General features: G+C 35.7%; 2 protein-coding genes and 5 long non-coding RNA genes across 7 annotated transcripts in view; 3 read left to right on the top strand and 4 right to left on the bottom strand.

Annotated features, from left to right (window-relative positions):
• The window catches only part of LOC136826553 (mast cell tryptase-like), a 40,625-nt gene extending 23,536 nt beyond the window's left edge, over positions 1–17,089 (bottom strand). The window contains 5 exon segments of the mRNA XM_067083738.1: positions 1,786–1,956; positions 3,095–3,213; positions 3,626–3,821; positions 11,439–12,017; positions 16,870–17,089. Of these exon segments, the coding sequence (XP_066939839.1) occupies positions 1,786–1,956; positions 3,095–3,213; positions 3,626–3,821; positions 11,439–11,622 (670 nt within the window). The 5' untranslated portion in view covers positions 11,623–12,017; positions 16,870–17,089.
• Positions 17,090–33,141: 16,052 nt separating this feature from the next.
• On the top strand, positions 33,142–35,995 carry LOC136826544 (uncharacterized). Its single transcript, XM_067083730.1, has 3 exons — positions 33,142–33,348; positions 35,433–35,509; positions 35,644–35,995. Exons 1-3 carry the CDS (start codon positions 33,157–33,159, stop codon positions 35,693–35,695), a joined length of 321 nt encoding a protein of 106 aa, XP_066939831.1. The 5' UTR covers positions 33,142–33,156; the 3' UTR covers positions 35,696–35,995.
• Positions 35,996–38,331: 2,336 nt separating this feature from the next.
• Positions 38,332–43,194, bottom strand: LOC136826567 (uncharacterized). Its single transcript, XR_010849650.1, has 3 exons — positions 43,101–43,194; positions 40,331–40,407; positions 38,332–40,199 (listed from the first exon to the last, which is right to left on the bottom strand). It is a non-coding gene; the product is annotated as an uncharacterized lncRNA (long non-coding RNA).
• Positions 43,195–45,188: 1,994 nt separating this feature from the next.
• Positions 45,189–48,408, bottom strand: LOC136826561 (uncharacterized). Its single transcript, XR_010849649.1, has 3 exons — positions 48,253–48,408; positions 45,624–45,694; positions 45,189–45,487 (listed from the first exon to the last, which is right to left on the bottom strand). It is a non-coding gene; the product is annotated as an uncharacterized lncRNA (long non-coding RNA).
• A 1,785-nt stretch (positions 48,409–50,193) lies between these two features.
• LOC136826568 (uncharacterized) lies at positions 50,194–54,110 on the bottom strand. Its single transcript, XR_010849651.1, has 3 exons — positions 53,400–54,110; positions 50,654–50,724; positions 50,194–50,506 (listed from the first exon to the last, which is right to left on the bottom strand). It is a non-coding gene; the product is annotated as an uncharacterized lncRNA (long non-coding RNA).
• A 10,741-nt stretch (positions 54,111–64,851) lies between these two features.
• On the top strand, positions 64,852–67,649 carry LOC136828716 (uncharacterized). The gene is made up of 3 exons (XR_010850198.1): positions 64,852–64,994; positions 66,401–66,477; positions 67,221–67,649. It is a non-coding gene; the product is annotated as an uncharacterized lncRNA (long non-coding RNA).
• Positions 67,650–70,936: 3,287 nt separating this feature from the next.
• Positions 70,937–72,089, top strand: part of LOC136828713 (uncharacterized) — a 2,698-nt gene continuing 1,545 nt past the window's right edge. Inside the window, exon 1 of the long non-coding RNA XR_010850196.1 lies at positions 70,937–71,055. This is a non-coding gene — a long non-coding RNA (uncharacterized lncRNA). The remainder of the gene's footprint in view (positions 71,056–72,089) is intronic.

The following is a 72,089-nucleotide window of genomic DNA, read 5'->3' as shown; positions in this document are numbered from 1 at the left end:
ATGAAGTATGGGGATGTTTGTAAACAATGGTTCCCACTGAAACAACTATAAGACAACCAATAAGAATTCAAGTTTTTTATAGCCACTCCAAAGCCAGTGCACATTTCTCGCATATACAAACAGTATCTTGAGAGCTCCCCTTACTTATGCGTTGCTGTTTGGAAAATAATGGAATATGTGAATTTTGAGTTCTTTTCGATATTTTTCCTTTTTCTAATTTGGACTTTACAGGCTTACTGACTGCAATTTGCAATATAACTAATTAGATTAAGGAGCTGGATGCCATATGGTGTATCCCTCTTCTGCAGTAAACTACATTTTTTTTGGTTTTATATCTTATGCTCAATAAATATTAAGGTCACAAATTAGCCATTAGTATCGAATTCACTATATCGCCCTGCAATCATGAGGATTATCTAATCCTTCACAACTTTGATTTCCTTTTTACCTATATCTTTCCATGAAATTTACAGTAAGACTTACGTAACATAAAAGCAATTTTGAATGCGGATCAAAACAAAAGTTTTATACTGCATTAGATGACACTTGTTACAGTGTAATAATTTTCTGATGACTAACCTTAAAAATAATGTAAAAGTTTTAACACCAAGGAATTACCACCTAATCATACCAGTTCTGTGTGAAATGAAGAAAATTTGTCTTCAAAAGTTTACAGTGAGCGTCGCTAAACATTTTATGAATAGTTTATTGTATCATTCCTACTGCGAATAAGTGTTCCAATGTAATCTGACTGATTTGAGAAGCTCTCCTTTCTTAGCTCTCCTGAAAGTTGATTAAGAGGAATTTTACCTTATCAAAACCCTGTTTCTCATTTAAAACGATTAAACTTAAACCTTTAGCTTGACTGTACACCTTTCTTTGGATTTTGCTCCTCCCATCTTCTAGCCAGTGTAACTAATTTTCCTAGGTCAAACTACATTCTCCAGAAATTATTGGAACCCAAAAGTATTTTTTCTTTTAATTTATGAAAAGCCCAGTTTTCTATCTCGATTTAGGAACCAGGTGCGTTGAAACCTAAAAGGAGCAAGGTTGCTGAGGCCTTTGTTTTGTTTTAAGAGCCAAACCCAATATTAGATGCCATGGCTCTCTTAGTTACTTTCAAGTAAATTAAGACAGAAATTAATGAAAACAAAAGTGGAAGTATTCCAGTTTCCCCGAAGTGCATTATAAGCTGGTATATATTTCTTATTTCTGTAAACTTCCTCGTATACTTCAGTACCTGAAGTACAATGAGGCTGAAATTGCGAACATGAAATTTGGACAATGGAAATAAATATATTAGTATATAACAGATTTCTTCTCAGACAAATAAAGATGCAGGTGAATAGCATTTTCGCACTTGACCATGAAGGAGACCTCCTCTTCTCATTAGCGACCATCGCTTCTCACTTTTATCTATCGGGATCGCCAATCTTCGTATGGCTCTGTTCACAGTTTCTGTACTACCACATCTCTAAGCTCTGGCACTCAGTTGCTTCTGTATTCCTTGAGTCTTACAAATCCTCTTTTCTAAGAGGAGGCTCTGTAACTTCCACAGATTCAGACCACACTTTGTTTTCAAGTCATATGCTTTTCTCTTTATCATTGTCCTTGAGTCTCCGCATGAGGAAAACTAAGCCTAGGCTTCAGGCTAGGCTAGGTTAGCTGCTTGACTTTTCTGTGAAACGTCATAAAACTTTGAATTTTTTCATGAAATATTTCCATCACTAACAACGATGAACAAGCAAAAAACTGCTTTACTTAACAAAATGCTAGGATACTTACGTGCCTTAGTTCTTCCCCATCCCGTTACTGAACACTGGAGGCCAACGAAAGACATGTTTCTGGAAGGCAGGCAGATGGTGTTGACCATTCCAGCGTGTTCTTCCAGATCCAGCGGTAACCTTAGTTTCACTAGAGCGATGTCGTTGTCCCAGGATTTTTAGGTCAGAAGAACTTCTATCTTTGGTCATAAGACAGGCGATTTACACAAAACTAGACTCTCTCTCTCTCTCTCTCTCTCTCTCTCTCTCTCTCTCTCTCTCTCTCTCTCTCTCTCTCTCTGTGTTGAATGTGTTGCACAAGCTTCAAAACATTCGAGTACCATATGCACAGGTCTGGTAGTTGGCCAGTTTTATAAACACTTTGGTGAAACGGATAGTAGTATATACGTAATGTATATATGTATGTACGTATGTATGTATATATGTTCATATTTGTGTATGTACGTGTATGAATTATTCGTATGTATAAGTAGATAGACTTTCTTACAGTTAATCTAAGTTGCAGGTATTACTGTTGTGGCAGCCAAACATAAATTTACAAACAAAAGAAACCCTCTACTTCTTGCCATTTCTTTTCTTCCCTGCAACGTTGGTCTTTGTTCTTGTTTTGTGCAGCTTCTAACATGCAGTGTACTACTAAATTTCCGAGACGTTCAGTTGTTTTCCTAAGTAATTTCAATATTCAAATGTCAACAATCTTGCTATTCACCTGAAAAATACTAATTTTTTAAGCGATATTGTATGGACATTATTAGCTTCATATCAAGTCAAGGTGTCATTTGTAAACAAAACTATTCCTATAGTAATGACCCTAAGTTATTCATGACCAAAGTCTGGTTATTTTACATCTCTGCCAATAACAACATGGTTCTATCAACATTGTCTCATAAAATGGTAATTATCCACATTGCATCTTGTAAATTCACTTTTCTACGACAGGTTTCGCTAGTACGCATCACAAGTTATCTGAACTACATCGTACGATTTGCAAAGCTATCTGTTATGTCAAATAGTCAAGTACTTTGAAGTTCCACAAAATTAAGCATTCAAAAGGAAGGAAGTGCAATCATTAGCAGCACCTTCATGTGGAGTCCATACTTAGGTATATTTGCTTAAATTGCTCAGCTATTCCACCTGTTATTTAACGATTTCTTATACTATATCTTTATCAGATAGTTGAGCTAAAATTTTCTTAAAAGTAATTTTTTTATATCACCTGTTTATAAAGTACTTAATCGTACAACCATTAAACAAAGTTATCATTTATATCTTTCTCTTTATAAAAAAATTAGTAATTCGTAAATGATCACGTACCTTATGAGTTATAATTTTCGACACTGGGTAAGACTTCTGGGTTTCGACAGATAAACTGACTTCGCCCACTCTCACTGTCCAGAATGGGGGAGGCAAGGCGAACTTGAAGATGGGGCTGGAAAATTTTATTTATTTGGTAAGAGAAATTGATGGTATAACGCATTCATGTACTATGCCATCATCTAATGCGTTTACCAAATTATTTAATAGTTTATGTATAAGCTCCGTGGCATCATAATGATCTTTGTTAACAATGATAAATGAAAGTAATAATGATATGTAAAATAAATAACGACATAAACAATAAACAAGTGCACGTTGCGTTCCTTTGAGGTAATCATGGACACAAAACATCCAATTGTTTAATTCCAGTGCCGACGGAATGGGCCACTAATTAGCTTTCCCAGGCACGGATATGAAAAGGAGCTGGGCCCAACATCGAAGTAAGCGACTCGACCACCTTTCGAAGAGGGACAGATTATAGGACTCTTCGAACGCGAGAGCAAGAAAAGAATTTCCTGACTTACTCTATGATGCAATGAGCGGCCGTCAGGATCCAGGAAGGATGGATAAGAGTCCCTCCGCAATGTTGGTCGAGTCCTTTGCCGCTGTAAGGGTCCTTCTGCTGGAGAGCCACCTGCCAAGGCCATTCTCCTTTGACGACGCTGCGCCCTCCTACGATGCGCATGTAGAAGCGGTGGTTGTAGGCCGATTCGCCACAGACTGAAAAGACAGATAGGTAGATAAGCAATGTAAACAGACGGAGAAACACCTGAAAGTTTAAATGCGTGAACGCATAAAGTGCCAAATAAAAATCATTCGAGAAAAATGGAAAAGATATGGGTTCAAATTCTTCTCTAAGATATACCTACACACAGATATCCGACTCGCGAGAAGTTACGTTAGGTTAGGCTAGGCAAGGTTAGCACAGTTACCTAGAATACTCATAGATGAGGCTACATGTGATCGTTAAGCTAGTGTGTATATTAAATATGTGGTGGCTACCCATACCCATTAAATAGAGAATTTTCGACGTCCTTACGTATATGTGCTCGTACCTTTGTTTAAATTCACTTAGAAACAATTTCATTACTCGCAAATTTAACATTTCCAGTAACAGCCACTATTTTCGCAACTTCATATGGAGAAGTTATCGTCTGAAAACTACTGTACGTAATTCTTATGACTAAAATAATCCTGGAGTCTGTGATCACTTGTATTCGTATAATGATAATAAAGTAACTTACCAACCTGTTTAGCAATGCCTACCCTTCCTTGTTTATTTTGCGACGAGAATGAAAACAAACGCAACTCTCGCAATTTGTAAACACCTCACCTGATCACTCTCCAACACTTGCCCTTGTAAAAAAGATGGGAATCCAACAATAGTTAAATCTAATAAAAGATATATGATGTTGAAATATGCGTCAAGTAATACTTAATTTTGAACAGCCAATGGGAGATGTGGAATTCAAGAATTTTGAGAATGGTCGAAAAGTTGAAGAATTGAAATCAAGATGCTGGCAAACAGCAGACAGAAAAAAACATGTTCCATTAGACTACAGTGGGAGATCATAAACAAAGGGCGTCCAAGGTTTTAAGAGAAGACAAAATAAACTTCAAAGAAAATACTGTATACTGATGTTATGTGTCCAAAGGCCATTCCTCTTTATATTTTAAGAGAAGACAAAATAAACTTCAAAGAAAATACTGTATACTGATGTTATGTGTTCAAAGGCCATTCCTCTTTATAATTAAATTACTTTATCATAAGTTGAGTTATCAGAACCTAGAGACAACAAAATAAACTTCAAAGAAAATACGGTACACTGATGTTATGTGTCCAAAGGCCCCTCCTCTTTATAATTAAACTACTTTATCATAAGTTGAGATATCAGAATCTAGAAGAACTATGATGAGAATTCGTAATCTCGCGCTAAATTGGAGAATTACGTAACATATAGGTAAAGAGATAAACATACCTGATCACTGTCACTAGTACCAAAAGGGAAATCTGAATCATAACGTCATTTTAATCCTCAGACCAACAATTCACGTACAATACGTGATCAGTCTGTTATAAAATCCCGAAGTTGCTCAAGGGACTAGCATGATAACTGAATCCTGACATTCTCTCTCTCTCTCTCTCTCTCTCTCTCTCTCTCTCTCTCTCTCTCTCTCTCTCTCTCTCGTCGTGCAGTGGTATCACTCTATAGTCTTCAGATCTTGGTATCACTCACAGACCACAAATTTAGTGATTAGCGTTCGATTCCCGAACCGGACGAGAAAGGAAGGTATTAGCACTTTTGAAAAAAAAATCATTTATACATTGAATCAAGCAGTAAATATTTCTCCTAGCTGATAGCTGGCTGTTGTGGGTTGCAGCTGGGGTGGAGAGGAAAAGAGAGACAAAGAGAGAAAACAACAGACGCGAGTGTTTATTACTCCCTTAAATTTTGTACTATCAAAACAAGAGGACCTCCCCCGACGAGGTAATCCTCTTCCCACTTGGTTTAAATCATTTATAATATATTCATAAGATTTTCTTCCGGAAATGAGGCTATGAGATTTATGTATTTAAAATAATCGTAGTGAGAAAATGCAGATTTTGTTATTAAACTAATAGTTTTCAAAAGGAAATGTAATTCAAGGTAATTTTCATAGGAAGGTAATAATCCTGTATTACATGAATATATATATATATATATATATATATATATATATATATATATATATATATGTGTGTGTGTGTGTGTGTATATATATATATGTATATATATCATTCATTGTACACAAGCATTTAATAATCAAACTTCATGGCGTGTACTCCAAGTTAATTTAATAAAAAAGGGAAAACATTTCACAATAATTTGCTTCTATCTTGATACAAAGTATATCATTAGTAAACGACACTAAAAAATCTAATGGGTGAGGCTAAAGGTGCCTGATAGCACTAAAAAAATCGCGTTAATGATGATTAAAATTTCCCGTAAGTACCTACAGTAATTCCAGAGCGCAATAAACCTCCAGTACGCAAAAATTGCAATTCCAGTCCTTAGGACTAAAAGTTTTACTACGCACCTTCTTCAGTATCTCTGAAAAACTGCAGGCTGAAGTTTTCATTACTACGAAAGATATCACAACTCCCTTGAATGTCTCCTAAACACAAGCTTACACCTTCGTAGTAACTAATGCCTTCGTCTTGATTAAGCTTTCATGCTGCTCAAAAAACAAGAGTCTGCGATATCACAAGACTAAGCTGATTTAAAAGTGACACCATCATAACGCGGGGAACGCTTAATGAAGAGAGCTGCAGTACAGGTTTCATCGACTCCATGTGTCTGATCAAGTAATGAAAGTTGATCTAGATTTTGTGACCGTGTACTGTTTCGTTGCTTTTAGCGTAACTTTAAAGGCGGTCTAAATTGCAGATAATGATGATGAGAATGATAACACTGATGTGAAAGCAGAGACAACAACTATAATAATTATAATGACACGAGTAAATCTTTTAATAACTCATCTGTGTGAAAACTGCCAATTTTTCTTTCAGTACTGAAAAAAGTCCATCTTCAAATAAATGAGATTATTTATCCAATAAGTTAACGAAATGAGAATTGGCAAGCATTTCCGTTTATATAAAGCGGATTATTTGCAATTTTTTATAATTATTATTACCCCCCTGTTCATAATTCGCTCTACTTTACTTCAATGTACGTAGGCGCTTTCTCTCATCAGGCATTAAAACATATTTCCTTGAACAACACTTCATCAGCACGCAGTCCGTCCAGATTTTCCCGGTCTGGACACAAGGAACTCAGCGTTTTACCGAATCAGCGAAGTTTCATTTCTGTGAAAAGTACCGATGTTCTATGAAGCCTCAGGCAACAGCGTCGAAAATTCTGTAATTTACGCTTAAAATATTTGTAATTGGCAGAGTCTGAGGGTACACAAGCACTGGCGACGTGTCTTGCCGCGGATTCCAACATGAATCTAGCAGAATCGGGCACAAATCACTCGCACGTAGTCATTTCCCAGAAGCGCATGCGCAAAAAAAAAAAAAATAAAACAGTGACGAATAACTAGAAATAAGACTGGAGGGAGACCGTCTTTTCACCTTAGGGTTTGATCCGGGACCGCTATCAAATATTCCCCGTGAGCGGTATTACCGTATACGTTCCAGATAACAGTAAGACACAGGGTGGTACTGTGCAAAGTCTCACTTTTCGTTTTTCCTATTTAGGGATTCCGGAAATTGGCCGTACCGTACTACAACTCAAACAGCAGGAAGTACCCGATTTTCTTTCTTCTTTTTTTTCGTCGATTTGCTACCTAGCTCCAAGTTGCGTACTTTCACCCAAAGATGTTAGGAGTAAAAAAAAAAAAAATAGTGAAATGGCATGCGTTTGCGAATAAAAATGAGTAAATTCATGAATGTTTACCGGATGGGTTATAACTTAGCCAAAATGAATACAAAAAAGACTCGAGGAAGTCGAATATCTAATGCAAAATATCGACAAACGATGCACTAAAAGATTGTATCTGCTTCGCAATATAATTCTGGCCCAGAATACTAAATTAGGACTTTTGTTATTATAGTGAATTATCCTGTACATTCAGTGGCTTAATCTCTTTTGCTAATACAATAAAAATCCAATGCGTTGTTTAACCAAGCGTAGAGCAAAACTTGCCATTCCTTTTAATTGTATCAGGAATGACAGAAATAACAGACTGCTACTTTACTACATTCCACAGGAACTTGTATATATGGCTGCGTTTCTGTGTGTGCGTATTACAACTAAGTTAATTCTCCATGCTTTCAGATCTGTCTCTGTTTCCTACCCAGATTTAACAAATCTTCAGAGCAGTCTCTTCAGGACTGCATTCTCTTCAGCACTCTTAACTCCATTTGCCACTTTTATTGCAGGAAACATTTGTCATATATATACATATATATATATATATATATATATATATATATATATATATATATATATATATATATATATATATGTGTGTGTGTGTGTGTGTGTGTGTGTGTGTGTGTGTGTGTGCGTGTGTACTGGAAGTAAGACACATGAACAAGTGTTTTCAGATATAAACATTTGTCACTCATCATTCTGAACCCTGATCTTTAAAAGGCCATGAGGCCAGGGCGTCCTCTCATTTGAAAGACGGGGTTCGGTCCCGATTTGAGTCAGAAATTTATACATACAAACATATCTATATATACATATATACATATATATATATATATATATATATATATACATATATATATATATATATATATATATAACATATATATATATATATATATATATATACATATATATATATATATATATATATATATATATATATATATGCATATATAATATTATATATATATATATATATATATATATATATATATATATATATATATATATATATACATATATATATATAAAAGAGAGAGAGAGAGAGAGAGAGAGAGAGAGAGAGAGAGAGAGAGAGAGAGAGAAGTGGGTCATATGAATTTTCAGTTTGGAAGTTGGGGGCAACAACGTTTACGCCAGAACAAGATTTTTTATTTCCTCTCTTTTTTATTCTTACGAAGAGACAGCTCTTACTGTTTCCATGAAGTGGTTATGTCTTTTGCGAGGATTATTGTTGTTAAAACAATTATAAGAAGAAGGACTGATCACACAGAATCATTACGCTAACCATCTCACTTGCTCATTTTCGACAGGGCTTAATCCAGAAAGTAAAATTTTTAACCAACAAATTTCAAAACTGATTCATTTATGGTTGAAGAGGTTGAAAGCGCTGCGGTAAAATTGATAGGAACAAAATAAATGCCGAATCCCTTTCAACAATATTGAACCTTTGGTACCGCTATGCAAGGTTTAATACTTGCCGCGTAAGAGAATGTATTTCAAATCGAATTGAAGAGCTGATGCTATTTACATAAATTAGAAAGCACAGACAATTCACTGCAAGCATACGCCCTTCTTTATAGGTGCAAACACTCTCAGTGTCCCAGTTGCTTTGGCAGTAAATTGTATGGTTATACTTGCTAAGCAAGCACAGGTGAAAGCAGTAATAGCAAGCTCTATACCAAATGAGAACAAAACGTTTTTAGCAGTTGTACAGGTCTTCAGACACAGGAAATGGAAGCTCAAATTCCAGTTTGATTATATGCATTATAACTTTCTAAGATAACTAGTGTATATAATTCCACGGCAACGTTTAGGCAATTTTTTAACGGCATTGTTCTCATAACATATCAAAAACATAATGTTATAATGCTTTTCTTTAATAATATCCCTGATAATTGCGGAATTCATGACACAGACTATCTGTGTTCATAACAGTAAAACTGAATATCTGACTTCAAATATTTGATATAGTAGGATGATTCTTTGGATGCTTTTCTGAGTTATCTAAAGATTCTGTTAAAAATTTGCATATTGAAATTATTACTGAAAGTGTTTTGATTTGGACAAGTTCATTCACAATTAGTACCACCGTTCCAGATAAAAGAGAAGATGACCTGTTTTGAATATCTTCGCTCTAACAAGAACACATATAATTCATGATTTATTCAGCAAATTCTTAAAGAGTTTTCCATTAGTTATCCTACGTCTGCACTGTGTACAAGCAACTGTAAACGCGGATTATAAATTTTGCAGAAAACAATACGGACATTCCCGCAAGATATGTAATTACCTCGTCGATGAGAAATCTATGTAAACACATTCTGAGAAACAATAACAACAAAAACTTCCTGGTCCCCATCACTCTCTTCGAAGACTGCTGTACAAAAGAGAAAGAAAAGACACTTTTCTGCTTTACGTGCCTATTATTCTTGCCAGCTCTCATTTTGGGTTCCTTGGAAAGCGTCCCTTGACCTTACAACCGTTCACTGTTTTCTTTTGGGGGGGAAAAAGAGAGACTCGGAATTCTTCTACGACAAGAGAGAAATTTCACCTTATTCATGAGCTCTTTATTCTAAAGACTTTTGTTACAGATTCGCTTTTGCGCCCTGTAGGGTTCTTACGTCTGCGACTGAGAGGATTTTTCGTTCACTTTCATCTGTGCCGAATGAAATGAACAGGCCTGTAATAAGATCTGTGTGTTGGCGGCGAACAGCAGTATGTTTCAATTAATTGGTCAAGCAAATCAGATGGATTTCTTTGAGGTCAAGCGAATTCATTCTTGTTCTCTGATGGCGTCTCCTGAATTCAGGTTTTCTTTTCTCTTCCCTCATGTTTATTTCTATAATCTGTCTCTCTCTCTGCAGGCCGATTTACTTTGGAGCCCTCTTGGGTCATAGTATGTTGGCTCTGTCCATAAGTGTTTTCAATTGGAGATTTAAAGAAAGAAAGGAAGTTGGCTAAACGAAATCAAACGTAACTGTAAAAATACTCTCGCACCCATGTTAGCAAAAAATGGCGGGAAAAGAAATATATAGATAAAGAAGTTCTAAACTAAGACTCACAAAAATATTTCCAGTTTTTCATTTCATTTTAACTGACCATAGCTGGCATAATTAAACTATTTACCCATGGAAAGAAAATTCATCGAAGTGTTCCTTGGTAATATATGTATTTATAGATATCTAATGCCTTTTTTTAAGGGTAATACCTTTTTCGTAGTAAATTATAGATATTTAAGCGCATGGCTCACTTCAGCTCATTAGTTTTACCTTTCATTTCCACGAATTTCCTTTTTATGAGCATATTGCGAAAAATTCGAACCATACAGCTTTAAAATGTTACTAACACGAGTACCGTATTCTGAAATGAGAAAGCTTTTACACCGCCATTTTAAGTAAAATATTGGTAAGGACAAATAAGCGAGGGATGGGGCCACCATAGAATAAGTACCTTTGCTTCTCTGTACGGGAATCCTACGTCTGCACTTACCGATATAATTGTGAAGTCAGTATATCATATCTTTTGCAAGTATTTTTAAAAGCTTTCAGAGAGTATAGTATATAAGTACAATATATATATATATATATATATATATATATATATATATATATATATATATATATATATATACATAGATATAGATAGATAAATAGATAGATAGATAGATAGATAGATAGATTGATAGATAAATAGATAGATTGATAGATAGATATAAATAAGTATAACGTAATTACACGAATGAGCAGTTGCGATTAGACAACTTAATTTATTCAACCTTATGTTCTATTAACAAAATTTCAGCATAAATGGCCTTTGAAGTCGTGACGTACAAAACCACACATAAACAAGCTCACACAGATTGCGTAATGTTTCCCATTCTAACACCACAAAACAAAACCTTCCATCGCCTACTTACAGGACTTGTAGTTGATGAGGGCATCGACAGGAACCCAGCACAAGGCAGAGACGACCCAGAGTGCCAGTGCAACTGCTGCATTTTTGGACAGGACCCCTCTTCCATTATAGGCGGCCCCCCCATAACCACGTTCTGGAGATGAAGAGAAACCACCTCCGCTTTTTCTCGATGGCATTAAATTCATTGCCCCGCAGTCTAGGCTGCATAGTCACTGGTCGATCGTCTTCTGATATTTCACACACTCGTTGCTTCTTCTTCTGCAAGTCATGGGCGGTGTGCCATCTGTTGGTTCAAGCCCTTAGTGGCCAGATTACTTTAGACGGTCACGGGGTCAGAGTCGCGGTGGAATTTTCTGAAATGTTGCCAGTGATGTCAAATCTGACGATCACAGTTGCTACGCTTGTAGAAGGTTACGTATAACAGATTGCACTCGTGTGTCACTCTCTTATAAAAACAGTAAACTACAGAAGACATATGTCGGTCAGACCATTAATTTCATGATGTAACGCGTGAATCAACACTAGGTTTTCTGTAACCGGGTTTCCAATGTATTTTCCTGATCTTATTATTTACATAGCACTGTAACAAACACCATCATTATTTATAACAAGAGAATTGGAGTATAACTACGACCAGGAGACAAAAATAGCGCTCAGATGACACCGACAAGAGATTCTGAATGACACAAATAACATGCGACGCCTGGCAGGAAAATTCATGTAACAGAGATGAAAACAGAAAAAAAGAAAAAAGGAAGGCCTCACAGTTATTCCACGCCAGTGGGAGCCATGATTCTCATTTTTGTGACAAAGAGGAAGAAAAACCATTCTTAATTGGAGTGACTCTGCACTCTGGACTGGTTTAGGTCGCACTCCAGAGGTTCCGGAGTGCAAAAACCTGCCAGAGACTCTGACGGGTATATTATGAGATTTTGTGTGCACTTTTTTTTTTTTTTATCTCTGATGTAATTAATTAAACACAATGGATTACTTAACATATAGTGACACATGAGAACGCGCTTCCTAATGTACTTTGTACACGTTGTTACACCAGTTTATTCACGAGAATTCAACCCCAGTTTATTTATTCTATCAGACAACGGACACTGGATATTCCGCGAATACCTGCGTCATTTTCGTGTCTCTGAATACTTGCACAGCTCACATTCACAATTCCTGGACAATGAATCATTAGAGGCTATGCCATATGGTTAGACGAATAAAAAAAAAAATGCAAAATTAACGCAAATGAGATGACGAGTGCACATTTCAAGAAATTACTGTATTTCACACGGTTTAACATATATTCAAATATATGTCACGATACTGAATATCCACATACGAAAAGTTAATTGCATAACCGGTATCCAAACTAAGTATATTGATTGATATGAGAAACCAGCAGTTAATCATTCCACCTATCAACCTGGCATAATTAAAGCGTCATAGCCAAAATATCATAAAAGAAATAATTACATAACAATGCTGTTACTTACGAAACTACCAACAACAACAATAATAGTTATCTGTGGAGCATCACTATATTGTGATCGAAAATAATGAGTAAAAAAGCCACAATAACATAATTGATAAATTGTATTTTTTTTTTAAGATACAAAAATATACAAAAAAGGGGATAAAAACAAGGGAGCTTTCGACCGTTTGCTCAACGGTCCTCTTCAGCCAACAAAATACAATTTATCAATTATATTATTGTGGCTTTTTTACTCAATAATAGTTATAATGATTGCAATTGCTATTTCTTACGAGATGCTTTGTCTTCGTGCCGCTGTGCTTCCTTGACAACAAGGTTACGTTAACTACGAATTATTTTCATCTAACACTTGTCTAGTAGGCCATTCTTGAGCCTCTTTGGGCTATGGTTAATTTTGTCGGATTGTTTTACGGAGGTTCTTCATGAAATCAAATTCAAAAGATTGTTAAAAGATCGTTTGTCCTTCACGTTTCAACAACTAGGAGGTCTGTCTCTCACTCAGACTGGTAACTGGTTATTTCATTCTACCAAGGTTTTGTAGCGATAGTTTTTTTTTTAACAGAATATCAATGAATTTGTTCATCAGAAGGGAGGCTGGACGTTCACAGAGTAGCCTGGCGGTTCCTCATGCCATACTAACATCATTTGGTTGCCAAAATTAAGCTTTGGCCAGTTCTCCTTTCCAGCTGTCTGCTGAGTTGACTCACTGTCATCAGGGTAATGGAAATATCACAGATGGTTGTCCATGCGAGATTTAGTGCTAGATTGTCCTTCGTGCTGAGGTGAGTCTGTCGACCTCTGTTGATCTGGTTTTGGGTCCCGTTATGATACCAATCCGGATCCAGTTCTTAATGAAGAAACTTTTGACGATGTTGTTTATGTGTTATGAACCAGTCCAACTGGTTTTCTCAGTGATCTAGATCCTATTATGATGGTGGTGCTTTTAAAAAGCTCACGAAAGTATATGTGAGAATAAAAACAGATATACGGGTTAATTCTGCAATTTGTAATAGCAAATCTTTTACTGTCGGTGGGGACTGAGATTCTGGTGCCTTATAAGAATCCAAATCCAAAAAATTAAAAATTTCGTAAATATTTTTAAGGATCAGCCACATGCCAGGATTCATTCCAACAAATTTTTTTTTAGAAATTCGGCTACAATTCGAACGCTATGGCCGTGAGCCAGATTCTATTTTACCTGTCTTCCTTTTCTCCCTCAGGTGTGGGGGTGAGGGGTGCCTACAGGTGTTAATCTTGGAGTCCGAGCGTGGGAAGGGATGAGATTCCTAGCCCCCCTAACAGATAACCTTAAAAGAGGGAGAGGGCTGAATGTTTATATGCCAATATATTTGCAAATATAAAAATAAATATATTGCAAAATCTTTTGGATAATATGTTAAGAATATTTTCGGTTTTGGATCTGACTGAGACACACATCCAAAGTTTCCAGAAACTCTTTTTGGGTGGTTTTTTTTCACGAGCCGAAGATTAATCATGAACATTTTAGAAGAGTTTTCAATCACAATGAGGAATTTGTGTGCCCTGACGGAATTATGCATTCTTCTAAGTAAACGTGGGTAATTATTATTATTATTATTATTATTATTATTATTATTATTATTATTATTATTATTATTATTATTATTACTGATGCCACGGCTCTTAACTAGTATTATTGTAATTTATTTACGTACAACAATAATAACAATTAAAGGAATGATATTTTTATAATATTAGACTTTGGTAAAAAAAAAATGGACAGGAAAATAAAATGATAATTTGAGTAATTTCGACAAAAAAAAAAAGACAAAGAGAAGACCGCACTGCTAAAGTGACGTCAAAGACAGCAGAAAAAAAAGCATAACCAAACGAAGAAATAGAAAGCCCAGAACAAATAAGAAGCCTAGAGGAAAAGGGAACAAGTGACTCACTCATTCGCTGACAGAAGAGTGAATAATGAATGATGAGACGTTCAGCATCTGCACGCCATGTAGAATCTCAACGAGAAGTGAATATAAATTCTGGTTGGCTGGAGTCATGATTCTTTGTAACAATTTCGAGAAAGTTCTGGGGTGATGATTTTCTACACGAACGTCTTCAATGTCTCCTCCTCTCTCTCTCTCTCTCTCTCTCTCTCTCTCTCTCTCTCTCTCTCTCTCTCTCTCTCTCTCTTCTCTACTGGAAATTATGAGGGAACGTGAGAATATCTCAATAGCAAAATATATATTCGTCTTATTCTGGTCTATCAACGATTACTGATTACGAACATAAGAATCCCATTATCTGACATTTTCTCGGAGAACAAATTAACGTGGTGAAACGTTTATCATATGGCGATGACAACATACCAAAGTCGCCCTCCAAGTTATTCTTGAAATGATTTATCTAAAAGAACACGTTTAGACAAAAAAGTAAACATTTTTCCAGCATATTTGTTGTGAGAGAATCGTAACATTGCCAGGAATTTTAAGTATTTCCCTTCTGCTTTTTTCGCGCAACTTTTGTTTGGAATTTCTGTGTAAGAGAGTTTTGAGATGCATAAAAAAATTAAACGTCATTTAAGGGTTCTGTCATTAAAGAGAGGAAAGGTTGAGGAATGAAATGGAATCAGTTTTGGAATGAAATAATGGTGGGTCTTCCATGAGAAATAAAAATGAAAAGGGATTGGCTTTAGGATAAGTTAGTGGCGCTGTCATCAAAGAGGAATTTGATAGAGAAATAAATTAAGTAAATGAGATTAGTTCTGAAATAAATTAGTATTAACGTCATCAGTAAAAAGTTTGGTAGAGGAATTACAAAATTAAATGGAACTAGCTCTGGAATGGCTCGGTAGTGATGTCATTGACGAGAGGTTTGGCAGAGGAATATCAAACAGAATTAACTTTGGAATGAATAATTGGTGCTTTCATTCAACAGGTGCTTGTTCAAGGAATAAGCGATTTGAATGGAGTTAGCTTTGAAACAAATTACTGAAGCTGTCATCAAAGAGATTTTAATTGTTGTATAAGAATAAATTATTGGTGCTATCATTAACATTGTTCTGCTGAGAATGGAAGAGATTTGCCTTAAAATGGCGCGAATGAAAGAATGCTTAAACTTTTAAAATAACAGATGAAAATTCAGCGAAACTCCTCAGGTAAGAAAATTCACTCCTAATTTTCAAGGTAACGTCCGTCTAACGTTTTGACGTCCTATAAGAAGCGATAAATATACCTCTTACGTCTATTAGTTTGAAGACATCAGAGAAAAACAATGAGGATTTTCTTATTAGAGGAACAACGGTCCCAGACGATTTAGTTGGAAGTGGAGAAAGTGGAAGACGCTGGGCAGTGGCTGGGTTTGCATACTTGGACACTCTGACAAAAAAGCGAAAGCAAGATGTACATCCGTGTAACCCATAATGCAATGGTAGTCGCTGATACTGAAAACTTGAATTTGTTTCTTTTCCTAATGTAATTGGTAAGTGTCCACCGAGCTCTTATATTAAATTTCTGTTTTCCTAATGTAATTGCTAAGTGTCCACTGAGGTCTTATACTAAATTTTTTTGTACCCTGGCCAGTTAATATTACCGCGATGACAATATATGAAAATCTTCTCCAAGCCTCTAAAAAAAAAAAAAAAATCTTCGTACACTTCTGCCATGAATCTTCATACACGATGAGTGGCATTTTTTACGTTTACGCTTTCTACAGGCGAATTCCTCAGTATGGGAATTTTCCGCTTTAAAACATCATTTTGTAATTCTTTCTCCTGTTAGATATCTTTATCATATTGCCAGTTATTTGATACCTTTCACTATAAATAAGTTTTCGTCGATGACGACCGAACCTTGAAGTCACTTAATAAAAACTCACTCTTAACATTAATCAGTCACTTCACTCCTCCAGCATTTATTTAACCGACAATAATAAAAGACAACAATGAGCAAAGATTAACCTTCACAGTGCACACGAAAGCGAATTTCACATGTAAACAAAAGTCACGTTTTCATTGGAGCGGAGCAACGAACGATGAGGATCGACCACATCCACGACAGACCTGTGACTGGGGTGGGCCGCTCTAAGCTAACGCGAAGTGAGCCTGCCTGCCGTCTGATTCCGCGCGTCTCATCCAAACCAGGTTGGCACAAGGCATTCCCGCGCTTTGAAAGGGAAGATCCTCACGTTCCCTCCTGATCTTCTTTTGCAAGTCTCCGTTTTTACATTCTTTGTCACGCTTCGGGCTTCCCTTTCTTCACGTGGTTGCTTTGTTCTTTTACGCATAGGTTTCTCGAGAAAAGTAAGCAGTCCATTGCATCAGAAAAGAATAACGAAGGCCTTCTTGTTTCTGGCCGTATACTGTCTTTCATTTCTCATCCCCCTTTATTTCGGTTTATATTCTCCTTTATTAAAGTTACGCTCTGTACTCCCGCATCGGTACCTCTAGGTTCCTTCAATAGCACTTGCTTTTCCTATCGCATAACCCTTAACCCCTGAATGGAAATACAGTTTCATTATAATGCTTGAAAAACTCAAAAGTGGTAATGTGCCAGTAACCAATGTATCACGTAATACTGAAGTCCACAGCAGTTGTCAGCGTTGTGACGAGGTGTACGTCAATTAGAACGAGAGATATCAAATATTATTGATAAACTATAGTCCAGAATTTTATTTAGAAATTTTTTTTTTCTTTAGATACACTCCCGTGTACCAGTCTGTTTACTCGTGGTTCAAGGGTAACTTAAATCAGATTTTTCTGCGATTTTAATTTGCCGTCTTTACGAGGGCGAATGATCAAAGTTTAACGAACCTAAGGGTGCCATCTTTGTAACGTACGTTGAGAGGTAGGCAAGCCCTTAGAGTTAGGTGCCCCATACTTTGGGGCGCGGCCCATATTTTACATCTGAATAAAAGCACCTCCACCTCCATAATCATTATTCTATAACGGTCTTCCCGGGAACAGGTTGGTTCCAGGAGCCACTGAGACCGAAGTGGGTCATGATTAGTACAAGGCCGTATAATCCAACAGCAGTAAATCCAGAATCGCATCTTTTATTCTTCCAATATGTGGAAACCAGGATAATGCCCTTTGCTCTTTCTGACTGGAAAATAAGTAGGCCAGCATGCACACGGTATCGATCCTGGTGATCTGAGGCGAACGAATGAAAATACAGAATATTAAATAAAAAAGAAGGTTTATAATAGAAAAGAGTATATATGCAAATCTAAACAAGAGAGATATTTTGCTTTCATTAAATATGTGGTAAGCTGAATCTTTTTATGAGAGAAGACAGTCGGTAAAGAAAGCTTGGGCCTCATCTCGCCCAAGTAGATGAAAATTACGTCAATATCAGGAGTTAGAGACTTTTTTTTCCGGATAGATTCGCTTTCTTTTTTTTTATATAAATCTTTAATCCTCTTACGAAACCAGTTATAACTGCTTGAAAAATGTATTTGTGTTGACAGTGTAGACGGTCGAATGTATGTAAACAGTTGCATATTGTATTTCCTATGGAAGGGAAATCAGGAAAAGTGGAATGGCTCATAAGAACGAGAGAAATTCCACGGAGATTGTAGTCATTTTGAATACTTAATGACGAGGCACAAATCGAAGCTAATTACCGCTGAAAGAGAAAGTTTCCAGTGATGATACAAATTTCGGAATATTAACTCCCGGAAACAAATCCGTGAAATATTATTTGACAGGAAGAAGGGGAAAAACAAAAGCTAAAAAGAAAGCGTGGCAATCGGAAATACTCATGAGAACGAAAACCAGCGTCTGTTGAGTTAGAGCTGACCCATATTTCTAGCCTCCTTCTTTACCAGTCTTGCCAACCACAAAATGTAATGTATTAACAATCGAAAATATTCCCGAAGCGTTTGTAGTTACCCGGGTGTGCTAGCTCAGCTTCTGTCATAATTACCTAATCAAATCTCGGTCGTATGCGCCAGAATTAACATTACTTTTAAAGAGATTTAATGAAATTCAAAAGAGTACAAAAGATTATATTGCCTCTGTGTTATTGTTTGTTGACAACAGCAGCTGTTGGCAAGCCTGCCTAACCACGAAATGACCGTCCTTGGCAACTTTCTCTGGAGTCATAAAGCTTCCTGGAGGCAGTTCCAAAAAACATTCCAGTTTTCATGAATACGTCGTAAAGAAACGATAAATCACGGAGACCCCTTCGGAACACCCACACCTACTACCCCTACCCGAACCCCCTCCCCCACCTCTCATCCATTCTATGACCCCCTACTCATGTTCACCTGCCCATTAAGGCCCTAAAAGGCAACTCTCCCCCTGTTCCTCCTCCCCAGTAGAAGACCCATGTCTCTTTCCCTCTCTTTTATTTACTATATATCTCCTTCCTCCCTTCAGTACCGGTTCTCCTTTCCCCCCCCCTCCCTTCCCTCCCCACCATCCTTCTCTTTCACACCTCCCGAACGTCCCGGTACCCCTCCCCGTCTCTCGCCCACTTTCGCCAGCGCCCGTTACCTACTTTCCCTTCGGCTCTCCTCATCTGTCTTTCCTCTAGTGTTTCTTTCACTCCAACAATCTTTTTTCACGGTTCGGTTGGCTTAGCTTAAGTTGGCCTTATGCCATCGTGGACCCTTGGGAATGTGGTAAAGTGTGAAAGGGTAGAAGCATGATGTGGACCTGTGGTCTCATTTGGTTTACCAACAGGGACGACGCGGTTTATTAAACTGGCAAAGTCAAGAGTCAAATTATAGTGTAATCTCATTGGCTGTATCTATTACGTTCGTTTTCAAGGTCTGAAAGAATTCATAGATTTGTTTTTAGTATTTTGTACCATCGTCAGCGTAGGTTTATAGAGTTCAGTAATATAATAATTAAAATAAATAAATAGAATGATTCACAATGAATGCCACCGATTAAAGCGTGAAAAGTGTCAACAAGACCCACTGATGATTATCCACATTCATTCTTTAAAGATACATATTGAGTGTGCACATAATATAGCACAATACTTTATAGAAGTACATAAACTGTACATGCACTTCGGTACATATTTACATGTAAATATTCTAAGGGTTTCTCCTTTTGAAGCCGACATAAACATAATTATATTTATTAATATTAATTCAATGAAAAAGATTTTGAATATCTGTGGTTATCACAGTGCAAACACACACACACATATATTATGGGGATTTTTGCCTGTTACTGAAGCATATTAGAATCTTACAGAACCACAAATGAGACATACCCTCACTAAACCGAGGTTCAAACCAGATTTCATAAGGCATTCCGATGCTTTGATTTTGGTCAGCGACCCACAATAACCCCAACATCTTGTATGTGTGTGTGTATGTGTGCGTGTGTGTGTGAGTGTGTGTGTGTGTGTGAGAGAGAGTATACGCGCGCGCATAAGCGGTACTGGATCAGACACCTTGTCACAGCAACCAGTCTGTGTCTGCCCACGAGAATACCTACCATATTAGCCGAATAAAAGAAAGTGGGATTTTCTCCAGATTCACTCTAGATTATTATTGGTGCCTGCTGGCGCTGTTATAACGATCACTCTGATAACGGTCTCTTTAATGAGTAAGCGATCGTTTACTCAAGAGAGATCCGGATTATTATGTCATTGCAATTCATTGCACAAGCATTGTTGATTTTCCAGCTAATTGAATGTAATGAGGTCCCATTGTATGTAAGATTTAGATCTTCATTTTTTTACATTATTCATGGAATTCTTGTCCTCTATTATTGGAAAATATTGTTATCGCTGAAACTGTTCTTGCTTTCAATGTTTAAATTTATCTTGCTAACGTTGAAGCATTATTTTGTTCTTTTTTCATGTTTCTACATCTAACTTGAAACTTCTGTTCAACACGGACGACAAGACTGGAAGCGTGCTCTAAAATTCTGACAGGTAACAGACAAGTCTTTTATATCAAGGACCACTATCGGATCCAGGGAGCATGGGTTGGGGACCTGGGCACGTGGGCCCCCCATGAAAAATAATGATAAAATAATAATACTGAAGATTTAGATAATGATAACATAAATAAGAAATATAAAAATGGGGAAAAATAAAAAAATCGATTAAAGAAATAATTAATATATATATATATATATATATATATATATATATATATATATATATATATATATATATATATATATATATATATATATATATAATAAGAAAAATTAGTCCCCCATGAAATTTTTCTGGATCCACCAGTGCCAAGGACTATACACGCAAGAGACAATAAAGACTGGTTCAAGTTTTAGTTCGAGAGAGGATTGTCAGCAACTAACCAAGTTCATCTCTTCGAGTGCTGATCGATCACTGAGTAAATGAATACTTTCCAAACAACGTTGGCAGAAGAAAATTAAGGAAGGTCGTTTAAATGGGAGACCAGAAGTCAACACGGAAAGTGAAGAGTCAAAAGAGAAAGGGATAAATGAAGATGTTCTCATGTCAAGTATAAGCGTGTATTAAAGGGAAGACTATATTTTATTTTCAAGTTCGCAGTGCGCATACATAGTAAGGAAAGAGTATTAACAGCTACAGAATTTATTTTTACGAAGAACCAATTGGTTACCAAACTCAGGAAACGTATAATCAGGACAAGAAACAAATTCTCTTGTTCTTCACTGAACAAAAAAGAGTACGAGAACGGAACCCGTGAAGTACATACAGAATGTAAACAAAAAAATAAAATAAATTTACTGACCAAAGTAACATCGAGCTCTAAGAACAGTCTAGTCACTGTGTAATGCTTTTGAACAAATATCCGTTTGTCGCTGGGCGTCTTTCGAAGCCTGCAATGCCTCATTGCTGGATAACTGGCATCCGAAATATTACGCAGTTAATCAGTTTGTCATCAAGACCTGATTTGCTTCAACCGCAATCTAATAAAAAAAAAATGGCATCGGGTAATATAGTCTGAGGATGGATGACAGGATAGACATCAGAATAATTATAACATTAATTTGAGCCCCATGATAAAAATTAATGGATTATTTAACAATCAAAGCAACAGAAAAGATGGGTAAATCAATAGGATCAGAAGTTTAATGGAATGCTTGATACAATATACTCAAAAATTATTAAGCACGCTGCAACTTTTGGAAGCTGAGACAGAAGACTGAATAAGTCTGAAGGAGAAACAGGTAACACAAAATGCTACATTATAATGTCCACCTGGTATTGGTTAAAAGCCGAGATAAATATATGAGAGGGTGAAAACAGTTGTTGTAGGTTAGATACTGTTATGATGAATACAGATGTACAACTCAAGTGATTAAGTAGCCATGACATGATAGCATTTCCATTAGCTATGAAAAAAAAAGTCCTTTACAGTAAGCATGAGGTAAAAGATATTCAAATTTTATGACAAAACTGGCTTGGCATCGGTTGAAAGTGAGAGTGAAAAAAAAAGTCAGGAAAAATAGCATATAACGGGCATGAATCCTCTCTGCAAAAGTATAAAGTCCCGTTGAAGATCTTTGCTGAAAAATGTAGGACATATAATCCAGCCTTTCAGTCATTTTCTTCCCCCTTCATAATGTCGTCTTTGATAAAATTGGCCCCTGTAACAAGTAGAATAGTTTCAATTTCAGTATTCTACTTTTCTTTTAAATTTAGATAAACTGATAATCTTAACCAGGCTCTCTTTTCATATTACTAAAACATATGAAGTAATGTAACCTTATTTTCAACTTCCAATTTATTTCATAACCTATCTATTTGTTTTGAAATTCTTGACCATTACTCTTCTATTTTACTTTAATCATGAGAAGGACTTTCCATCTCGCAGTTTGCTTTTATAAATTGTAATTTTAAATGTTAGGTTCTATAAACAATGAAAAGTTGCCCTGAGAGCTACAATGTTGCGAAAACTTGTAATCATTTAAGAAAAACTGAAGGCATATCTGCCAAAAATAAATTATGATGCGAATAAAGTTATGTAATCATTTATACACACATGCTAAATTCAGAGCCGATGAAACATTTTCTTTTTACCAAAATAAATTATGACCCTACCTAATTTTTGCAAGTAATTTATTACCAAAGTTCAATAGCTTGGTACTTATCAGAGTAAAAGTATGTTTCCTATGCCAGAGCCATCAAAGTCACCCAGTAAAACACAATGGTGACGTTAACTTATGACAAATAAGAGAAGTTTACGTATGGGGAAAACGTCCGTTTCATGGACTAATTGATATTAGCACCAATCCTGGGCTTCTGCGATATCAATGATGGCGAGCAGGGTTTGTCATCGACACTATAGCGGTCTATTAACTGCAGCAAGAGATGAGTGTTGCCAAGTAACTATATCCCACTATAGAAATACATTCACGCAATAGTAACGGGTCTTCTTGCTTGTATACAAAGTGGCATACAGTCTTGCAACCACTGGGGCAATTTCATATTATCGAATTTGTTGGAGCCTAGACTGTGTAAGCATATCATTCACCTGTTAGTGACTTGCTGGCTGCTACCTACCTGATGGATGGGCGGATACGTCATATGATGTTTACGTCACGAATGGTTTTAGGATCCTGTCCGCGATTTTCTCGGTTCCGGCATCGGCGACTTCATTTTACTCTATAAATATCAACACTGTCGAACTTAGGTACTAAATAATACTTGCAAAAATTAGGTAGGGTTATAAAATATGCAGTTACCAACTTTCACCTTTATCTGATGCTTTGATAAAAAGGTGTTGCCGAAAAACCGTATCGGCTCTGAACCCCTTTAGTAGGTATATATATATATATATATATATATATATATATATATATATATATATATATATATATATATATATAATTATATTTATATATATCACAATATAAGAAGCCGGTTTCTTTCAAGCCATGGAGCATCTTTAAAGTCGAAACCGGTCAAAAAAATTTTCACCTATGGTAATACAAATAATCATACAAAAGTGATAATAATCACATATATATGTATGTGTATATATATATATATATATATATATATATATATATATATATATATATATATATATATATATATATATATATATATATATATATATATATATATAACACAAAACACATATATATATATACTGTATATATAACTATTTTTCAATATCAAGCTATTTCTTTCAACATGGAGCATCTTTAATACAAAAAAATTGTCATTTGGTCATACATAAATACATACACACATATTCATTATGTATATATATATATATATATATATATATATATATATACATACATAAATGAAACAACATAATGAAACAAAAGCAATTGTCGTTGGGTCATTCATAGTTTTTAATTGTCGAATCAGAGATGAACCCCTGTCCAGAGAACTTTCATAGCATTATGCCACCTTTTATAACTACAAAGATAAGTTGTTAGCAGTGAGTCATCTCATCCTACACCCTCTGCACATAAATCATTTATTTACTACTTACTCTCTTTTCCCATATAAATGAATAAATTCAAAACAATTAAAGGCGACTTTTCGTCCACGATCATTTTACCAGTCACCTACATACTCCTATCTTTTACACTATGCATTCTTTCTTAGTCCACAAATACTATATACACAAATAATCTGTCCTTTTGACCCTTTCTCTACTTCCTTTGATTTTAACATTTACGTTCACTCCAATAGGGTACAGTTAGCCCAACAATACCCTTTAAAGACTGAAACTTTGGCTTCCACAAATTCTCCTCTTCTCTTCAAATCTTTCGTATATTCCCTGGTACCTTTCTTGCTTCATCTGTTCGAGAATCACCTCTTCTTTCGCCCTACTGTTATCAGGTACATTTAATCTTAAACACCTTTATCATTCCACTGCTTTCGTTCTCTAACCATCCATATTAATAATTCCTTCCCTTCCTACAAAACATCAGCCATTGCGCACTCAGTTTATCACCCCTTTCCTTGTCCCACAAATCTTTATCTATTTCTGATTTCCTGCTTATGTCATTCAGGATCCCTCCATCCATAAAGACTTTAAACATTCATGGAAACACAACGTACCTTGACCTCAGAGTGTTTTTAAATTAAATCTTTCGCCCTCCCGCCTATACATTCAAACACATGCATCAGTTTCAACATACAAACTTTTATTTGCTTCCAGAAATAACCTCAGCACCCCCAAATCGTATATCATTTCTGTCATAAGAGTTGCTTACGTCTACATGCGCCACATACACAACTTCACTCTCAAATTTCTCACACAACTGTTCCATAATAAACACTTATAACCAAAGCTACCAATTTTTTAAAGTTCAGTCATCTGTCTTACTTTCCTCATTTAAAACCTTACCACACACCTCCCTCTTGTATATCAATAATCAAGCAATTCAGTTTTCATGAAAATTGCTACCGCGCTGTCAATGAGCATTGCTACCTCGATACTCCTGACTTTCGCTTGGGATACTACTGCAATGTCCCAAGGAAGAATAGTGGCCTACTGGAAGACCGTAAATCTTTAGCGGGGGAAAAGGCTTCATAAAGCGGATCTCTTTTCTCAAGAGACCAACCGCAGTCATATTAACTGCAATAATGGTGCAGTAAGTGGTACTACCTGGTCATAGAAGCCTTAGGAAGTGCCAATGGCTCGAGTTATAAAATAATGTACATGTGGCTAGTGGCGGGCGGTAGTTCTCATGCTAAGGAGAAATAACACTTAATAGTAGGCGAGTCGCTTCTCTAGTGGTCACCAGGAGTCTCAAATTTTCACTCTTGCAAGATGCCTGGAGATGAAAATTAGCGGCCTTCTGGCAGCTTTGGGAAGTTTGAACATCTTCAAATGGCTGAAAGGAAATAAAATCACACATACACACACACACACACACATATATATATATATATATATATATATATATATATATATATATATATTATAATATATATATATATATAAGTGCACATATTCCCTGTGCAACTAACAGCATCCGACTAACTATTAAGTACACAATTCTCTGTTTAGGTCCATATAACCAATGTGGAATTTAACGGAACGTGCCTAAATGGGTCTTCCTCTACCGGAAATCGAGCCCAGGGCCTGTCATTGGTGAGGTGACCGATGTAAATTAGACTACTAGGCCCATGTGGATTTGCATGTGTGCGTATGTGTGCATGTATATTTATTGTCATGTATACATCGTATCACTGTTAACAATCTAGGAGAGGGCCTTTTATTATTTTCAAGTTTTTTTTTGTTTGTAGTTGGCACTGTCATCCACATTTCCCTATAAGACTCATTAACAAATATATTCAAGCCTTTTTCTGCGGATGCTTGATAACAAAGGACAGGTGCATCTGAAATCACCTGTCTTGGAAACCATCAACACCTTGGGATTCAGCCCCGTTCCTTTGTTTAAAGCACTTTTATTCTGTAGAATTATTCACGCTTTCCTTATTTATCTATGCATGTAGCAGAATAAGACAATTTTAATTGTATGGTCTGGAGAGTTTATAGGCGACGTCATTTCATTGTTGTCTTTTAATATCCGAGAGCCTCTTTAGGTCACCTTCATGGTCGACTTCCTATATTCATAGCAGAGAGATTTCTCTTGTTAATAATACCCGTGACGTCTTCATAACTCTTGAATGTCTTTTTTTTTTTTTTTTTAGGACGGTCTGACAAGTCAGAAAATGATAAAATGCATCAAGTAGTCTCTTCCTTTCCCATTTTTTTTTATTTACTCATGCTGAATACAATGAGTCATATCATTTTCTTCTCTTTGTGATTATATGTTGAGTCTTTCCAGAAATGCTTTAGGAGAAATTGTCATTATTACAAAACGGTGTTTTTAGCTCAAGGCATAGAAACATATTTCAAAATCTATTGTATTTCATCCGTTTACCCTGATCTCTATATTCTATTAAAAACATTTTCGAGGCTTGAACGAGACCCAGGACTTCATTTGTCCCTTGAAGATTATAAACTATTCTTACTTTCTTTTCCAAACCCTTCGCAACGTTATTGTGGGAAGCGACAGATACAGAGTGTGCGTATAATGTATCGTCTTCTACTCCAAGAAACTAACGCTGAACATTCAAGTCGTGTTAATTCACTGGACCTCCATAACCTCTTTCTTTCGGCCAAATTCATCACTCATGCACAACTTTCATACTTTCACGGTGGTTCCCACGTTTATTTAGCTAACCATACAGGATTTCCATACTCATCCGCACTCGTTCTCGCTCTGAGGAAGCAGTCTGCTATTCAGTCACAATTCTGCCGACTTTTGCTATAACTGTGGTCACAGGTCTCCTATAAATGCGTGAAAACTTTGTGCATAAAGTTAAACTGAGGTGACATGAGGAGACTTAAATTCATCTTTATCTTAAGAATAAAGTTGCAGCATGGGATTCTCGATTTTCTGATTTCCTATATTTTCCGACAGTTTCTAATCTTGCATCTTGATATGGTAAATGTAATCTATGAGGGGTATTTCCAGTTAGAATGTCTGATCTCAGTCTCGCACTCACGAGCATCGAATTCTAGGACTAAGTCTGTCAGTTAGGTATTTGCGATGCTAAATTAAGCTTATCTTTGAAAAAATCATGCACTTTTCAATCCCTCATCGTTTTAAAATGCACGATAGGAAGGTCAGGCAAAGCCTATGACGATTTTGACACGTGAGAGGCATGAATGCACATACTGAATAAATGTGCATATTAAATGAAAACTTAACTGTTATTAATGTTAAAATCTTCTAACTAACTTTGAGCTAATTATGGACATGATTGTATCGAATGTAAGCATTGCCTTTTCTTTAAAATTATCTTTTTATTCACGTTCGATAAATATACAGCTTGCTTCTATACTGGGCTAACTGTCGTGAAAAACTGTTTTATATAATCAAAATATAGTTGGACAGATCAACTGTAATACACAACTCGTGAAAAACTGTTTTATATAATCAAAATATAGTTGGACAGATCAACTGTAATACACAACTCGTGAAAAACTGTTTTATATAATCAAAATATAGTTGAACAGATCAACTGTCATACACAACTACTAGGGACTCCTTGAATCTGTAAGTTTTACCACATAGTTGGTTATTCGGGAACAAAGTAAATGAACGTGTCAAAGATTACTTGCATCTTATGTGAACACTCGCGACACTGTTCTCATGAACATAACTTATGAGTTGTAGACTTAGCCTGAGTTTATCTAAGCGAAGGACCTGCCAGAAAAATAATATTACTTCATAAGAGTAGGCCTTTTGTTAAGGCAGCCCAGTGACCTTACCCAGTTAATGCCTGAAAGAAAAGTTATGGATAAGGGAAAGTGTGTGACATAACCCTTGAAATGTATAACAAACCCGCTATTTGAAATCAATGTTATACCACTGAAAAACAGGTGGCAGAAAATCCAGCAATCAGTCTTTTTCAATCCGATGTTCACTTCCTGTAGAGAGTCCTGTTGGAAGATCTCATGTAGTGAGTACAAAAATAATATTTTTGTGAAAGCTTGTAACTTATTGATAACGCTAGTTCTTACAAGCAGTTTTTCTGTCATGAGGCCTTTATTCATTCCACTCATCAAAAAATACTAATGGTCGCAGCGCCATCTCGATGTTAGGATCAAATATAGTATTATGCAATTTGTTTCTCTGAACGTTTACATGATTAATGCTTCATATAATTTGGAATGAAACCGTGAACAGCAAGCCTAGTGTGCTGTTGTTAACAGCCAGTGTGAGACTTTTATCATGGGTTGTAAAGCAGTACAAGAAACAAAGTACGACTTAGACCCCTTTAAAACATAATTAAACAAAAACTTTTAAAATCATAATTTGAAAAGAAATGTCTAGTTCTTTATTCTGCTTGAGCTAAACACTGAGGGCAGTTTTCAGGGCCGCTATATACAAAACATGAAAGAAAGTCTGACGTTTAATGAAGGAACAAGCTGCTAAATGTTTCAGAATGGAGAGAAGTTACTGGACTCATTGTGTCAACAATGTTAAAATCTTCATATAAATTTATTACAATTCTGCAGTGATCTTGTGCATTGAACTTTTTTTAAGCCCAAGTTGGTTGAATATACAATCCTAACTATCAAATATTGAGAATATTTAGTGCCTCTGCTACAATTTGTTCACAGATAATGTGTATTCTTCACCCAACTCGGTCAACCTTGTAACTGATATTCTATAATAAAATGTTTATACATCACTCTTTTTATATCAGCTCTCTCGTTGCGAACTTGCTCTTTTGCAGGCTTAGTTGGCATTGTTTTCGAAAGGAAAATATTTTTTTTTCTTTTAATTTCATAGTTTCCACAGAAAAAGGATAATTTAAAAATCTGTAAAGTGCAATACAGGACACTCTGCATTTTTACTAGAAAATTTATATAAAAGAATTTGATGGTGTTTCGCATTACGGATAATGCTTTCATATGCCTGCTTGAAAAACCAATCCCAGGAGATTCCCCCTTGACAAATCGTCCATTCTTCTATGGATGATATGAGGACTGTGCAATTACCCTTATTTAGATCTAGAAAGGCTACATAAACCTCCATAGAATGCAGTTCTGACAATATACAGTTCACGAACACGAAAATAAACTTCCATGTTTTATATTTTAATTACTCAATAGGTCTAATACAGTATTTCTCAAAAAAAATCTATAAGTCAAGGTGATAAAATGTTATAGCAGTTTCTCTCTTATGTTTAAGTTACAAAGTATTCCACCACGCCTATATGTTATCCTCTGACATAAAGCTTAAATCACAATGAAATTCCAGTTTTCTATTTCGCTATTTTAAAAGAAATTCATAACATCTAGTTTTATTAAACACATTGCTGAAAGTGACTATTAGAAATTCACAGATTTTTAACCCTGTCAGTACTACAATGTTTGTTGTTCCAAATCTGTTATGCATGCTTCCATTCCTTTATCTGAATTACTCTGTAACAAATGTTGCAGGAGTAGTCTAACTCCTTCCAGCACTGGATATCAAATAATTTCAGAAAATCCCAAACCTCTCAGTTCATTAAGGAATCAGACCTCTTTTACTATTTTGTATATATCTCACTCAGTCGATGTCCTCTTTCAGCAAAATGAGCGTGGACTCAATTTCAGTCCAACAAATCAGGTACCAAACTGTCATTCTTCGTTTTAAAGTTCTGATTTTTATTTTTCAACGTTTCAATGCTTATTTTAATTTTCATTTATTTTCCTGAATCTTTATCTTCTGTAAATTTTATGAGACCTGTTCTTTATGATTTTATATTATGTATTGATTTATAGTTGTGATGATGATCACAAGTCCTGAAAATATGGCCATAAACAACACACTCTCTCTCTCTCTCTCTCTCTCTCTCTACTCTCTCTCTCTCTCTCTCTCTCCTCTCTCTCTCTATATATATATATATATATATATATATCTCTTATATATATATATATATATATATATATACTCTAAATATGAAAATAAGAAGGCCCATAAAACACACTATTTTATACGTTGGAACCATATATTTCAGGCACTTGTTTCTGTGCCCCTGTTCACTGTTAGGGAGAATATATAGTTACAATATACAAAAACATGAAGGTGTGGCCTTGGGCCTCCGATGTTAGGTGGTGTTTTTCTTAAGAAGGAGGAGATTGACCAAATATTGGTTTTACGTTTGGCGATGGATCTGGCGGTCGCGTTTTCTTTCTTAGGTGCGGGGATTTTCAATGGCGTCCGATTTTAATGCCTCTGATGGAGTTCATTTTGATGATAGCAGATTCCAGCATCTTTCTTTTATTACGGACAGCTTCTTTTAAGGACACTTTGATTTGAAACTCTCCGAAGCGGCTGAGTTCTTTGGAGCGTGTCTCGCCTGCGCAAATGTCAATGACAATTACTACCACGGTATCCTGTAAGCTCCGGCTTCTTCCTTTGTTATTTAAAGTATACGTTGCGATGGATTTGGGATAATGGAAATGAAAGGATTATCAGAACTGAGTTGCTCAGTGGCCCCTGTTTTGTCGGTGGGAACTGGTAATGTCTAACAAATAAAATATACTACAGAAATCCCCGTAAAAATAACTTCCTTACGATAATCAAAAAACACCGGCGCTTTCAGTGTCTTTCCTTTCGGGAAATTCGCTTTCCCAGCTACCAGCATGACTCTCAAACAGTGTCGGTCTCAGATCGGTACGGTCAGAAAGATTAAGGTACCTCACATGAAAATACGAAATATGGCTTTGAGGGCAATCAAAGAGATCTGGGCATCAATCAAGCCAGCTGTAGAACGTGGAAGCTCGATTATTTACCGCCATCCTCGCGCCGGTACGAAGATGACGAACGCGACCGCAAATCCACATCATGAAACGAATATGAAGGCCAAAAACACTGAGATCCATCGCCAAACGGGAGTACCATATATATTGGTCAATTCATATTACCCTCCCTAAGAAACGCCACCTCCTTAACATCGGAGGCCCAAGGCCACACCTTCATGTTTTTGCTATATATATATATATATATATATATATATATAACAAGTGCCTGAAATATAACGTTTAAATATGTTTTATATATTCATATTACACTGTAGTATTATTCATATATATATATATATATATATATATATATATATATATATATATATATATATATATATATATATATATATATATATATATATATATATATATATATATATATATATATATATATGTATATATATATATATATATATATATACACATACATATATATATATATATATATATATATATATATATATATATATATATACTATATACATTACATATATACATGCATACATACACATTTACATGTGTGTGTCATTTGGAAGATAAAACAAGAAAGACATGAGTAGCGAAATTTCACAGAGGCCCTTTGCGTCACACGTCAATGGAGGCTATACTGATGATGATGATGACGATCAGATATATAAATAATGTATAAATATGAATTATATATACCTATATATTATTTATATATAAAAGAGTGGTACGGTGATGAAAGTTATTTTTCCATATTATAGCACTCTATAATTTTATAGTTTAAAAACAGGATAACAAAACATAATAGACTTAGGTCAACTGGATGTACAGTGGACTCTCTTATTTAAGGATTAAAACGACTTTGTGTGAAATGTTAATAAAAACATATCGTTTCATATTTCAAGCTCTTCTCACTCATTTTTCCACTTGGCTTTAAAACAGTTTTAACTCGAGAGTGGGAGCAATTATTTCAGATGCGACCTTTGGAGAGGATTTTCTCGCTATAGTTTCATTTATTCGGAATATTTAAATCGGTGGAAGGAAGAAGTATATAAGAGAAACATTGCCCAAATGTTCATAAGCGTGGAGACAAACTCCCCAAATCGTTCTAGTTCTGGCTTTAATCTAGTTAAGTAATTTTCTCATATTATATATATATATATATAATATATATATACATATCCAATAATAATATATATAATATATATATATATATATATATATATATATATATATATATATATATATATATATATATATATATATATATATATATTCGACCATGAGCCCTGCTGTCACGGTAAGAACTTTGATTTTTCTCAGAACATGATCATTTGCGTCATACCTCCTCAGCACCTACAACTCTTCATTTGCAATTAGATGAGAGCCAGTCACTCTCCCCCTTTTTCTGGTTTGTTTATCATTTTGAAAAAAAAAACATTTGATGGTGGAGTTCCTATTAGTGCATCCTGTATGATCAAACGTTTCCATACATAGATTTGGTTGATATCCTGTCGCGTCATTTTGGCAAGCAGAAGTGCCTTCGTGTTTTCCAATCCCAGAACGCAGAGGAGATAATTCCCCGAAGATAAGTAACCTTCATCTGTAAACAGCAGTGGGCTGAACAGCGAGAACAAACGGAAAATAATCGCAAGTCATCGCTTTTTGAACTCCATTATTTACGAGGACCTTTGTCGAATGCTTTTCTGTGAATGAGTGGACAAACACTAATTCAACCTTGGTCAATGACAAGTACGATGATTCTCTCCTTCGTCAGGCCTCTCCTGTCAAGAATTTAATTAGCAAACAGGTGTGTCAACCCTATCATAATCTCCGTATGGTGTATTTAATTCTCACGTGTCTTAAAAAGAACAATTCACCATATATTCATCAAAATATGACAGAATTAACGGCACTGCTATACAAGCTAGGAGGAAGAGTTTAATGATCATTTTCCGGGAAAGAAGAAACGGAGGAAACAAAATTGTCGCTTTTAGCGCGATACCACGTCATGAGGTTTCCAAAAACTATTGTCTTTCAAAAGACCTTGGATTTCCCCAACATCCTGCTCTTTAAAAATGAGGCTGGATGGTTAGTATTTAAATTCACATGGAAAGGCAGCCGAGATCGCAGACGAGCTCCAACCTTTGAAGAGACAAGACATCCTAAGTGTTATCCCGCAAGGATTTATAAAGATGGCAAGGTAAGGATTGTCGATATTCACATTTATGCTAGATTGCAAGGTTCTCTCTTTTATGTTTATATTTATACTTACACATTTTTAAAACCATTTTCAGACAGATTCTACAGTTCCCTCACAATAAACATAATTATGTGTAAAGTTACACGTATGCAGAATGTAATAATATCCATCCTCAAGTGATAATTTTCTCACTTGAAAATACGACATTTATCCTGTTTTGAACGCTCTTTACACGTACACACACACACACACACACACACACATATATATATATATATATATATATATATATATATATTAGAGAGAGAGAGAGAGAGAGAGAGGGAAGAAAACAGTAATTTTTTTGATTACCAATGGAATGCAGAAGCATTTAACAGTATATAAAGACAAACTTTGCATTCCCTTACCTACTATACCTCTTATCTTCAAGGGTAAATCTTCGATAGAAAAGATGAAAATTGGAATGGAAGAGTTAATACACAGGGAGCATGAGAGTACATGTAGTGTGTGTAAGGGATGTTTAACAAGCTGTTGAATGCCTTCAGCGCACAGGAATAGTGGTTAACGTCGTGGAAGTCTCCTGAATTTGGTGTTCATCCGCGATTCAGTATTTAATGCATGAATGAGGAAGTGACAATTTTCTTTTTTTCTTCCAGGACTGCCCACTGTTGGGGAAAATTACTAATATGTATGATGTGTGTTTTGGAGCTTATTTATCAAAATCATAATTTCATATTTTCATTATCGGGAATTCAACAAAACAAGACACAAAGTCAGATAGCCTCACATGATTCTGTTGCCAGAAACTGCAGTTTTTAATGTCGGTCGAACTTTGCTGATTGTAATATATATCTTCGTATGCTTTACTATACATATTTATGTTTCGAATACATTTTAATCTCTGCAGATACCTAGGATATTTTATTCATAAGCAAGGCAAACGGAAGGCGACCTAGATTAGTGATTTCCTTACGTGGCTATACTGTTCAACTCCCAACTTGCATCATGTACAAACATTTGCTGATCAAACTCCTCCTAAGTGGTTACCGATTCAGTAGACAAACATCACTGATAAGCGACCTAGTGCCGTTGTCTATAGCTTCTTTAGGAAAAGAAAAATATGTTACTTTCATACAAGGTATTGTTGCTATAACAAATTATAAACGTGTTCCCCATTCCTTGAAAAACTGTGCATTTATCATTCCTGGTAATGCATAACTGTGATCCAAAAGTCTTGGGACTAATTTGTGATTATTCTACGGCTGTAAAATAATAATGTTTGAACGATTTCTACCATGGAAAATGAAATGAATGAATGGAGGGAAGAACCCATGTTCTCTTTTATATATTTCAACTTAGAACGGACTCAATCGGCCATTATTGAATAGTTTTCCCTTGGATCGTATTCATCAATTTAGATATGTCATCCCAAATATAAGTTCATGTTTCGCCTACTTTCTTCGTAAGTAATTTGTTTTTTTTCTAATAAGTGTTATGCATTAAAGTCATGAAACTAGCTAAAGAAAAAAGATATGGATTTATAAACAGTATTCATAGATTCCAGTCTTATGGTGGGATGTTAAAAAGGCATAAATCCAACGTTTAGAAGTGAAATGCTGTCAAAGGCATTGTAATTTATTGTTTATCTACGTATAAAAGGGATTTTATCCTCAGACTCTTAGCTGACACAGTGCAGTTCATCTTCGACGTCTGAAATATGAGAGCTAACGAAAAATGGTTTTCTTTACTTTTCTGCTATATAATGAGAGTGAAGTACATCTCAAATTGGACAAAACGAAAAAAAATCCATTTTCTTTGAAACGATAAAACGTAAGAGATTTTAATGAAGGTTTGCAATATTTATTTCTGTCAGTCAGGTGAATTACTCTATCCTAGTTTAAAAAGAACAAAAATTAAGTTATTTTTTTTCAAAACACCTTTAATGGTCACTTTCAGTAAAGTGCATATGAAAGAAAACTTGCTATACATAATTTGTAGTTACAGGAACGACAAGCCTGTATTTACTTATTTCATAAACATTAACAGAGTTACACAACTGATTGGTGGTCTTTCATTTTTTACAGGTTCCAAACGATGATGGTGTTCGCCCTTCTTGTCCTGTCTGTCGCCATGATATCGGAAACCACTGCAAGTGGAGACGGTAAGTAATAATAATAATAATAATAATAATAATAATAATAATAATAATAATAATAATAATAATATCTGTTGATCTAACTGTTATAGTTTACTCTGTAAAACATTTTTTAAAAACTACCCACCTTCTACTTTCAGTGGGAGGTCCCGCAGTACCCAAATACTGTTGGCGGCTTCGAGTGGACTGTGACAGCGAACCCGACCATGAATGCTGTGGGGTTGGAGCGAACACCCCTAGCCCTCCAGTTCACGTCGGAAAGTAGGGTTTAAACAACGCAAGACAGACAGGCATTCGTTCAGATCACCAGAACCGGCCACTAACTCGAGAGGACGGATTCCAGTCTAAGAACTACTTTTCGACGACAAGCTGATAACTGTAACCGTTTCTTAAGGAAACAAAATATTGGAATTAACTTTCATCTGGTTAGCGGCAATCATCTGTTATTTCTTTTTATTTGATTTGGAAAATAAATATTGGTTTTATGCAAAAGTGCTTGCTCATTCATACCATGTACGCAGGGTGTATACCCAGGTAACTGCAATGTTAAAAATTTATGTCGACAAAAAGTAAAGGGAAAAGCTAATTCTTTTAAGTAAGTCTTAAATCACACGAACCATCAAGTCTTTTACATAGATAATAAGGTAGCTGTACTGTAAGAAATTTATGTCAAAAGAAAAGAAAAAAGCAGGTCCTTTAAATGAAAGGCTTAAATTTCATGAATCACCAAAGTTTTCACTCAAACGAAACTAATTTTCGCTCCTGTATTCCTTTCGCTAACAATATTAATAAGGAAATGTGTAGAACAGTTAAGAAATTATTTTGCTTTAGGAATAAATGAATAAATTGCTCATTCTACTGCCTCTTGTCTTAACATATCTGTGAGCGTCCTTGAACTCCAAAAATTTGATTACAGCTGAATTATTATCAGTTGCATCATAAGGAAAAAATGACTGATTGATTATCTGTCTGCCACAGAAAAATAGCCTAATGGTGATTATGAGTTTGTGTTCTTTGTAACATTTATTATTATTATTATTATTATTATTATTATTATTATTATTATTATTATTATTATTATATTATTATTGTTATTGTCTTTGTGTTTGAAACCTGAAAAATATTTCTTATTTTATACTTAGGAAGGTCATTTTACAAGTCAATGGTATCTTAATCATGTGCCCAGTGAGCGTTTGCTCATGGTGAATATTGATGAGAGTCATTATAACACTCACTACACTGCTCGGCCGATCACCAACGTCAAGTAATCATTGGTGAGGACAGTAATTGGACGGGTGACCACCAAGAAAAGCCAGAGAGTATTACAGAAAAAAATATCGGTACCTGTTTTGAACGTTCTTGTCATAATTATTTTATTTGCTTACAACGAACGTTTGACCCAGTCATTACATGCATATCTCATTCGAAATACGGTTTTTTTAATTGTAACCGATATATTACAATCCACTATGGAAATACAAAGCAACATTGCATATTTTGTACCTGAAACTAATGGCAACATATTATCAGTGCTTTATGAAGACAAGTGATTAATACAGTTTGTGAGTATAAATTTTCTTCGGTAATATTTTACTTTAACTATTATTACATTCCTGAGTTTAAAATATGACTGTCCTTTGTTTACATGTATGCTATGAACATTTACCAAGGTTCATTTCGTTGGCAAATGATTAATTTTAGAGGTACTGGACCCCTAGTATCCTACAATTCGGGGGACTACAGTAGGAAAGTGGAGTTTTTGGGTGGGAGAAAATACAAAATGAATGAAATACAAGGATGGATTTAACCTAATCCAGCGTATAAGGCTGGTCCTTTACCGATCCAGGGGGCCTTTGCCCTCCCTTCGCCCCTATTCTAGGGGGTGGGGGTCTTAACCTGACTAAGGGGATTCGTCCCCCCCGCCTTTAACCTAACCTAGAGTGTCGGGTCCTTAACTATAGTGAGTGCCATCGGAATATTGTCTTTAATAAACATTCTGTCCTGGCAACACCGCTGACGATATCGGTTGCTGACAGGCATAATTCCATCTTGTTCAAATGTACAAAAATAGACTTTCAATTCTTACCAGAGCACCAAAAATAACTATAACAATAAAGGAATCCTTTTGAATAACTACAAATATACTGGGGCTATAATGCTATACAAACTAAGTATCAACGATAAAAATTATTCGAGCCGCCAGAGAAGGAGGCGGGCCGCAGGAAATGATCTAATTTGACATTTGGAATCAGAATTTCAGCTGGAACTGAACGCCTTCCGCTTTTATCCCAGTGTGGCAGTCTGCGCTCGTCTAATGTCAAATTTCTTGGTTTTAATAGGAATATATATTAGGTGAACATCCATTAAAACTTATGAAACTATTGTAAATATGGCAAGAGTATTTTTTTAATAGTAATGTCATAAGCACTTTACAACTGACAACCTAAATATTAGGAAATACTACTTAAGACTCGAGTCATTGCACAGGTTTGTCACGCTTTTTCAGAAGTACATATCCCGTTCATACTACCAGTGTCTAACATATATGTTTCAGTTACGTCGTTTTCTGAATGATTTTACTAAACTGACAAAAGACATCGTGTCGTAATTGGAATTGTAATCAAAGACACGACTGACTGCGGTTAGAACTTACAAAAATCCTTTCTAGTCCGAAAACTGCATATTTATCATTGTCTTTCTTTCAGGCTGCTTTCATTAATAACGTTTCTTATATTGCTTGCTTTAAGAAAGTAGAAATCACCTCATAGGAATAAATTGGTGCATAGGACGAGGAGGTTTATGCTGCTGAGTTTTATGAAAACATTGTGTACATCAACGTATAAAATGTTGCAAAAAGATTTATTTAAAATGTACAATGGTGTATTATCAGTGTACTTATCCTATGTGAGCCTAAAGACGTTGAACATTCAAAATGAAGTCTCATAATTTTAGTTTTCCCAGTGATGCTAAAAGGAGCACCTCATTTCTAACGGATTTTGAAATACATTCCAGCCTTTAATCACATTCAACAATTTATTGACTACAAACCCAGAAAACCTTATAACTGCTGTATGGATCTGACTTTGTGTATCGGCCTATCATTTGTTGACACTTGACAGACAAGGCTACTGTGAGGTAAAATCAGTGTAGGCCTACTGTACATGCAAGCACGCATTTCCCCTTCTCTGTTACTAAATAAAGCAAATTCTTATCATCGTTAAAAACGGTAATAGCATAGAAAAAGTCAAACCATATTTCGGGTTCGGAGAAATAAATATGCAAAGATTAGGCCAAACATGCATTGTAAATTAAATCAGGTATAATGATTAAATGCCGTCAGAACGGAATATGAATATGACAGCAACATTCAAAAGCGTACAGATTTTTTTTTCCAGCAATACTATAGGCATGCCCTGCCTCTGTCATGATTTTCTTGGTGTTCACCCATCCAAGTACTGTCCTCACCAATCATAATTTGACGTTGGTGATCAGCCGGGCAGCCGTTTAGTGAGTGTTATCATTACTGTCATTAACATTTACAGTGAGCTAACCCTCATCTGGAACATGATTAAGATGGCATAAACTTGTAAGAAAAAAAAAAGAAACAAGAAGCGGGCTCACAAGGACAAGCTGACCAGATTACTAACAGGCAGCCTTCTTGTCAGTTATCACTAGACTGATAATATAACTCCTTTATGATTAAATGTTATTAGAGTTCAGAGAAGCTCTCAGACATTTTAAAGACAAAATGTAGTAGAAATAGTGACAGGAAATAATGTAGATTTGGAACTGGAATAAAGAATTTAGGCCAAAGACCAAGCGCTGGAACCTAAGAGGTCTTTCAGCGATGGAAGGGAAATTGATGATAAGAAGGTTTGAAAGATGTAACAGGAGGAAAACCTCGCATTTGCACAATAAAACAATTGTGAGAGAGGGGTGGAAAATCAAATGGAAGAAAGAATATGAACGGAGGTACAGTAAAAGTAATGATAGAGGTTGCAGCTAGGGGCCGAAGGGACGCTGCAAAGAACCTTAAGTAATACCAAAAGTGCAACCTCGAGAGGTGAACTGAAGTCACTAATCCCCCTACGGGGACAATGTAGATTTGTGGCACTCCAAGTATGCATTCTTCTTAATTTATTCTTAAATCAAAAGTCCTAAACGCCCTACATATTTCCTTATCAAGTTTGCTGGCGAAAGGAATATAGAGACGAAAATTAGTTTCCTTTGAGTGAATGACTCCATGAATCATGACATTTGGCTCATTTAAAGGAATTACGTTTTTCTTATTTTTGTCGACATACATATATAACATTACAGTGGGTATTACACCATGTACAAGGTTAGTTTGAATGAAAAGGCATTTATGACTAAACCAATATTTGCTTGTCAATAAACAAAAAAACATAATTACCGCTAACTAGGTGAAAGTTAATTAATTACAATATTTTGTTTCCTTATGAAACGATTACGGTTTTCAGTTGGTCAACAATCAATAGTCCTTAGATTAGAATCCATCCATTCTTTCGCGTCTGTGGCAGCTCCAGGCGATCTGAAGGAATGTCTGTCTGTCCTCCGTCGTCGGTGCCCTATTTCCCGACTGGGTAGACTGGTACCCTACAGCAGACATGAAACGGTTGTCTGATGCAGTCCACGCGAACCCTCGAACAGAATGTGGGGACTGAGGCAGCCCTCTCTGAGAATAAAAGGCGAGTAGTTTTTTAGAAAACTTTCGAAAGAATAAGCTATAACGGCTATATAGACAGATATTGTTATTATAATCATTATTATTAATTAACTACTATTTATTATTATTAAAGCATTTACTGTCTTTATTTGCTGTGGTTTCCGAAACCATGACAGCGGACAGGACGAGAAGGGTGAACACCACCATCGTCTGGAACCTGTAAGAAAGGGAAAGACCAGGAGTCAGTTATGAGAAATCGTTTCAGCATGTTTCCGATAGCAATTAACGTTAACGTAATCTTTGTCTCTCTCTCTCTCTCTCTCTTTTAGCAGTGTAATAAATAAGTGAATACATTCTCTCTCTCTCTCTCTCTTTAGCAGTGTGCACAACTGTTAAATACATTAATGTTAATCATGTACGTATAAATTAGGTATACATGATAAGATTTCTTTCAGCCGCATACTACTGAAAAAGACCATTAAAGCCGTTACACAAACAAGTTTCCACTTTTTGTTAGTTTTTAAATAATGTCTCTGGTAGGGCAGCTTTCTTTGTTTGAGATTAATAAAAATGGCACACATTCATTAAAATCTCAAACGTTTTAACGTTTCAAAGAAAATAGCGTATTCCTTTCCCCACACCCCCTTTTTTTTTGTACTGAACAATCTCTGTCGTAATTTGCTCTCATTACGTAGTATCAAGTAAATGATACTTTTAATTATTTTTTATATTCGAGACAAAGAAGTTGAATTTCATTATATCAGCAAAGAATCTGAATATGAAATTTTATGCAAAGGCTGGATATTCAGCAATTTGTAAAAACTTTTACAGCATTTTAATTCTAGATAGAAATTAGACTTTTATAACATACTGCCATGCAGTCATTGTCTTCATGAATGCTATTCATAAATCCATACCTTTTATTCTAGTGCCAGTTTAATTTCATAATTGTATGACGGAGTCGCCATGAGATCCCCACTAGGGGCTCTTTTTACAAATGCGTATATGGCCACCGTCGAAGAAAGGGCCTTCCGAGAACACCAAAACCCTGAGATTTATGGGCGGTACATCGACGATATATTCATCACAATAAAGGACGCAGATGATGCCAGAAAATTATTATAGTAGATGCTCTGAAAAGAAACTCGGTGCTCAACTTCACCACAGAGCACACCAGTAGAAAACTTTACCTTTTCTTGTTGTCCTGGTAAAACACAAGAAGGACAGTTTACACACAAGCAACGAACGCTGGCCGTTGCTTGAACGCACGAAGAGAATACCTGGACGAATATAAAAAGTCTGTAGTGAATGCATATGTCAATAGAGCCTTCAAACACAGCACATCACGGAGAGACATACACAACGAACTTGACCGAATTCGCCAATTGCTGACAAACAACGGCTATGCAGATCAAATAAATGAAACTGCAATAAAAAAAGAAAACTGATGAATTTTACCAAAGCAACAAGACGACGAAAAAGAAAAGTCTGATTATTTACTATCGTCTACATTATGGGTTTGCATACAAGGAGGAATGCCGCAAACTACATGGGATAGTAAGCAGAGGTATAACCCCAAAATCCCGTTACCACAAAATAAGCCTAACCTTGTAGCAGCCCTAATAATGAAGGACAGCACAGCTCTTGGGGGACTGAAGGAGATATGCACGAACACAGTTTACAAATTCACTTGTTCAGAGAGATGTGTAAATCTCACAGCCAAAACTACATTGGGCAGGCTATAACGACCCTTCAGAGACGTATACTGGTTCACAGAAATCAGGGGGCCATTCATCAACATTATATGGATGTTCACGATAGGAAGCCATCCCTACAACAGCTGATAGAAGGCACCCAGATCTTATTAGCCGAAGCGTTAAGCATCGCTATCCAGAAACGACTCTGAATATTCAACAAGAGTCGGATCATATACTTCCCTCCAGCAGGAGAATGAATGCACGAACCAACAGGGACCAGACAGCACGTCCCCCAACCACCCGACACATCGCGCTCCTTAGGGAAAACCAAGAAACTTTGGGGGAAACGAGAACGCCCAGCGAAGGTCAAGTAACATAGTTGCTCAATTCACTGAGACCCCGCCCAACACAAACCTCGAGGCATTAATTAGTGTAGAGCATTTTGGACGCACACATCCACTCACATTTAATTATTATACAAATTTATTCGTTTGTATAAACACATTTATTTATATGTACTTTTTACATACGTTATAAAATCTTATTTATTTTTGTACCTTATTTTCTGCATGTGCAAACTAACATGTAGTATTTCACTAAATTTTACACTTAAATTTAAGGAAACGCTAAGCACATGGTATTCTATTTTGAAACAACGCCCTAAAATGGTTATGCTTTTAACCTCTTGACCAACCAGTACCCAGACCTCAAGGTCATTCTCCCCACACGATGATATAAATGGGCCGAAAGGCCAGATTGTAAGTCAGTAGTCGCTCGATAATGCTATAGTTTGGAGAAACAGCTGTCGCGACAAAAACCAGTAAATGGAAGAAGGAATTCTGCATATTTTTCACCAGAAACTGACGCACGACAATCCGGAAAAAGTCCGATGGCACGAAGATACCTGCAAGAAACCTGTTGATGTATGTATGCATGTATGTATATGTATGTGTGTGTACTAATATGAAGAAAAATTAAATTACAATTTATTCCATCTGTTCCACCGAGATAACTGACACTTGAGAGCTGATATTATTACATCCTACGTAAATATATAACTAAATAAAATTAAGCTAACTGAAAAGAAACAGAAGCTACTGAACCTTTCTTTTGAAAATTTATAAATATTCTGATGGTCATAAAAGAGGGAAATCTTTTACTTTAGTAATAATAATGAAACTACGATATAAACGAGCATATTGACGTTCCTTACCTTGCCATCTTCATAAGTATTGCAGCGGGAAAAGCAACTGCAGTTGAGTGACTCGAGCGATCTTTGGATGTCTTGTCCCTTCAAAGAAGTCGAGTCTGCATGATATAAACCCATACGTGTGAATATAAACTCGAAACATCCAGCTCCATTTCTAACAACAAAATGTGGGGAAACCCAAGGTCTTACGAAATCAATTTGCATTCATCAGCCGCCACTTCTCAAGCATGACTAGTTGAGGGTTTTTTTTTTTATGAGCCTCCTCCGGCTGTTTTGCCCTGTGCCCTCCTCATGACGTGGAATCTCGCCAAAAGTTAGTCTTATGTTTCCTTCGTGTTCTTCTTTTCTGGAAATTGACCATTACTTTCTCTTTCGCCTTTTTTATAGTGGTTAATTAATTCTGTGATATTTTGATAAATATATGGTGAATTGCTCTATTCAGATTTGAAAAACTTTGACGAGCGGTTGCTTGGCAGGCATACAAGAGAAAAAATAATACAGTTTTAACGAGCATGAATTTGAAAAGGAAATTATATAATGAAAAATCAGGGATAAGTCTTAGCAGCTATTTCAGGGATGAAAAATTATGCCGGAGAAAGGTGTAAAGAGAAAAATTAATAAGAAAATGAATCGTATAATAAAAGATGCAAATGAATAGACTGTCGAAGAGAATGCAGCCTGCATTTAAAAGTATTGGTAGGATACAGCAGAAGGCCCACAAAATACTGGATAGATGTAATGGAACAGGTGTTAGAGCAGAATACCTTTTATTCATAAACCAATAACATGAACAAGGTAAGGGAAATGGTTCGGCATGCGTATTGGGCTTCGCCATGCTATTGACAAACTGAGTAGAAGCGCGAAGCACATAATGTAGTGAAAGTTTCTGCGCAGGATGTTCATCTTCAATTCAAGAGTGAAAGCATTCATGTATGATTGGTGTTTTTTCTAGAAGCTTCCAGTGCATTATAATATATATATATATATAGGCATATATATATATATATATATATATATATATATATATATATATATATTATATATATATATATGCCCCTCGATAGCCAAGTCGGTTAGAGCAGCAGCCTCGGACTTCTCAGAGGTTTGTGGCGCGGGTTCAAATCCACAACTGACCAGTCAGAGGCGGACACTTTGCTTTATCCGTGTAGACACCCCAGGATTATGTATGTAATCAACGGATAGGTTTGCTTAAAGCAAATGGGTGTTACAGACTAATACACACACAAACAAAGCCACTCCAAAAATCTTCTAAAAACATAACAGACACCTCACGTCTCGACTGTCAGCTAACCGCGTAATTACTCATCGCTGCTGGGAGAGAAAGGGCGCTGGTGACTGGTACAATACATGGCCTAGCCGTCTAACCAAATCAAGAGCACAGTCAGGCATTGATCGAGACAACAAAGTGCCACCTCCAAAGCCAACCAAAGTCCTTAAAAAAAAAAAAAAATAGAAGGCATCGTGCTTACCCCATACAAATGGGAAAAAAGCACGTTAAAAGAAGAAGAATATATATAAATATATATATGTGTGTATCTATATAATATATATATATATCCAAGTGTGTGTAGAACTTTTTGTAGTGGAAGTGATGCTTAGGTAACACTCCACATATGTCAGACTGGCTGGGTAAGCATAAAAGTGGGTATGAGACAAGGTCGTGTTAAGTCTACGAGTACATGGTATTTTAATGGATGAACTGATGTGACAAGTCAGGTTAATGAAATTTCGATGCAAGGTAAAAAGTTGTGGAGTAAGTAAAAAAAAAAAAATCTGTGAAAGGAGTATGGAATAGTTGATATTTGCAGATCATACAGTACTGACTTGGGATAATAATGAGAAACAGCAGAAACTAATAAAAGAGTTTGAAAGTGTTGCCAGAGGAAAAATTTGAGGAAATGTGAGCTCAAGGTATTTTAGAGCAATTGGAAAGGAAAATTAGTTTCCTTCGAGTGAATAACTCCATGATTCATGACATTTGACTCATTTAAAGGAATTACTTTTTTCTTATAACATTACAGATACCTAGGCATTTACACTGTTTAAATGGTTAGTTTGAATGAAAAGGCATTTATGCGTTAAATCAATATTTACTTTCCAAATTAACAAAAAAAAAAAAAGAAACATAATTATAGCTAAGTGAAGGTTTCCTTAAGAAACGTTTACAGTTATCAACAGTCCTTAGATTGGAATCCATCCATTCTTTCGCGTCAGTGGCAGCTCCTGGTGATCTGAAGGAATGTCTGTCTGTCCCCCGTCGTCTGTGCCCTATTTCCCGACTGGGTAGGGCCTACAACATTCATGTCTAGGATTTCTGGTACAGTCCATGCGAACCCAATTACAGTACTCCGGTCTTAAGGCAGGCCTCCCTGAAAATAAAAGGTGAGTAGTCTTTAGAAAACTTTCGAAAGAGTAAGCTATAACGGCTATGTAAACAGAAATTATTATTATTATTACTATTATTATTATTACTATTATTATTATTATTATAGAATTTACTGTCACCATTTGCTGTGGTTTCCGTAGTCATGACAGCAGACATTACGAGAAGGGCGAACACCACCATCGTCTGGAACCTGTAAGAAAGGAAAAGACCGGTAGTCAGTTATGAGAAATCGTTTCAACAAGTTTCTGATAGCAATCAGCGTTAACGTAATCTCTCTCTCTCTCTCTCTTTCTCTCTTAGCAGTGTGCACAACTATTTACGTATAAATTAGGTATACATAATGAGATTTCTTTCAGATGCATATTACTGAAAAAGACCATTAAAGCCGTCACTCAAACAAGTTTCCACTTTTTGTTAGTTTTTAAATAATGTCTTTGGTAGAGCAGCTTTCTTTGTTGAGACTATTAAAAATGGCATACATTCATCAAAATCTCCATCGCTTTACCGTTTCAGTGAAACTAGCATATTCCTTCCCCCCGGCCCCCTTTTTTGTAGGGCACAATCTCTGATATAATTTGCTCTCATTACGTAGTATCAAGCATGTGATACTTTTTAAAGGTTTTTTATATTCGAGACAAAGAAGCTGAACTTCATTACGTCAGCAAAGAATCTGAATATAAAATTCTATGCAAAGGCTGGACATTCAGCAATTTGTAAAAACTTTTACAGCATTTTAATTCTAGACAGAATTTAGACTTTTATAACATACTGCCATGCAGTCATTGTCATAATGAATGCTATTCATAAATCCATACCTTTTGTTCTAGTGCCAGGTTAATTTCATAATTGTATGACGGAGTCGCCATGAGTTCACCACTAGGGGTCCTTTTTACAAATGCGTACATGGCCACCGTCAAAGAAAGGGCCTTCCGAGAACACCAAAACCCTGAGATTTAGGGGCGGTACATCGATGATATATTCGTCACAATAAAGGACGCAGACGATGCCAGAAAACCAGCAGATGCTCTGAAAAGAAACTCGGGGCTCAACTTCACCACAGAGCACAGCCAGTAGAAAACTTTACCGTTTCTTGTTGTCCTGGTAAAACACAAGAAGGACAGTTTACACAAAAGCAACGAACGCTGGCCGTTGCTTGAACGCACGAGGAGAATGCCCAGGTGCATATAAAAGGTCTGTAGAGAATGTGTATGTCAATAGAGCCTTCATACACAGCGCATCACGGAGAGACATACACAACGTACTTGACCGAATTCGCCAATTGCTGACAAACAACGGTTATGCAGATCAAATCTGATGAATTTTACCAAACCAACAAGACGACGAAAACGAAAAGTCTATTTACCATCGTCTACATTGTGGGTCTGCATACAAGGGGGAATGCCGCACACTACATGGGATAGTAAGCAGCGGCGTAACCCCAAAATCCCGTTACCACAAAATAAGCCTCAGAATATATAGTAAGCCTAACCTTCTGGCAGCCCTAATAATGAAGGACAGCACAGCTCTTGGGGGACCGAGGGATATGTGCACGAACATAGCCTACAAATTCACTTGTCCAGAGATGTGTAAAACTCACAGCCAAAAGAGACGTATACTGGTTCACAGAAATCAAGGGGCCATTCATCAACAATATACAGATGTTCACGACAGGAAGCCATCCCTACAACAGCTGATAGAAGGCACCCAAACCGTAGAGAGAGAGGATAACTATGGTCGCCTCTTATTAGCCGAAGCGTTAAGTATCGCTATCCAAAAACAGACTCTGAATATCCAACAAGAGTCGGATCATGCACTCCCCTCCAGCGGGAGAATGAATGTACGAACCAACAGGGACCAGGCAGCACGTCCCCAACCACCCGACACATCGCGCTCCTTGGGGAAAACCAAGAAACTTTGGGGGAAACGAGAACGCCCGGCGAAGGTCAAGTAACATGGTTGCTCAAGTCGCTGACGACCCACCCAACACGAACCTCGAGCCGTTAATTAGCGTAGAGCATTTGGACGCACACATCCACTCACATTTAATTATTATACACATTTACTCGCTTGTATAAACACATTTATTTATATGTACTTTTTACATACGTTATAAAATCTTATTTATTTTAGTGCCTTATTTTCTGCACGTGCAAACTAACCTGTAGGATTTTACTGAATTTTAAACACAAATTTAAGGAAACGCTAAGCAAATGGTATTCTATTTTGCAACAACGCCCTGAAATGGTTAAACTTTTAATCCCTTGACCAACCAGTACCCAGACCTCAAGGTCATTCTCCCCACACGATGATATAAATGGGTCGAAATGCCAGATTGTGAGTCAGTATTCGCTTGTTAATGCCATAAAGGCGGAACAGTTGTCGCGACATAAACCAGTAAATAGAAGAAGGAATTCTGCATATTTTTCACCAGAAATTGACGCATGAAGATACCTGCAAGAAACCTGTTGATGTATGCATGTATGAATGTGTGTGCCCGTACGAAGAAAAAGTAAATTAGATTATATTCCATCTGTTCCACCAAGATAATTGACACTTGAGAGCTGATATTATTACATCCTACATAAGCATGTAACTAAATATAATTATACTCACCGAAAAGAGACAGAAGCTACTGAACCTTTCTTTTGAAATTTTATAAATATTCTGATGGTCATAAAAGAGGGAAATCTTTTACTTGAGTAATAATAATAAAACTACGATATAACCAAGCATATTGACATTCCTTACCTTGCCATCTTTGTAAGTATTGCAGCGGGAAAAGCAACTGCAGTTGAGTGACTCGAGCGATACTTCGGATGTCCTGCCTCTTCAAAGAGTTGAGCTCTACTGTGCTCTCGGCTCCCTTTCCGTGTGAATATAAATTTGAAACATCCAGCTCCATTTTCTAACAACAAAATGTGGGGAAACCCAAGGTCTTACGAAGTCAATCTGCTTCTTCTCCTTCTCCCTCTTCTCAGCTTAATGACTAGTTGAGGGAGTTTTTTTTTTATGAGCCTCCTCCGGCTGTTTCTGCCTTGGCCCTCCTCCCTTATACAAGACAATAGTTCGAGGAAACCTCATGACGTGGAATCTCGCCAAAAGTTACTTTATGTTTCCTTCGTGTTCTTCTTTTCTGGCAATTGATCATTATTCTCTCTCTCTCTCTCTCTCTCTCTCTCTCTCACCTTTTATATAGTGGTTAATTAATTCTGTGATATTTTGATAAATATATGGTGAACTGCTCTATTCAGATTTGAAAAACTTTGACGAGCGGTTGCTTGGCAGGCATACAAGAGAAAAAATAATACAGTCTTAATGAGTATGAATTTGAAAAGGAAATTAAATAATGAAAAATCAGGGGTGAGTCTTAGTTGCTATTTCGGGGATGAAAAATTATGCTGGAGAAAGGTGAAAAATTCCCTAAGAAAATGAATCGTATAATAAAAGATGCAATTGAATCGATTGTCAAAGAGAATGCAGCCTGCATTCAAAAGTATTGGTAGGATACAGCAGAAGGTCCACAAAATATTGGATAGGTATAATGGAACAGGTGTTAGAGCCGAGTACCTCTTATTCATAAACCATTAACGTGAACAAGGTAAGGGAAATGGTTCGGCATGCGTATTGGGCTTCGACATGCTATTGACAAACTGAGTAGGAGCGCGAAGCAGACAATGCAGTGAAAGTTTCTGCGCAGGATGTTCATCTTCGATTCAACAGCGAAAGCATTCATGTGTGATTGGTGTTTTTTTCTGGAAGCTTCCAGTCCATTATATAAAGGCATGCAGCAGGGTCCAAAAAACACATAAAAAAGGCCATACTAATTTTTTATTCATAAGAGACGTTTCGCACTTGTAATATGTGCAGCTTCATTCTGCAAATATAACCAAGTTCGTTAAAATTTACAAAAAAGCTATTTTCAAAAATAGTTGAGAAAAAAATTATTTACAAAAACTAAAAATTAACATAACTTGAAATGTATACAGTAAAACAGAAACCAGTGCTCAACAAACCATTCAAAGGAGAAGAACGAATGACCAAGACCTGACCCACGACGTCAGTTATGTTATATATATATATAATATATATATATATATATATATATATATATATATATATATATATATATATATATATATATATATATATATATATAGTGTGTGTGTAGAACTTTTTATAGTGGAGGTGACGCTTAGGTTACACTCAATAGATGTTAGACTGACCGGGTGAGTATAGAAGCGGGTATGAGACAAGGTTGTGTTAAGTCTACATGGTTTTTTAATATCTTTATGGATGAACTGATATGACAAGTCAGGTTAAAGAAATGTAGATGCAAGTAAAAAGCTGCGGGATAATTAAAAAAAAAAAACTGTGAAAGGAGTATGGAATAGTTGATACTTGCAGATAATCAGTACTGACTTGGGATAATAAAGAGAAACAGCAGAAACTAATAAAAGAGTTTGAAAGTGTTGCCGGAGGAAAATCTATGCGCAAATGTGAACTTGAGTAAGGTTTTTAGAGCAACTGAAAACGAAAATTAGTTTCCTTCGAGTGAATAACTCCATGATTCATGACATTTGACTCATTTAAAGGAATTACTTTTTCCTTATTTTTGTCGACATAAATCTATAACACTGCAGATACCTAGGTATTTACACTATTTACATGGTTAGTTTGAATGAAAAGGCATTTATGCGTTAAACCAATATTTACTTTCCAAATTAACAAAAAAAAAAAAAACATAATTATGGCTAAGTGAAAGTTAATTCCAAAATTTTTTTTCCTTAAGAAACGTTTACAGTTATCAACAGTCCTTAGATTGGAATCCATCCATTCTTTCGCGTCAGTGGCAGCTCCTGGTGATCTGAAGGAATGTCTGTCTGTCCTCCATCGTCTGTGCCCTATTTCCCGACTGGGTAGGGCCTACAACATTCATGTGTGGAATCTTCGGGACAGCCCAAGAGAATCCTCTGACAGTACTTAGGTCTTGATGTAGGCTTGCCTGAAAATAAAAGGTGAGTAGTTTTTAGAAAACTTTCGAAAGCGTAAGCTATAACTGATATAAAAACAAATTATTATTATTATTATTATTATTATTATTATTATTATTATTATTATTATTATTATTATTATTATAGAAGTTTGTCACCATTTGCTGTGGTTTCCGTAATCATGACAGCGGACAGGACGAGAAGGGCGAACACCACCATCGTCTGCAACCTGTAAGAAAGGGAAAGACGAGGAGTCAGTGATGAGAAATCGTTTTCAACAAGTTTCTGATAGCAATCAGCGTTAACGTAATCTCTCTCTCTCTCTCTCTCTCTCTACTCTCTCTCTCTCTTAGCAGTGTGCACAACTATTTACGTATAAATTAGGTATACATAATAAGATTTCTTTCAGATGCATACTACTGCAAACGACCATTAAAGCTTTTACACGAACAAGTTTCCACTTTTTGTTAGTTTTTAAATAATGTCTCTGGTAGAACAGCTTTCTGTGTTGAGACTAATAAAAATGGCTTACATTCATTAAAATCTCAAACGCTTTATCGTTCCAGTGACACTAGCATATTCCTTTCGCAGCCCCCCCCCCTTTTTTTTTGTACTGCACAATCTCTGACGGGATTTCCTCTCATTAAGTAGTATCAAGCCTGTGATACTTTTTAATGGTTTTTTACATTCGAGACAAAGAAGCTGAACTTCATAATGTCAGCAAAGAATCTGACTATACAATTCTATGCAAAGGCTGGACATTCAGCAATCTGTAAAAACTTTCACAGCACTTTAATTCTAGATAGGATTTAGACTTTTACAACATCCTGCCATGCTGTTAATGTCTTAATGAGTGGTATTCATAAATCCATATCTTTATTCTAGTGCCAGTTTAATTTCATAATTGCATGACGGAGTCGCCACGAGATCCCCACTAGGGGTCCTTTTTGCAAATGTGTACATGGCCACCGTCGAAGAAAGGACCTTCAGAGAACACCAAATACCTAAGATTTATGGGCGGTACATCGACCATATATTTCGTCACAATAAAGGACGCAGACGATGCCAGAAAACTATTACAGCAGATGCTCTGAAAAGAAACTCGGTGTTCAACTTCACCACAGAGCACAGCCAGTAGAAAACTTTACCGTCTCTTGTCGTCCTGGTAAAACACAAGAAGGGCAGTTTACACAAAAGCAACGAACGCTGGCCGTTGCTTGAACGCACGAGGAGAATGCCCAGGTGCATATAAAAGGTCTGTAGTGAATGTATATATCAATAGAGCCTTCACAAACAGCACATCGGGCAGAGACATACACAACGAACTTGGCTGAATTTGCCAATTGTTGATAAACAAAGGCTGTGTAGATCAAATAATTCAAACTGCAACAAAAAAGAAAATGGATGAAGTCTGCCAACCCAACACGACGAAGAAAAAGCAAAGTCTGATTATTTATCATTGTTTACACTATGGGTCTATACAAGGAGAATTGACGCACACTACGTGGGATAGTAGGCAAAGGCGTAACCCCAAAAGCCCCTTACCACGAAATAAGCCTCAGAATATATAGTAAGCCTAACATTGTAGCAGCCCTAATAATGAAGAACAGCACCGCCCCTGGGCGACCGAAGGAGATGCGCAAGAACATAGTCTACAAATTCACTTGTCCAGAGATGTGTAAATCTCACAGCCAAAACTACATCGGGCACACTATAACGACCCTTCAGAGACCTATGCTAGCTCACAGAAATCAAGGGGCCAGTCATCAACATTACATAGATGTTCACGTTAGGATGCCATCCCTACAACAGCTGATAGAAGGCACCCAAATCGTACACAGAGAGGATAACTATGGTCGCCTCTTATTGGCCGAAGCGGTAAGTATCGCTATCCAAAAACCGACTCTGGATATCCAACAAGAGTCGGATCATATACTCCCCTCCAGCGGGAGAATGAATGCACGAACCAACAGGGACCAGACAGCACGTCCCCCAACCACCCGACACATCGCGCCCCTTAGGGGAAACCAAGAAATTTTGTGGGAAACGAGAACGGCCAGCGAAGGTAAAGTAACATAGTTGCTAAAGTCGCTGAGGCCCCGCCCAACACGAACCTCGAGACCTTAATTAGCGTATTGCATTTGGACGCACACATCCACTCACATTTAACTATTATACACATTTATTCGTTTGTATAAACACATTTATTTATAATGTACTTTTTACATACGTTATAAAATCTTATTTATTGTTGTACCTTATTTTCTGCACGTGCAAACTAACATGTAAGATTTTACTGAACTTTAAACACAAATTTAAGGAAACGCTAACCACATGGTATTCTGTTTCGAAACAACGCCCTGAAATGTTTAAGCTTTTAATCCCTTGACCAACTACACCCCAGACCTCAAGGTCATTCTCCCCACACTATGATATAAATGGGTCGAAAGGTCAGATTGTAAGTCAGTAGTCGCTCGATAATGCCACAAAGGCGAAACAGCTGTCGCGACAAAAACCAGTAAATGGAAGAAGGAATTCTGCATATTTTTCACCAGAAATTGACGCGCGACAATCGGGAAAAACTCCGATGGCATGAAGATAACTGCAAGAAACCTGTTGATGTATGATGTATATGTGTGTGTGTGTACCAGTACGAAGAAAAAGTAAATTAGAATATATTCCATCTGTTCCACCGAGATAATTGACACTTGAGAGCTGATATTATTACATCCTAAGTAAATATTTACCTAATTATAATTATGCTCACTGAAAAAAAAAACAGAAACTACTAAACCTTTCTTTTGAAATTTTATAAATATTCTGATGGTCATAAAAGAGGGAAATCTTTTACTTTAGTAATAATAATAAAACTACGATATTAACAAGCATATTGACATTCCTTACCTTGCCATCTTTGCAAGACTGCAGCGGGAAAAGCAACTGCAGTTGAGTGACTCGAGCGATACTTCGAATATCCTGCCTCTTCCAAGACTCGAGCTCTACTGTGATCTCGGCTCCCTTTCCGTGCGAATATAAATTCGAAACATCCAGCTCCACTTTCTAACAACAAAATGTGGGGGAAATCCAAGGTCTTCCAAAAACAATCTGCTTCATCTTTCTCCAACTTCTCAGCTTAATGACTAGTTAACGAATCTTTTTTTTATGAGCCTCCTCCGGTTGTATCTGGCTTGTGCCCTCCCTTAATAGTTCGAGGAAACCTCATGACGAGGAACCGCGCCAAAAGTTACTCTTATGTTATGAAGATAAATTTGAAAAGGAAATTAAATAATGAAACACCAGGGGTCGGTCTTGGCAGGTATTTCAGAGATGAAAGATTATGCTGGAGAAAGGTGTGAGGAGAAAAAGTCCTAAGAAAATGAATCGTATAATAAACGAAGCAAATGACTGTCGACGAGAATGCGGCCTGCAGTCAAAAGTATTGGTAGGATATAGCAGAAGGCCCACAAAATATTGGATAGATGTAATGGAACAAGTGTTAGGGAAAAGTACCTTTTATTTAAATTATATTTATATATATACATACATATATATAGACACACACATACATACATACATACATACATACATGTGTATATGTATATATACACCTGTACGTACGTCCGTATGTGCGGTGTGAGAGTTCATGAAAAGTATGATAGTCTTCTTAACTCGGTCAGATATTATCGTGTTTGAGAAATGTTTGCCAGTTGCCAGTTATTTGTAGCTTTGAAGGAAAATGTCCAATTGTCTGTTGCTCGGTTGAAACGCGTTTTTTTACTTTCTGTGGTATTCAGGAACAGTGTTGCAAGTATGGATACGAAAGTATCCTTTGGATACATTTTGATGTTGCTGGTACGTTTTTACGGCGCTGGACAAAAGGATACGAAATTGAATAAAGAGGCCAAAAATGGATACGTTTTACAATTTTTTTTAAAGAATTGGATACCTTCTAGATCCACATTGTTGCAGTCATTATTTTTTACAAAAAGTGAAAACCAATTAAAACTCATGAATTTCTACATAGAGTTGTCAGAACAAATCAGTAAAAGTTTCAGAGGACTGAGCGATGTATTCCCTTTATTAAATGCCTGTGATCCTGCTGAAGCTAGTAAGTGGAGTTAAAGTCTAGTGCCACTCTTCAAAAATCCTCGGCTTATTCATGAGTCACAATATGATGTATTTTAATGAATGGCGGTCACTATTTTCATGAAGAATCATTGACTACTTCAATAACCCCGCTGGGAGTTTTGGTGTTCAGTTCAAAAACTTTAAAGCAGTGATGGAACACTTTTGTTCCCAAATCATCAAAAAATTTATGTTATGTCTTTTAGTTCTGCCCCATTCTTCTGCTGCAGTGGAAATATTTTCTCAGGTCAAACTAATAAAGACAGACACAAGAAATAGGTTGAATACTGAATCAGTAAATGGACTGTTGACAAGTTTTCAAAGGCAACGGAGGAGCAGTTCATTGCTATCAATGGGATGCCTAGTAATTTGATGATAAACTCTGCTCAAAATGCATTCAATTGTGGAAGGATAAACAGTGATGCATATGTAGCTATATAGGCAGAAGACATAAGTTTATATTTTTGTAGTTTTATATTTTTTAGTAAAGGTTTTCATATAATCGTATTGTGCACTGTTAGTGTATTGCATGCAACTTCAATATATTTTTGTTCATACAAAGCATTAATAAATATATTTTTTTGAAGTTCTAACCAATAGTATAAATTTTGCTCCAAATTTATAGTGTACGACTGTACGTCACTGTACAATCACCATCACCAGGCAGCAGATAGCAACTTGGCTGCCAGCTGTAAGATGTCTACCAACAGGGTAAGAATTAAAGAATATTAATCAATTAAAAATACTTTTCTTAACCACATCCTCATTAACTATAGCGCATTTTTTAAAGAGAATATATTGGATACATTTTGGATACTATTTCATATTTGGATACGTTTTGTACATTCTGGATACGATTTTGGATACATTTATATTTTTCCCACTTGCAACACTGTTCAGAATGCGTTTACACTGCTGCTTGGTTGTACTCATTTGTGGATTAAGCGAGTACGTGACATGTGTAGCCTATATAGCGTGACGAACAAATGCGTACGTGCGTTCATTGATGCTCACACACACACAAACACACACACACACACACAAACACACATATATATACACATATATATATATATATATATATATATATATATATATATATATATATATACTGTATTTATATGTAGGCCTATATATATGTATATTATATATACATACATATATATATATATATGAATATGTATGTATGTTTGGAGAAGAGAGAGAGAGAGAGAGAGAGAGAGAGAGAGAGAGAGAGAGAGAGAATTTTTAAATTTTAAAAAATCGGAACATTATAACCAGCATACCAGAAAACGATTTGTATACATCATCGTGATACGAAACGAAGACAGCAATGGCCCTTGATTGCAGATGGAATGTAAATTTTGTTTATCAATGTTTCCTGCAGTTTTTAAATGGTACACAGATTTAGATATCCAGCTTTTCGTCGGTGTGCCGATATTGCCTGTAACCGGGTAACAATAATGTAGGCTAATAAGAGATAAGGAAAAGCTCAGCCTAACTAAAATTCTTGAACACTTTTCGATGAGCCCTAACTATAACAGGTGTCGGAATGTTATTTAATGTTACAATTCATATATGAGAAGTATTGTATTTCGTCGATTAATCAATAATTTTATAAAGAAAAATTCGAGGCCTAGTCCTATATTACGATGCTGCAGGATGATGGAGTCACCGTTATTTCTCTCTCTCTCTCTCTCTCTCTCTCTCTCTCTCTCTCTCTCTCTCTCTCTCATTCTCTCCAGTTATTCGTTATTCTCTCTATAAACCTCTCTTTTTGCATTCGTTTGTTATTCTCTCTCGTCTCTTTCATAAGCATTCTTTTGTTAGTCTCTCTCATGTCCTTCTCCCGCCATTTTTCTTTCAAACTCTTTCGGTGGGCTAGTACGTCCCAGTGTTGCCATGGCCATCAATCAATAAATGTTAATTTTTCGGTGTTAGATGAACTCCTCCCCCACGGATTCCCACCTAACCTCACATAGGGCACTGGGCTCTTACTTAGCTGGGGCTTAACTGGGCCCACACCTAACTTAACTTGGAGCACAGCACACTAAAATGATAGGGTTGCGCCTAACTTGACCTAACCTAGGACGCCTGGGACTTACCAAACTTGGGGGTTGGGGAGAATGGTTCACCCTCCTAGACCCTTCACTTTACCTAACCTAGAGCGCCAGTTCCTCACCTGGCCCACCATTAACATAATCTAGGTTTCCTGGTTCTTGCTTACCTAGTGCATGACGTCACCTTAAAAGCCTTCAATAAACCTTACCTTAATCGAAATCAGAACTTGCAGAAGTACCTTGGACATCCCTGAATAGATCCTTGTATTTCACTTTCTTTGTATTTTCCCCAGCCTAAAAATGCCAGTTTCCCACTGTGGTCCTTACAATCGAAGGATATATGGGGAGCAGCCAGTATCCCTAAAACTAGGCCTATCTACTAATTTGCAACCCAAATAAACTTCACAAACATTTAAAACACACGCTAAAACATAATCATATTTCCATCTTCAGAATCCGATTATGGTTTACAGTAAAAATGTACAAAACTACGAAACTTTCAGTAAACATTACCTTAATCAGAATCAGGACCTGCAGAAGGCTATCATGGCGATGTTACATTGCCTCCTTGTAGGCCTACTTCGCTATTGTGTTTTTCTCCCACTTACAAATCCAGGGTTTCCCACAGTGGTCTTCCGTAGGATATAATGGGTTTCAGTGCAAATAAATTACTCATCTGTACCAGAAAAGAACAGCAGAAATGTCGAAACCAAAAAAAAAAAAAAGAAAAAAATACAAAGCACAAGAGTCACACATCCACACCGAACGAAGGATGACTAAGAACTGAAGCTATTTTTCAGAGCACCGCTTGAAATCCCAAATTCCTCCTAATTTGTGTAAAAAATAACCAATAACCAATTTCGTTTCAGCATTTCCCGCATACCCACACTTTCCGATGAAAATCACAAGAGATGTTTCATATAATATAGGCTCTTACCCACAATGCACTTGGACTAACCAAATCCGACCCATGACAGTGCTTACGTAAACAAACAAATTAAAAAAAATAAAGTTGGTAACAACATTCGTTGGAAATATCTCTGTAACAGTAAATTTTCGATAGATTTGAACAGGGATTTAGTACTAAGCATGTTAAGGAGACTTACAGTCGCACTATAAAAGCTCCAACATCGGCTAATGGTTTAAAGTAAAACAATACCTCTCTTTCGCATACCATCTACTAACATCCTGTATGCTGGAGAGTAACTGGTACCATAAGCAAAAGCTTTAGCTTAAATCTATATTCAGGTCTGAATGTTACAGCTAGCGGCTACCACAGTGTTTATGATTATTGACTGTGAAATATTTTCTGTTAAAACAGAATCCCATCAAATATAAGGAGCCCATAAAAACGCCAAACTGTGGAAAGTAAAGGCTATATTTCAGAGACCTTACTCTCTCGCGTTATGATAAATTGTTCTGGTTACGTTTTCTATCATAATATATCTTTCCGTTCTCTGTTATTGTGAAGGGTAAAACTTCTGTAAACGGTTCTGTTGTCACTCCCAAAAAAGGTGGAAGTCTAGAACTGAAAACATAGTGTGATCCATCTTGCTTATAGTTAAACTTGGAAGGTACTTTGTTTTTAGAATACACGAAAACAAATTTTACATCAAAAGAGAAGTATATTGCATTGTCAGAGACTAGTGTGAACACAGAGTAAAGCGGGCGCAAGGGTATTGAATAAGATCCATGTTATTCTAAAAGACAGCGAAATAATGAGTCAGAGAAAAATTGGCTCCAATGAAATGATCAATTGCAGCTCAAGAAAATTAAAGTTGAACGATCTGATAATGGAATAAACTGCTCGGTTTAAAACATGGTTCCATGTTAAAAGCGAGGGACTGAACATTGTTATGACTAGTCAAATGTATTCATAGAACAGAAGTGCCCCTATAGGAACACCGAATAGATTGCGAACATGAGAATGGTACAATACAGACCAAAACAGATGCCACAAGAGTTTTTCTGGGATTCGTACAAAAAAGAATATTTTTGGGTTATGATTTAATTCTCTGCAACCATACATTCGGGTCTATTGGGCCACACTTGGCTTCTTGACTAATACACCTCCCTTATCTTCACTTATGAGCAGTCAAATCTGCAAAGCCCCATGCCACACCAATTACACTTTATGTGAATCGTGCCTTTCAATAGTTTACAGTAGAGTGAGGAAATTTTAACAAAGACAATTTAATTACAGTTCGTACGTTTGTACAGTAGCTGGGAAATATTAATTTTATAACAGTAGTACCAAAGGAGTACGGAGCTTCAAATCTTGGATATCATTAAATTCACTGAGTTGTTATAGCTATTTGAAATGTAGGTTTAAGAATATATATATATATATATATATATATATATATATATATATATATATATATATATATATATATATGTATGTATATATATATATATATATATATATATATATATATATATATATATATATACTCCAACACCAGGCTGCAGCTCTCGAAATCATGACTCGTAGGCGTCAGGAAAGGCACTCAATACAGTTGATAGTTTATTCCTAATGAGACGATTCACAGCACAAAGGACTTCAATAATTAATCATAAAAACATTTATTACAACAACTGATTGAAAACACTACAGTATTGTCTCATTTAAAATGCCTCTGACATTTTTAAAAGAATTAGCATTTTAAATGAGGCAATACTGTAGTGTTTTTAATCAGTTGTTGTAATAAATGTTTTAAGACAATTATTGAGTCAGGTCATATATTTCAGCCTTGAAAATGCAGCAATGTAGTTGTGAAACGTCGGCATTAGGAATAAACTATCAACTGTATTGAGTGCTTCCTGGACTTCATGAGTTATATATATATATATATATATATATATATATATATATATATATATATATATATATATATAATATATATATATAACTCAATGTCCAGGAAATATACATATATATAATATATATACATATATTATATATATGTATATATATACAATATATGTATATACATATATATAATATATATATATACACACATGGACACACACGTACACACACACACACACACACACACATATATAAATGTGTGTGTGTGTGTGTGTGTGTATAACCCAAAGAACATGGAATTGAAAAAGTTACTAATGAGTAACCCTTTAACCTCTGACGAGAGACCACCTGATGAGCGTAGTAACAACAACCCTCTAACTTAGGCTCAAGGTCTTGCTTATGCAACGTGTGGTGTTTTCCTAGTTTGGGGTATTTCCTTCTTCTATTTTCTTTCGTCTTTTTCTCCACGTATGATATAACATTTATTTATTTTTTCCTTTTTTACAGTCAGTGAATGATTGCTTTCCTACTATTCCATTCGTGTCTCCTCCAAACAGGTAGTTTTGTTTAGCCACTTGGCTTCTTTCTTTTTTGTGTTCCTGGTAAAGTACACAAAAAGGAATTAGACCTTTTTCAACATTTTCAAAGAAATCGCAGTTAGCACTTCCTACTGTATGTTTATAAATGGTATTCTATTAATGCATTAGTTATCTCTTTGAATAAAAATTCCTGGTGTTAAAGTGTTGATCTTCTTTAATTTCTCACATCTATGTATTGTATATTTAGAAAGTCGTTTTAGTTTTTAACTTTTTTTTTCTGACTTATTAATATCCAGCTGTCTAGGTTTGGATTTTATTTCTATCTTTGTCATATCCTTTATCTGTTTTGTATTCAGATTTATGTATTTTATATACTTTTCCACAGGTTTCGGCCATTTTCCTTTCTTTTTGCTGTATGTCAATGATTATCTTTTTCAGTAATATTTTCCATTTGGGGTCCTGTTTATTTACAGCAGGTTCCCAAATGTTACTCATTTCTTCATAGAGAGTCTCCTATTCCTCCTTGTATTGTGATAATAACTGTACTTTTTGTAGCACCTTGTATTTCCAGTATACCCCAATTTCAATCCTTTGGAATCTTTTAGTTTCTCATTCTATCGAATATTTTACATTAGTACCTTACAGAATGAAAGGAAGTGCATTATCCTTCCAAAATGCTTTTCCTAGCATTACTTTGCTGTAGCTCTTCTCTATGACAAAGTATCTTAGGTTTGCTCATTTCGAGCTTTTTTCAAGTGTGGTCTTTATTTGGCGTTTTAAATATATATTCATTTGACTATCTAGTTTAATTCAGAAATAAATTATATTTTCCACACCGATTTCTTCGATGTGCTCTGGTTTGCCTTTCATATTAAATATTAAAATATTACTTTATCTCAATTTATAATCCACGCTTTTATACTTTCTGCTATCACCAAGGCATCCTCAGCCAAGAATAAAGTTCCTATTCTTGCTAATCCATTTTCAAATCCTTTTCCTTCCTCTTCTATTCTTTTCATGAGTAAATATGTTATCTGTTTAAACAGTGATGCTGATCTAGTGCGTCGTTGTCTTATTCTTCTTTTAATTTCAGTTTCTTGCTTCCTACCCTCCTCTACGTCAGCATTTCTCTTGTCTCCCTTATGTCTGTTTGCAGTTACATCTTTGACTTTGCGGTGAATTCTGTAACTTTAATTTTTCGTAACTTCTGTTACTCCATCCCTTTTTACAGGCTCAAAAGCTTTGCTCTAATCTATAGCAGTTGCTATAGTCTATTGCAGTTACCATCAGGGCTTCTATTTCCACTTCTGCATCTCCCTCATATACAGTGTTGCTTGATTAAGGTACATTGTCTTCTATTCGGCCTCCCTTGTAAATCTACCAGGCACTCACCACTGTCTTCCATATGTGCTCTTAATTGTTTCTCAGTTTCCTCTTTGACTTGTATTATGATCATGAATATCTTACAGTAAATAATTAACAGTACTATTGGTCGTAGATATTTTGCCATTGGTCTTTTTTTTTCTGAAGTCTACCAGTTTTTTCTTTAGCTACTTTTTTTTTTCATTTTGGTAAAACTTCAAGTCTTTAAACAGATCTTACTTTTCATTGACGTTCACGCCAAGTCCATCTGGACCAGCTTTGTTAGTTTTCATAAAAAAATCATAATGTTTTCTTAATATTTCTGGGTATGCTAATTTCGTTAGCTTTTATCGAATCACCCAGTTCTGAAGCTCATTTCCATACTGTATTTTTTCCCTTACTGTATCAATTTATTTTTCATGTTTGATATATATATATATATATATATATATATATATATATATATATATTGAGAGAGAGAGAGAATATATATATATATATATATATATATATATATATATATATATATATATATAGTGTGTGTGTCTGTTTTTTGTGTGTGCTTTCTAATATTTTCCTTTGGCTTCTTCATTTAATTTGATCCCGTATTCATTTTAGAGATTTTTAAAAGATTTGCTATATTTTTCTTTATCTGATGTGTCTTTTTTTTCTAGCAAATGGTTTTTTCCGTCCTTATTAGTCCTTGCACTTCTTTTTCCTTTAAGTCATAATCAGTCTCTGAAGTTGCTTTTACTATTCTGTCTTTTCAAGTAGCGCTTAAAACGTAGCTATCTACGTAAAATTAACGTGACTCATAAAAACGATCATATAATCACGAATTCCTCGTTTCAATGAAACATCACCCAGCGAAAATAATATGGATAACAACAAAAATAAGACAAAAACAAACACACCAAAATATTTATGAATTAGGTTACGCTGTGCTTCTTAATAGTTAAATGCAACTACACTGCAAAAAAAAATTCGCACTATGCTTTATCGTTCTAATACTTACAAATGGATGTATGAAATAAATGAATTATCAAATGTACTTTCGTGTAAGTGTATGCATTTCAGAACATTGGTAATCCTGCATCCTTTTTTATGTGTAATTCTATACACAATTTTTAAAATCCAGAACATTTAAATAAGCAAAACTGACGTTCCACCTGCGATCAGGTAGCAGTGTTGTCATCGTTTCACATCCAGATGGCGTGTGAAGAACGTTTTGGTATGCTAGTGATAAGATGTTTCCTGAGATTGCAATCAAATACACTTTCTCCTCTCTCTCTCTTCTCTCTCTCTCTCTCTCTCTCTCTTCTCTATATATATATATATATATATATATATATTTATACATATATATGTATGTATCTATGTATATATATATTTATAAATATACATATATATATACTATATATATATATATATATATATATATATATATATATAAATATATTCTGTGTGTGAGAATGCATGACGCATACCATGTACTCATTAAGTCCCAAATCAGTACAAAAAGCCTTAAAACCAGGAGAATTAAAATAATCATGTACTTGTTTTAGCCGGAGAACAGGCAGCAGGCCTTTTCCTATTCTCAAGCTACTAAAAAACAGAACTCACTCTGCAAAGACCTGTTCCTCTTCAGGCAACTGCAAGCATATTTTTTTCAGGCTGATAATACTGTTGAAGAAGAATACTCATACAGCCACGTATATATATATATATATATATATATATATATACATATATATATACTTATATATATATATATATATATATATATATATATATATATATATATATATATAATATATATATATATATATATATATATATACTATATATATATATATATATATGTGTGTATGTATGTATGTATACACTGCAGTTTTGAGTTTGTATTTTTTGTCTAGAGAACTTCATAGGTAAAAAGCCTTGTATAGTTAGATTCACCGATCTGTGTTTACATGGGTAGTTACTTCTGGAAGTCTAGTCACATCGTAATTATGAATGCATGCTTGCATATATAAATACACAAGCATAAGTGTGTATATATATATATGCATACAAATGACAAGGCAATCTGCTCCTCTAATTGTACACTCTTTAGACCAACAAATAGACTTCTTATCTCTCATCATGACCATTACCAGTTCGAACAACTCTGTTTTATCTTTTCACTTATGCTAACTTTTTCAAATCATTCACATATCTCCAGTATTTCTCACCCCTTCAAATCTTCATACTCCAAACGTACTAAGCAAGAAATGCTTATCAAAAGCTTAGTTATGTTTTTTTTCGGGTAACTTTAAATTCAACATCTGCACTTCACTTTCATGAAAGAGAATTGGAAACAATCCCTTCATACATTCCAAAGTTGGCTTCCAAAGATATTCCTCTTCCCTCTCAAACCTTTGTATATATGTTCCTGTCTTTCTCACTTCGTATATTCTGTGACTCTCCCCTTTCCTCATCTTGTCAAATACCTTTCGAATTAACCTATTTCCTTTTGGATAAGATTTACCCTCCAAACCTTTCGCTTGCCAACATTCACTTTCAACTTTGTGCTCTTTTAGAGGCTAAAATTATTTCACTAGGCTTTTTAATTTCTCTCCACTGTCATCACTACAGTATTTCCTTTGCAAATTTCAGTCATTCCACACTCCATTAATAACCTTTTTTTTTATATCAGAACTTTGTACCTACACCTAATATTCCCTGACCTTTCTCATTTTTTAGGTCAGAACGATGGTAAATCCTAAGAGACTAGACTTAGAATTGTGCCAGACCTAGATTTACATCAGATTAGTCCACCTTTTATTGAAATATGCTAATACAGGCTTTATTTTCAACATAAACACTTTTAACAGCTCCCAGTAATTACCTTTTGTTTTTTAGATGTTCAGCATTTTCATTTTTTCATCTCTCCAATACAACGTTTTATCCCTGAATTACTTGCTAAGACTCATCCATAATTTTTCATTATTTGATTTTTTTTTTTTCTAGTTCATCTTCATTTTGACTGCATTATCCATCCTCTTGCATAACTGTCCTTGATCTTCCCTCCTACTAAGAAACTGAACTTCAAGTTTTTATTGCTTTTCAAAGAATAATTCATAAATCATTTATCAAAATATCGCAGAATCAATTGCACTGCCACGTAAGATGGGGAAAGAAAGAGACTAATGACCGTTTTCCTTAAAAGAACACGAAAGGAAACACCAGAGTAACTTTTGGTGAGATTCCACGTCATGAGGTTTCCTCGAACTATTGTCTTTGTATAAGAGAGGAGGACACGGGACAACAGCAGTAAGAGGAATCTCATAAAAAAAACAAAACAGGAAATGTACCTTAACTAGGCAGTAAGCTGAGAAGAGAGAGAGGAGAAAACGAAGGAAATTGTTTTTGTAAGACCTTGGTTTCCCACATTTTGTTGTTAGAAAGTGGAGCTGGATATTTCGTATATATGTTCACACGGACAGGGAGCCGAGATCACAGTAGAGCTCCACTCTTTGAAGAGGCAAGACATCCGAAGTATCGCTCGAGTCACTGAACTGTAGTTGCTTTTCCCGCTGCAAGTACTTATAGAGATGGCAAGGTAAGGTGTAAATATGCTTATTTACAACATAATTTCATTATCGTTATTAGACTTTAAGAGTTCCTTCTTTTATGCCCACGAATAAATAAGATGTCTAAAGAAAGCCCTGTCAGATTCTGTTCTCTTTAAATCAGCATAGTTCATATGTCAAGTTGCACACACACACACATATATATATATATATATATATATATATATATATATATATATATATATATGTATATATATGTATATATGTATAATATATATATATATATATATATATATATATATATAATATATACTCTATATATATATATATATATATATATATAGGATGCGATAACATCAGCTCTAAAGTGTTAATTATTTCGCTGGAATGCAGAGATTATTTTCTGATTTACACAATTCACTCACAAAAACACACACACACACACACACACACACACATATAAATATATTCTCTGAATACTGGAAATCTATTGCTTCCTAGTGTTTTTTCAATATGTTTTTCCAAAAACCGCCGAAATACGAAACGAAGAGAGGAAAAAGCCCTTCAAAGCCCAACTTCGAACTAAGGCTGGGTGAGTTCAGTTCACAAACGAGTCATGGTTGCAGATACCATAGCAACGACCTTACTCTCCCTAACCTCAGGTCGAATCTGGTGCGGGAGAGTTTCTTCATTAACTTTCATATTTGGATAATGATGATAATGGAAGTTTTCAATGGGAACTTAGGTAAAAGGGTGAGAGCTTGGCTAAGAAGGTTTTGGATACTTCTTCTGTGATGAAAGAACAAAGGCTGTTGAATAAAAAAGTGTATAACTCCGAAGTTGGGACGATAAAGACCTAGAAAGTACTGAATAGCAGGGGATGGAAAGACACTGGAATGGGAGAGTTAATATCCAGAAAGCATGACAGTAAATACAACTGAAATGGTGAATGGTGTTGTTTGTGTAGGGGATACTCCATCAATTTGCTGAAGTGCCTCTTGTGTCCTTGTGCAGAGAACTAAAAGTGTCATTTTCACTGAAATGTTAAAAATTAAGAGCCTTTAATGAATGTTTGCCAAGTTTATTAATGTCCCAGCCAAGAAAACTCCTCTGTCGTAGATCATGGTTTAAAGATGAATCAGAGGAAAAATTTTACAAGTATTTTCACGGTCACTTTCAGTAGCATGTATGTAAAATAAAACTTACGATCCATAATTTATAAGCAACATGAACTACAAGAAAGTATTTACATGTTGCAAAGAGTATTAAGAGAGAGAGAGAGAGAGAGAGAGAGAGAGAGAGAGAGAGGAGTGAGAGAGACAGAGCAGAGAGAGAGAGGGAGAGAGAGGGAGGGGGTAAATTATATATTCTGTCGCAAACAAGTTACAACAATATTACTTAATTGATTAACCTTTTCTGTCTCTTTTTTTAACAGGTTCCAAACGATGATGGTGTTCGCCTTTCTTGTCCTGTCTGTTTTCATGATTTCCGACACCACAGCACAGAAAGGAGGTAAAGTTTATAATAATAATAATAATGATAAAAAAAAAGTAATGATAACAAGAATATACGTAGTTGAAAGGCCACCTTTCAAGCATGTAGTCTATATAGAGTTTTCTCTATCTTTCTGATATATTTTTTTTTTTTTTTTTTAGTGTTTACTGCATTCTGCCAGTAACTCGCCGATTTTTGTCATTCTTGGAGAGGAAAGCAGTTGCAAATTTGGGTAGTTTTATTTCGGAAAAGTGAATGAATGTATGATTTTAAGTTATCAGGCGTCGTGACTTCTATGGTCATTGACGCCGATGTTAATTAAAGTGCAGTATATTTAAAATATAATTAAAACTTGTAGGCAGCAACGATGGTAACTGGAATTTCGGACGAATACCATATATCAGTTACGGAGATCTCAGTTACTCCGTAACTGGTAGAGTAATAATAATAATAATAATAATAATAATAATAATAATAATAATAATAATAATAATAATAATAATAATAATATGTAGGTACAAGACCTCTTTACCTTATGAAAGATCGAGAGATATAGGAGAGTTACTGGCAGATTGCATTAACAGAAAACAAATCATACGAAAGGAATGGTTAAAAAAAAAAAAAAAAAAAGCTGTACACACCCAATACAGATGATGCAGCAACGAGTTTCAGCGCCAAAGAGAATAGTTTCTGTTGACGTAGATGTAATAATTTAACTCTTTAAAAACGCTGCTTAAAACTAGTTCACCTTTCATTTCCAGACGACGATGACACGCCACCCGCCTACTGCTGGAGACTTAGTGTCGACTGCGACGCTGATCCAGATCACGAGTGCTGTGGGGTCGGAGGGAATACACCCAGACCTCGCCCTCAGCATGGCGGGAAATAGGAATTTGGTAACGAACGAAACTAGACGTTCCATCAGATCGCATTTACCAGCCCAGGGATGAAAAAAGGATGGCTGTCAACTGAAGGATTACCGCTTGATGATTAACTGAGGATTTTCATCACTTCTCGTGAAGAAAAAGTGTTGGAATTAACTAAATTAACTTTTAACCAGGTGGGGTGACTAGCTGTTTATTTATTTTCATTTGGGAAACGAGTATTGTTTTGATGTATGGGAGATGAATTGATGTAAATTTACGTCGATAGAAGAAATAAATTCCATTCAATAAAAGTCTTCAATCTCATGAATCATTTCTTATTTACTCAAATGATACTAATTTTCTTTTTTGTATTTCTTTCGCTAACGAAGTTTATAAGGAACTACGTAGAACGTTTAAGAAATCTCTTTGATTTAGCTGAACAGCGAACAGGATAAATGAGTATACAGTATATGTAAAATAAATAAGAGGATTAGTGTGGACAATGCTTGGCTAGGTGACCACCAAGAAATGATTCATGCATGGGACAGGTTGTGCTTATAATACTACAGAAAAGATATTGATAGTTGATTTGAACGTTGCTGTGTTGCTGATATTGAGATTTGTTTTCACGAGTTTATCTTGACATTGGTTTTATTTGGGCTAAAGCTCTAATTATGTCCTCTAATGAAATTTTTTGCACAACTAGAAAAGGCGCGAGAATTTTTGACATCTCATCGTTTTTTAAAACCGTAACTATTCTTTTTCCATTCTTCAAGTTATCTCACCTCTCATGCTGATATGGTTTTACTCATGGTGTATTTTGATCTGAATATCACCTTCACATTGGTTTTAGTTTTTGACCGTCGGCGGAAGAACGCAAAACCAAATCCCTGTTTATGTGTGCTGTCAATGCGAATAAAATGGCGGAACGGCGCTTCGCGCCTTATCCATATTTAAAGATTCTTGCACGGTAATGATGTTGTATTTCTTTACGCCGATTTCCTATCATACTCAGATGTCAATATCTAAAATTTTTCAAAGGAAAATAATTGATATTCGTGCAAGGCTGCACAATCTAGAAGCTGATTCTCTTCTAAAATAATGTGATATCAATACCCTTTCTGCATTATTTCATTAATACTAATTTGATGCCATTTTGTATTAATACTAATTTGATGACCGTCATTTTGAAATTTTCAACGCAAGGATATCTTTCAGGAGGGAATTAATTTGCAATTCTGGCAAAATCAGTGAACCCTGTCTTAATTTTGTTATTAAAGTCTCTGTTAATAGAAAACGTATCACCCATTCATTTTCTATGAAAGATGTTGCACGCGTTCTCTCTTACTTTTTAGAGTAAGGCTTAAGTAATTTTATTTGACCTCCACGCGAAGACAAATTTTACATTAGGAGAGAAGTTGTGTAATGCATTGTCAAGGAACAGTGTAAACATAGAGTGAAGAGGGCGCAATGGTATTGAATAAGACCACATGTTATTCTAAAAGACAGCGAAATAATGAGTCCGGGAAAAAATGGCTCCAAAGAAATGATAATTGCAACTCAAGAAAATGAAAGTTCAAAGATCTGCTAATGGAATAAACTGCTCGGTTTAAAACATGGTTCCATGTTAAAGCTAAAAGGGGCTAGTACTATGACTAAGCAAAACGTTTCTCATAGAAGCAAAAATTACCTAAATGAAACAGAATGAATTTATAGAACTTTTGAGAGGGTACAATACAGATTAAAACACAGATGCCACAAGGGGTTTTCTGGGAGTCGTGCAAAAAAGAATATTTTTGTGATGATTTGAATCTCTGCAACCACACATCCGGGTCTATTGGGCCACACTTGGCCTCTTGATTACTATAGAATCTTTGCCTTCACTTATGAGCGGTCAAAAGTGCAAGGGCCCATGCCAGCATATTGGTTTAATTTAAAGCAACAGGTGATGGAAAAAAAATATAAAGAAAATAATGATTAGATGAAGCTATGCATACATAATAAGGGGCTTATAATTAGATCAAAATAGAATAAAGCAATAGTTCATCGTTCTATCTTATGCTATTAAAACCCTTCTTAAACCTACGGGGATCAGAACCTATAACAAGGTCAGGACTTTAATGATATCCAAGATTTGAGGCTCCAAACTCCTTTGTCACTACTGTTATAAAATTAATATTTCTCAGCTACTGTATAAATGTACGAACGGTAATTCCATTTATACTTTCTTTATTATAATTTCCTCTTTCCACTGTAAAATATGGAAATGCATGATTCACAAAAAATGTAAATTGGCTCAAATATTTTACATGAGGAAATAAAAGTGCGTTGGAAGAAATACAATTTCAAACTAGTGCCAATCAAGATCACCAACTTCGAAAACAAATGAGGGGTTAGATAAGGCCTAATGAGGTAACTGATATATTTGGGCCAACTTTTTTGGATGGCATACAATACCTGACACAGCACTCTGCACCAAATTCTGTAGTTTCTAAGTACCTCTAGTTTCATCCTCCTTGGCAACCAAAGAAAACCGCTTCCTCAATCAATTCTCTCTCTCTCTCTCTCTCTCTCTCTCTCTCTCTCTCTCTCTCTCTCTCTCTCTCTCTCTCAGACTCACAGACACATATATATATATATATATATATATATATATATATATATATATATATATATATATATATATATATATACTATATGTAATGTGTGTCAATGATGTTAGTAATATATACATATACAGTATATATACATATAAATATATATACTGTATATATCGTATATATTGTTTGTACTGGAGAGAAAAAAAAGAAAGGTATATGTAACTGTAATAGCCATAATGCCCTCTTAGCATCTCGAATTCTTCATGCATTTTGGATACTCTTGTCACTGCAAAGCCTTTGGATCCAAGTGCAAGAAATATAATGCAATTATGATGTCCGGTAGCGGGAAACAAACCCGCGCCCCATATTCACAACGTGGTTTTGTATGGATAAGAGTATCCAAAAAGAGCAAAGGATTCGAGAAGTTAAGAGGGCATTGTGGCTATTACGATTACATATACCTTTCTTTTTTTCTTTCCTCCAGTACGACTTTTTATCCCCGAATTACTTACTAAGACTCACTAAGACTCATTATTTGATTTCTTCTTCAAACTTATCTTCATTTTGCCTTTATTATCCATCCTCTTGCATAACTATACACGATCTTTTTTTTCTACCATACAACTGCACTTCAAGATTTTCATTTCAAAGAATGATTCACAAACTATTTATCGAAATATCGCAGAATTAACTGCACTGTTACATAAAATAGGAAGAGAGAGAAAGAGTCTAATGACAGTTTTCCATGAAAGAAGAGGACGAAGAAAACATAAGAGTAACCTTGACAAGATTCCACGTGATGAGGTTTCCTCGAACTATTTTTTTTATAAGGCAGGAGGGTACAAGCCAGAAACAACCGGAGGAGGCTCATAAAAAAAAAAACTCCCTCAACTAGTCATTAAGCTGAGAAGAGGGAGAAGAAGAAGAAGCAGATTGTTTTTGGAAGACCTTGGGCTTCCCCACATCTTGCTGTTTGAAAATGGAGCTGGATGTTTCGAATTTATATTCGCACGGGAAGGGAGCCGAGATCACAGTAGAGCTCGACTCTTTGAAGAGGCAGGATTTCCGCTGTATCGCTCGAGTCACTCAACTGCAGTTGCTTTTCCCGTTCCAGTAATAAAGATGGCAAGGTAATGGATGTCAATATGCTCGTTTATATCATAGTTTCATTATTGTTACAAGACAAAAAGAGTTCCCTGTTTTATGACCATAAGCTTATTTTTATAAAATTCCAAAGGAAGCCCTGTCAAATCCTGTTTCCTTACCATGAACGTATAATTATACATAGTTACATATTTATGTAAGATGTAATAATATCAGCTCTAATGTGTTATTTATCTCGCTGGAATAAATGAATTATTTTAAGATTTACGCACTCTTCACTCACACAAACACACACACACGCACACACATATATATATGAGAATATATATATAAGAATATATATATATAATGTGTGTTATTGTAATCTGTGTGTATAAATCACTTTAAATTTTCTCCTAGTTTTTTTGTTTTCTAAAAGCGACCGAAATAGGAAACGAAGAGAGGAAAAGACCTTTCAAAGCCCAGCTCCGAACTGAGGTTGGTTAAGTGTAGTTCAAGAACCAGTTATGGTTGTAGATGCCAAATCAGTGCAGTCACCCTCCCTAACCTCAGTTTGAATTTGGAGCGGGAGAGTTTCTTCATTAACTTTCATATTTGGACACAAAGTTTTTATTTGGAACTTAGGTAAAAGGGTGACATTATGCATCAGAATGCTTTGGGATGCTTCTTTTGTGTTGAGTGAACGCAGGCCGATAGGCTGATGAATAAAAAAGTGTATAACTCCGAAGTGGGGAATATAAAGACCTGGAAAGTACTGGATAGCAAGGTATGGAGAGACACTGGAATGGAAGAGTTGATATACAGAAAACATGACAGGCAATGCAATACAAAAGGTGAACGGCGTGGTTTGTGTAGGGGATGTCCAGCACGCTACTGAGGTGCCTTTTGTATGGTGAATGAAGCCTCATTTCCATTGAAACGATCAGACTTAAGAGATTTTAATGAATTTTTATCACAGTTATTATTGTGCCAACCAAGGAAAATGCTCTATCATAAATAACGTTAAAAAACACATTTTTTTAAAGCTCTAAATGGTTACTATCAGTAGCATGCATGTAAG

Source organism: Macrobrachium rosenbergii, chromosome 3, assembly GCF_040412425.1.
Source record: "Macrobrachium rosenbergii isolate ZJJX-2024 chromosome 3, ASM4041242v1, whole genome shotgun sequence".
Lineage (NCBI taxonomy): Eukaryota > Metazoa > Arthropoda > Malacostraca > Decapoda > Palaemonidae > Macrobrachium > Macrobrachium rosenbergii.
Note: the sequence above shows the minus strand (reverse complement) of the source record. Positions and strands in the feature narration are given on the sequence as shown.

What these genes read in the sequence shown, in the direction of transcription:
- LOC136826544 (XM_067083730.1), top strand. Translation starts at nt 33,157, where the DNA reads ATGAGGTTTCCAAAAACTATTGTCTTTCAAAAGACCTTGGATTTCCCC. An exon ending in GGATTTATAAAGATGGCAAG is followed by an intron (nt 33,349 to 35,432) that starts GTAAGGATTGTC and finishes CATTTTTTACAG; the next exon opens with GTTCCAAACGATGATGGTGT. An exon ending in AACCACTGCAAGTGGAGACG is followed by an intron (nt 35,510 to 35,643) that starts GTAAGTAATAAT and finishes TTCTACTTTCAG; the next exon opens with TGGGAGGTCCCGCAGTACCC.